Source organism: Eschscholzia californica, unplaced genomic scaffold (genome assembly GCF_041429995.1).
Source record: "Eschscholzia californica isolate CP2 unplaced genomic scaffold, dmEscCali1.0.p SCAF_5, whole genome shotgun sequence".
In the NCBI taxonomy this organism is placed as follows: Eukaryota; Viridiplantae; Streptophyta; class Magnoliopsida; order Ranunculales; family Papaveraceae; genus Eschscholzia; species Eschscholzia californica.
In genome coordinates, this window is record NW_028238472.1 from 13207607 (window position 1) to 13279492 (window position 71886).

Sequence of the window (71886 nt, forward strand, 5' to 3'; positions counted from 1 at the left end):
ACCTCATGGGCTTAAGAGGGGTGGGCAACCGCTGTACCAAAGCTTGGTGGACGGTAAAACTTATTTGATGTGGAAATGACTTGACATGTTTTTGGTATAACCGCTTGGAGATCTTTGGCAACATGCATCTAAGCCAGATGTGTTTCTCGCATATTCAAATTCGTAAACTCATGAGCTTAAGAGGGGTGTGCAATCGCTGCACCAAAGGCTGGTGGACGGTAAAACTTATTTGATGTGGAAATGACTTGACATGTTTTTGGTATAACCGCTTGGAGACCTTTGGCAACAGGCATCTAAGCGAGATGTGTTTCTCGTGCAATCATCATGGTGGAACCGTGGAAGGGTACCTTAGGTTTTGTCTTGGTAACCCTATATATAGAGACTTGGAGAGAATAGAGAAATAGATACCTTCTTTTTCTCTTTCCTTTGGCATCCCTTCTTAGCTCCAGTGATCTGCAAATATAAACATAAAATAATAAAAAATCTTCATACGAAAATGTAAGTTATACTCTCGAGTACATCCTAGTGCACCCTATCCTATGTGGTTAATAAGAAAAAAAATGTAATCTCTTCATACTTTTTGAGAGGTGTATATTGTATTATTTAAGTCGGTGCATATGAGTGTACAGGAGGTGCAAATTAATCCGAAAATATATCTATTTAGTTCCAGAAATCATTTATGTAGGCACAATAGATATTGAGTTTGAGAACATAAATAATTAAGTACTTTTTTAATATCCCAACACTTCAAAAAAAAATAAGAGTTGGATGATTAAGTTTGTTTTGATCTAAATTCATTCTTTTTGTATGATCCCCGTGTGGGTTCTTCTTATATAAAGAGAGAGAAAAAAATGTGAGTACAATTTTCTTCAACAAAAAAAAGGCACAATTTCACATATTTGGATTAATTCACCCAAAAAGAACATATTAGAAAATACACCCAAATTATAAGAAGAAAAAAAACCCTAAAGTATCACTACCAGGATACGGCCACTTCCTAAAACCTAGACATCTACATCACCTTCATGCCCTTCAGCCCCCACGAAGCCAGGAACCCTACGCATCTGACCATAAAATCTCCCCCAACTAATCTTAAAACCTATTATTGGTGTTTAGTGTTTGACAATGAGATGAATGATAAGGGTAATTCCGTCCAAAAAATACTAAAATACTTGATAGGTAAGAAAAAGATATTCCAGATGAAAGTAATAAACTAATAGATAGAAAGACAAAAAATCTAACCTCAGATCCTCCTTTAGGGGCAGCGGTTTTGTCAGCGGCAATAATACCATTAAATTGTTGTTCAGTAGTATATTCAGAAGCATCGCCACCAGAAACGATGGTGGGCCTGGTTGCCCCACCACTAGCGACAACAGGTCCAAACATACCAACAGCGGCGGCGGCCATGGGACCACTTTGAGACGTACCAGCATTCCAAGAAAGAGACTTACTTGGGCAGGGGAGAGTCAAAGAATCAGCAGCTTCATTGTTAATGTTAGTGCATGGTGGTAACATTTGTTCTGACCTAGGTTGATTAAGGGTCATGTTAAATGACATCGAATTAGCCTGTTTCAGATTCACTAATAATTGAGCCACGATTGAATCATTATTGATTGCTTCGAGCACCCACTCATCTTTTCTTCCTTTCATCATTACCTTCAACTTCATCTTCTTCTTGTCTGTGAAATTAGGGAGAGAGAGAGACAGAGGGTTAGTGAGAGAGAGAGAGAGAAAGAGAGAGTGACAAATGAAAACAATTGTGTTTATTTGTTGGTGGTAGTAGAAACTTATATATTTATATGATGTTTCCTGATTTTTGTGTGTCGTCGGATTAGATGTCAACCCTCATCTTCTAGTTGATTGTATGAGTAAAAAGATGCCAGGTTGTGGATGACTCACAAGAAAATCAAATTATTCCGTGCGGCAGCAAACATTGATGTGGCCGTTTGGGTTTAGGAGTTTGGTAACTCTAGTTGATTATGGTTATGGTAGTAATTCAATTTTTGAATTTTCCCTGCTTTTTTACTTAGATGCATGCCTATTGATATGGGAAGTAAGAATTAATTTTCATATATCCTTTTTACTCACACAATAGACAAACTAATTATTTTTGTACCCAAGATGTATTGAGAAAGTCAACATTAATGATTTCATTTCAATTAGTACACATAGAAAAATATTAGTATACTTTTATATGGTAATAATTTAACAAATTTGTAAATTGATATGGAAGATTGAATATCAATATTATAGTCATTATTTTAATATGTTACATTTTAAACAAGGGCAGGATTCTTTTTACAAGAAGGCTATAATACCGACTATAACCCAACTAAGGCTCAATATTTTTAGAAAAACACGGTTGGGATGTCCTATAGGTTCGCTCTGATTTTGTTATCAAATTATCATCTCAGTTGAAATATATAAAAGTATGAATGTTAAATCACTAATCCACTACTCAGTTCAAATCTCAATTAAAATGTCATCTAACTAATTATTTTGATCCAACTTTAATTATTATAAACTATTTTACAAAGAAGTGAAAATATTTTTTTTTCTGAAGAAACTAGATACATTGTATCATAGAAAATAGAAATACATTCATATTGTATATTTTTGGCATAATGACTCATTTTTTACTTTTCTTATTTTCTCCAATTGTGAGAGAGAGATAGAGAGAGAGGGTTAGTGAGAGAGAAAGAGTGTGTGTGGCGAATGAAAACATTTGTGTTTTTTTGTTGGTGGTAGAAACTTATATATTTATATGATGTTTCCTGATTTATGTGTGTCGTTACATTAGATGTCAACCCTCATCTTCTCTCTCTCTACTTTCTTTCTCTATATATCCATCTCTGTAGTGGGCATGTCTCAATTGATACGTTTTAACAATTCAAGTCTCACTTAAAAAAAAACAAAAAAACATAATCCCATAACCAAATCTAAAGTGAGTCTTGTATACATCCATCAGTTGACTTGAATGGTCATGGCACTTGGAAAGTTGACGAATCTTGACTCATGTTTGAAGTAGGTCAATAGCATATTCTTTTCTCTTCTCTTTTCTTTTTGAGAGAGATTTAGGGTGTGGTGCTGAATCGTATGATGCTAACATTAATTGTACTAGAGGACATATATTTGAATCTTGATTTTCTTTATTTCAAATTTATATACAGCTACACGTAACAAACTCATTTATTCGATTCTGGATATCTTGTATCATCCCATAATTTACATTTTAATTGTGGCTCAAGTTTTTTGCATTGATCTTTTCGACACTTAAATTTATATATATATATATATATATATGTAAGATTTGGACGTTATCATCGTAAGTATTTTATTTTCCTAATCTTGTTTAATACAATATGACAACATCTGTATATACTTGTGAATTCCTCTACTGTCCTATTACTCTTCTATTTAGGTATATGTTTAGGATTGTAAGATGCTAATTTTCCATATGAATGTCAAACCTAATATTTCAGGTTTATTCGCATTAGTTACGTACCTTTACTGGTTGCCTAGAATAGGTGAGAGTATTATAAATTATTGATACTTAAGTTTAAATTAGGTCAACAACTTATTCTTCTCTATTCTCGAAAAATTAGGGTTTTGTGCACGCGACGAGACGATAACGTTCATTATAAGAGAAAGCGAGAATTTAAATCTGAGTTTACTTAATGATATACTTTGATATAAATGTAAACCACCAATCACAAGCATATGTGTACAGTTGTAGAAATAAACTAACATTGTACGGTCTCCACATCTAATTACGACTTAATTTTTCGTACTTCTGTCATTCATTTGAGAATTCATTTCAAAATCTAGAATACTCTAAGTTGTGATTATTTTGCTTTTTTTAACTTGGTGAATGATTTTAGTAATTATTTTAGCTCACTTAATGGTGGTCAACCTCTGGTGTTGTTCTTGCCCAACTACTAAGTCTACTCTAACTAAAAGATGAACAGTATATATATATATACCCATATTTAAGGTAGGTGTATATTACTCACATTTGTTTCTAAGTTGCTATTGTGCCAAGCGTCGAAAGTTAATTTCTTATACGGTAATAAAACATCAAAAAGATGCCAGGTAGTGGATGACTCACAAGAAAATCAAATTATTCCGTGTGGCAGCAAACATTGATGTGGCAGTTTGGATTTAGGGGTTTGGTAACTCTAGTTGATTATGGTTATGGTACTAATTCAATTTTTGAATTTTCCCTGCTTTTTTACTTAAATGCCTATTGATATTTTTTTTTTGATGAAATTAAATGCCTATTGATATGGGAAAGTAAGAATTAATTTTCATATTTCCTTTTTACTCACACAATAGAAAAACTAATTATTTTTGTACCCAATATGTATTGAGAAAGTCAACATTAATGATGTCATTTCAATTAATACACATAGAAAAATATTACTTAATTTTATATGTTAATAGTTTAACAAATTTGTAAATTGATACGGAAGATTGAATATCAAGATTATAGTCATCATTTTAATATATTTATTATAGAATGAAGATGTCTGACTATGATTGGCCATAATGAACCAAGACATATCAAGAGGTTCCTTTTTTTTTTTTTTTGGTTGAAGAAGAGGTTACTTAGTTTTTTTTTATGTTGAAATTTCCATATAATTAAATAAGAAAACTATTACAGTACTTAGAAATTAAAAAAGAAGGGGTATTCCTCCAGATCTTGGATCTGTTTTTCTTTCTTGCCCATTTAGCCAATTTGTCGGCTTGCGTGTTCTTCTGTCTTTTAGTGTGGCTAAAGAGAGCATGCTCTAGTCTTCTTTTGACTTCTCGAATTCTTTCCATGTAGACTTTAGATTGCCATTGTATGGAATGTCGACGATCTTGAATATGCTTGATGAGGTTGATGTTATCGCTTTCTATGATGATGTATCTATGATTATGTTCTTCTGCCCATTGTAGTCCATTAAGTATAGCTAACGTTTCACTCTCTTCGCTGTTTCTTGCTCTAGCTGTGATGGCAATTGCTTCAATAAATCTGGATTCCGCATTGTGGACTATAAGCCCTGTGCCAATGTAGGTCTCAACTGACACGAATGAGGCGTCAACATTGATTTTAAGATATGGGTCCACTGGAGGTTTCCAATCGTCTAGTTTTTCTCTATTAGTTTTCACCTTGAAGTTTAATTTTTCCGGAAAGCTTTTGATCGCAGTAATAACTGTATTAATATCCATGATGGTATTTTGGAAATAGTTGTCGCATCGCATTTTCCATATATTCCAAAGGATGGTAACGAAGTGTGTTCCATTGGAGGTGTTAATTTGGGTAGAGTCTTGCCATGAAACGATCCAATCTGTAATGGAAGAGATCCTCTTAGAGATAACGTTGAAGTGAAACCAAATGTTTTTTGCCATAGGGCAATGTAGGAGAGTGTGTTCAATCGTTTCAACTATTGTGCACTTGTTACACATGAAGTTATTTCCGATGTATTTTTCAATCCTACTTTTTACAGGTAGCGTATTGGAGCATATTTTCCAGATAAACAGTTGAATTCTCGGAATAGTAGGAAGAGCCCAGATAAAATTCCAGTTATAGTTGGGAGATGGGAGAGGTAAATTACTTGTTCTAATATGATTATACATAGATTTGATCGTGAAGCGGTCGGATTCAGTAAGAGTCCATCTAATTTGATTGTTTCCCTCAGTGTCGATGGGGATGGCTTTGATCAAATTACTGGTGTTGGAATCAAAAGTATCATTAAATATATCCTCATTCCAATTGTTATTAGTTATCAGTTGAGATACTTTGACGAGGTTGGAGTTGTTGATGTTAGTAGGAGGGGTGCTTGAGTTGGGTATCCATTTTGTGTTCCATATATTAATATCTTTACCATTATGGATTTCCCAGCAAGAGAGATTACGAGTTTGATTTATGTGTTTGCTAATATTCTTCCAAATCCAAGAGTGATGTGATTTTGCTGGACTCGGAGATTCAGTCTTGGGGTAGTATTTAGCTTTCATCACTTGCACCGATGCAGACTTAGGTTCTGTATGTAGTCTCCAAGCTAGTTTACTAAGGAAAGCTATGTTGTCTATTTCTGGAACATGTATACCCAGCCCTCCCAGCCTTTTGGGAAGGCTGATGGAAGACCAAGCTTTAGTACATATACCTTTAGGCTTGCCCCACCAGAATGACTTTTGGATAGTCATAATGCGTTTGTTAACGCTTTTCGGAAGCGTGAAACATTGCATCTGATATCGGGGTACTGCTGCCACCACGGAGGAAATAACCATCGTGCGACCTGCTTGCGAGAGAAAAGAGTGATTCCATTTGTTGAGTTTACTATTTATTTGGTCTATAAGTTCATTAAAAACTTTCGTTTTGTTTGCTCCAATAAACATTTGTGCTCCCAAGTATTTCTCCGACGTGGATGCGTATTTAACTTTGAGCATTCTCATGATCATCCGTTTAAATTTTGGATGTGAGTTTTTGGAAAAGAAAATATTGGATATATTGTAGTTAATCATTTGTCCCGAAGATTCACAGAACATGTTGAGAATATTTTTAAGGTTGTGAATATTCTTTTCTGCCAAATATGATACAATCATCGGCGAAAAGTAAATGGGTAATCTCCAGGTTTGAGTTGTTTACAGGGAAGCCCAAGAAATTACCTGAACCCGAATTAGAGGAGATGATACGACTAAGACCCTCCATAGCAATGGTAAAGAGGAGAGGAGAAAGGGGGTCGCCTTGCCTTATGCCTCTAGTGGGTAAGAATTTATTATCTGGTCGCCCATTCACCAGAACCGCCATAGAGGAAGTAGAGATGCAGTTATAAATCATTTTGGTCCAGTGCTCTGAGTATCCCAATTTTCTCATCAGTTCAATGAGGAAGTTCCACTCAAGTCTATCAAACGCTTTAGACATGTCTAGTTTAAGCCCGAAATATCCTTTTCCCCCTTTCATTTTCCTGTATGAGTGAATAATTTCCTACCCGATAATAATGTTGTCAGATATCTGTCGGCCAGGGACATAAGCCGATTGAAACGGGGAGATGATCGTGGTGAGAGTTTGTTTGAATCTGTCGGCTTGAAATCGACAGATTTCGTGATGAGGTGTCTCATATTGATGGTTAAAAACTAACACCTCATGCATGCATGAGGGGTTACGTGGGAGTGTGTTGTAACTTATATTTGGGTATAAATACCCATATTTCTCACTTTGAAGGATTATGGAGAAAACCCAAAGGCTATAAGCATTACTGTTGCTCTCATTTGGAAATTGATAGTTTAGTTTATTACCAAAACCTACAATATATATATATATATATATATATATATATAAAACGTTATCAGCACGACGCTTTAGTCGAAGAGAAGATTGCAGTCAACTCAAGAACACTATCAAAACTTTACAGGTAATTCGTAATTTTTAAGTTCAATATGTCGACTCTAACAAGTGTTGATTTTACAGCCCTCGACTTATCGGGGAAAAACTATATTACTTGGAAGCTTGAAATCGAAGCACATCTAAAAGCAAAACGACTAGAAAAGACAATTTGCGAGGGAAATAATGAACCGCTTTACAGACGATCAGCGGCCCTCATTGTAATCAGCCATCATTTGTGTGAAGAACTCAAATCAGAATGTTTATATCTGAAAGACTCACTTGTATTATGGAAATGTTTAGAGAACCGATATGGTCATTTAAAAAAGGTTATTTTACCGAAAGCCCAGAATGACTGGATAAACCTGCGGCTGCAGGATTTCAAAACAGTTTCTGAATATAATTCTGTCTTAGTTAAAATAACTACAAAATTGGGTCACTGTGGTTATCCAGTTTCTGAAGAACAAATGCTAGAAAAAACATTTTTCACTTTTCATATATCCAACATGAATTTACAAGAGCAGTATAGGAACATGAATTTTAAATGTCACTCGGAGTTAATTTCATGTCTTCTTGAAGCGGCACAAAATAGGGAAGTGATTATGAAAAATCAAGAAACCCGTCCAACTGAATATACTAACTTTTCTGAAACCTATTCCACATCCGTCTCTACTGAAACACGGGATCATAACCTTAAGGGTCGTGGTCGTGGCAACTACCACAATAAAAAATTCAGAGGAACACGGTCGTGGTGACCATCAAAATAAAGATACCAGAAGTGGTGGTTACCGTTCTGGGGGGCGCGGTCGTGGCAACGGCCAAGGCCGATGGGCAAATAACTCGGGTAACAGATACAAGCCGTATAATCGGCAAAATAAAGGGAAGAAGGTGGTAAATGAACCTTCTGAAATGAATAACCAACCCTGTTTTAAATGTGGTATGACAAGGCACTGACAAAAAACGTGTAGGACTGCTAAACATTTAGTAGATCTTCATCAAGCATCCTTAAAGAAACGTACTGCCAATGTAGAAACAAATCATATGGAAATCAATGATTCTTCATGCAACACCAGATTGGATGTATCTGATTATTTAACTGACGATGTTGAAATACATCTTACTGAAGTCAGGACCGAGTCAAAGGTCACAGATTATGGGATTAATCTGAATAGAGCTGCATTGTTATTGCAGTACCCCATCGAAGAAAAGGATATCTATGGTAGTGGATATGAAAATCTTACTAATGAGTTCGATCAATTACTCGATGATGAGTTTGACGAAATGATTAATCGAATTCGTAACTCACCTTAGTAGTGTTTTTATAATATTTCTAGTTGTTGTAAATTTTGTAATGTTTTACTTTTTGACTATTATATAGTAATGTAATATATAAAATTTACATGTTTTCTATCGATATCTTATGTTTATTTTTTTATGTTCATTAAGGTATGAATTCTAGAAGTACAATTTTGAGAGATGATGAAGATATTTGTCTGGCAGACAGTGGAACCACAAATTCCATCTTTCGAAGTAAAAAGTATTTCTTGACTCTGATTGTTTAAGGCTAATGCGATTACTATCGCTGGTTCATCTAGTCTCATTGACGGCTCTGGCAGTGCAATTATAATATTACCAAGTGGTACGAAGTTAACCATTGGCGATGCATTGTGTTCGAACAGATCTTTAAAGAATCTGTTAAGCTTTAAAGACATACGTCGAAATGGTTATCACCTTGAGACTAGAGATGAAAATAATGAAGAATATTTATATATTACTTCAACTGCTTCGGCCCAGAAGCATGATCTCGAGAGATTGGCGACTCTCTCCTCAGGATTGTATATTACAAGGATAAAAACAGTTGAATCTTATGTTGTCATAAACCAGGAGTTTTATGATCCAAGTGTGACGACACTTTGGCATAACCGTTTGGGACACCCAGGATCTACCATGATGAGTAGAATCATTCGAAATTCTCAAGGACACCCACTACAGAATCAAAAGGTTCTAATAAGCAAGGATTTTGCTTGTACACCTTGCTCATTGGGAAAATTAATAGTAAGACTATCGCATACAAAAGTTCATATCGAATCTCCTAAATTTCTTGAAAGGATCCAAGGAGATATATGGGGTCCTATTCACCCACCATGTGGACCGTTTCGATATTTCATGATATTGGTAGACGCCTCTGCTAGATGGTCTTATGTTAATCTTCTTTCTACTCGTAATAATGCATTTGCAAGGTTGCTTGCCCAAATTACTAGATTACGAGCTCATTTCCCTGATTTTCCAGTTAAGTCCATACGCCTTGATGGAGCAGGTGAATTTACATCAAAGACTTTTGATGCGTACTGTATATCAGTTGGTATTGATGTTGAACATTCTGTAGCTTATGCTCATACACATAATGGTCTAGCTGAATCATTCACAAAACATATACAAATGATTGCACGTCCAATGTTGATGGGGATCTGCAGTATTACATGCTGCTGCTTTGATCCGGCTACGACCTACTGCGAATGATCAACATTCTCCTTTGCAACTCGTTTTGGGCAATCAACCAAATATAACGCATTTACGTATTTTTGGATGTGCAGTGCACGTATCGATTACACCTCCTAAGCGGACAAAATTCAGACCTCAGCGGCATTTGGGGATATATGTTGGGTTTGATTCACCATCTATTATCAGGTATCTAGAACCAACGACAGGTGATACTTTTACTGCAAGATTTGCAGATTGTGATTTTGATGAGACAATTTTTCTGCCATTAGGGGGAGAAAATTCGAATAACAAACAAATTGAACTGTGTTGGAGTACACAAAGTTTATCTCATCTTGATCCTTATACAAATCAATCTGAACTAGAGGTAGAAAGAATAATACATTTGCAAGGCATTGCAAATAAATTACCAGATGCATTTAATAATGTAGCAAGAGTAACTGAATCATATATACCTGCTGCAAATGCTCGTGCACGAATCAATATTCCTAAAAGACCAGGAGAAACTGTTATAGCAAATGAGTCGTCTAAAATACGTGAGAAGCGTGGACGGCCAATTGGTTCTACAGATACTATCCCTAGAAAGAGGAAGAGCTAATCACAAAATAATAGTTCTCTAGAAGAGACTATTAATGACACACCCACACTTTCTGAACAAATACCCCTTGAAGAGGGTAAAGCCCTTGATGAGAGAGAGATACCGAACAATGAGGAAATCTCTATAAATTATGAATGTTCAAAAGAAGTGTGGGACCGAAATGAAACAATTATCGATGAAATATTCTCTTTTGCGGTGGCAACCTCAATTCTGAAAGAGAATGATGATTATGAACCCCGCTCTATTGAGGAATGTTGACAGAGATCCGATTGGTCAAAATGGAAAGATGAAATTCAGGCAGAACTCGAGTCACTCATTAAGCGTAATGTTTTTGGACCAGTGGTTCTCACACCTAAAGATGTACACCCAGTTGGGTTCAAATGGGTTTTTGTAAGAAAACGCGATGAAAATAATGATATCGTTCGCTATAAAGCACGACTTGTGTCACAGGGTTTTCTACGAAAACCTGGTATAGATTATGAAGAAACATATTCTCCTGTTATGGATGCAATTACATTTAGATATTTAATCAGTCTGGCAGCACAAGAAGAACTTGACATGCAACTAATAGATGTTGTTACTGCGTATCTATATGGCAATCTAGATACTGATATTTATATGAAAGTCCTAGAAGGATTTAAATTACCTGAAGGAAAACCACGTGTCATATATTCGCTTAAACTTAATAGAGCTTTATATGGGTTAAAGCAATCAGGGAGAATGTGGTACAATCGCCTCAGTGAATACTTGACCAAGGAAGGATACATAAATGATCCTATTTGTCCATGTCTGTTTATTAAGAAATCATATACCGGATTCGCTATCATTGCAATATACGTTGATGATATAAATCTAATTGGGACAGTTGAAGATGTCTCAAAAGCTGCAGAATATTTGAAGAAAGGATTTGAGATGAAAGATCTTGCAAAAACAAAATTCTGTATCGGCTTACAGATTGAGAGAAGTACAAATGGAATTCTTGTCCATCAAAATTTATATACTGAAAAAGTTTTGAAAAGATTTCGCATGGATACTGCATACCCACTTAGTACCCCAATGGTTGTCAGATCTTTAGATACTGTAAAAGATCCTTATCGTCCTAAAGAAGATAATGAAGCACTACTTGGTCCTGAAGTGCCATATATAAGTGCAATCGGTGCTTTATTATATTTGGCTCAATGTACAAGGCCTGACATTGCTTTTGCAGTAAACCTATTAGCTAGGTTCAGCTCTGCACCAACAAAAAGACATTGGATGGGTGTGAAACAAATTCTTCGATATCTTCGAGGAACAACTGATATGGGATTATTCTATTCGAAAAATTCCTCCGGTGGTTCACAAGTAACAGGATACACTGACGCAGGATATCTCTCTGATCCACATAAAGGAGTTTCACAAACAGGTTAAGTTTTTACTAGTGGTGGTACAGCTTTCTCTTGGCGATCAAGTAAGCAAAGTATGTCTGCTACATCTTCTAACCACTCGGAGATTATTGCTCTTCATGAAGCTACCAGAGAATGTGTATGGCTAAGGTCTATTATTAGTAATATCAGACTTTCATGTGATCTCCCTGGAATTACAAAATCATCTATTATTATTTACGAAGATAATGCGGCTTGCATTGCTCAAATTAAGGAAGGATATATTAAAGGTGACAGAACAAACACATTTCACCTAAATTATTTTTCTCACACCATTTACAGAAGAATGGTGAAATTGATATTCAGAAGATACAATCATGTGAGAATTATGCTGACTTGCTTACAAAGTCTTTACCAACTACAACGTTTAGAAAATTAGTATCAGGCATTGGAATGCGAAACTTAAATAATTTGATGTAGACTACATCGGGTTGTTTTATGTTATTCATCAAGGGGAGAATATTATCATGCGAAGATTTTCGCATCACTAATATTGGATATCTGCGCTCTGTACTCCTTTTCCTTCGTCCAGTTTTTGTCCCAAAGGATTTTTTTGGCAAGGTTTTAATGAGGCAGCTTTTACTTATAATCATTGGTCATCCAAGGGGGAGTATTATAGAATGAAGATGTCTGACCATGATTGACCATAATGAACCAAGACATATCAAGGGGTTACTTTTTTTTTTAATATCAAGGGGTTACTTAGTTTTTTTTTTTTTTTTGTTGAAGAGAATACATTAACATAAAGAGTCTATTACAGTAAGCTAAAAAGAAAAATACAAACACAGTAATTTAAATAGTACAACAAAATATCAGAACTGAAGAGGTGAACTGTATAACTTCGGTTTGTAGAACAGTCTTCATTCTGTGGCTTGTAATGCTGATATCTCTTCTTGAGTTCGATGCAGTATTTAGTCTTGATAGTCCGTCTGGTATCTATAGAGATGAAACTCTTATCTAACTTCTTGTAACACTTAAGGGGTTACTTAGTTACTAAGGGTTTTGATTTTGTGAGGTGTCTCATATTGATGGTTACGTGGGAGTGTGTTGTAACTTATATTTGGGTATAAATACCCATGTTTCTCACTTTGAAGGATTATGGAGAAAACCCAAAGGTTATAAGCATTACTGTTGCTCTCATTTGGAAATTGATACATATATATATATATATATATAAATATTATATTTTAAACAAGGGCAAGATTCTTTTTACAACAAGGCTATAATACCCTCTTCAACAAAAAAAAAAAAAAAACAAGGCTATAATACCGACTATAACCCAACGAAGGCTCAATATTTTAAGAAAAACACGGTTGGGATGTCCTATAAGTTCGCTCTGATTTAGTTATCAAATTATCATCTCAGTCGAGATATATAAAAGTATGAATGTTAAATCACTAATCCACTACTCGTTTCATCATATCTCAATTAAAATGTCATCTAACTAATTATTTTGATTCCAAATTTAAATTATAGACTATTACAAACAAGTGAAAATATTATTTTTTTCTTGAAGAAACTAAATATATTGTATCATACAAAATAGAAATACATTCATATTGTACATTTTTGGAGAAGTGACTCATTTTTTGACTTTTCTTATTTTCCCCAATTGTTCAAAAATTTTGCAAATATAACCCTATGAAGTTGTTCTTAAGGTGAGAATTTACTTTATTGCTTAATTTATCAAAGAAAAGAAACACACAATAGAATGAAAAAGGATATACTTTTATTAATTTATTGCTCAATTTTGAGTTAAATTAGACATAATTCTGTTTTATTCCCTAACACAATTCTTTCCAATAACAATAAAAAAATCAAATTAGTAAAAAAAAAAAAATTTAGGATAGTAATCCTTGTCATTTTTTCATCTCTTGTTTACTTTCATTAATCTTCCTCTCCTTCCATATGATTCTGCTTTTTACATAGTGTAATGGTGTTGCATTCCATCAATGTCAAGTCCCTTTAGCTTCACTACAGATTCTACATGTCCCTTTAATGTATGAAGTTCTCTCAATCTGCACATATTGAAAAAAAAAAAATGGTTTCCCTTTATCGGTACTTCTCTCCGTATAACTATAAATTAACTAAAATACCCTCAAGAAGATTAAATATTTACCTTGCAACCTCAGCACGCCTCTTAGCTTGCTCAGCAATTTCAGAGAGCTCCCTGTAACTACTCTTATCCTGGAAAAGAGCTTCTGTATTTGGTGCTTGTAAACCATGAAGTGTTCTTTGGGCCAAAGCCCATTGGGCTTCTCTTTCTCCCCTCCCATAATCATTCTTGTTGGTGAAAGCTGTCTGGTATTAGATTCAAACCACAAACTAAATTAAATTCGGGTTTGACGATGAGCAAATTACTGAAGTACTCACAATGTACATTCGACACGATAATTCAATCAAAGTAGAAGACAATGTGTATTCGACGAGAGAGAAATAGAGTTATATACCCTGTTTTGAAGTAGGTTGTCCCAGGCTTTGCCACTCAATGCGTAACGGATAATGAGCTTAAGAATGTCAAGAGGAAAGTAGGAGACAATGCTGTAAACCCAAATGACAGCTACCCATCCCCATCCAATTCCTCTAACCCTTGCAAATTCCCAATTGGCGTAGGCGGCGATCAGCGAAGCAATCAGTTGAGCAACTAAGAAGGCAGCCATGAGTAAAAAACCAGGTCGTTCGATAAAGGACCACCTTCTCGACCGGGTAACGAAGATAAGAGCTTGACTTACTATACTCACTTGTAAGTATAGAGCCATTGTTAGTTCTTCTTTATTATCATTGATTGAATGTACCGAAAAAAATTTCTGCATACAAGTTTGAAACAAACTTTGATTGTTCATTATAAGCTAAGTAGTTGGGCTCGCAAGTAACTTGTGAGCCGAAAGTAAGTTGTTAGGCCTCACGGATGGGCCCCGTTATGGACCTGGGCTTGGCCGAACCAAGCCTGAGAGGGGACCCTTCCTTAGGTTACTAGTGTAGTAACTATTTGGTTTGTTTGGGTGAAATTTGGAAATGGGTAGTTAAGTAAAGTTGCTTACAGTAAAGAAATCGGTCTCGACCGCAACCCAGAAGAAGACGACAGTCATAACGGCAAGGTATGTACCAAGGACAACACCGGTAGCGAAGATCTCCTTGAGTTTCCATGAATCTGGCATAGGAGATGGAACAACTCTATCCTTGGAAATAGTCATGATTGTTCCATCATTAAGAATTGCAATAATCAAAACCATGAAAGGTGAGAAATCGAACTTCCAAATCAAAGCAATCAACATGAAACCCAAAACAATCCTAATAGTGATAGAAACTGCATATATTGTATAGTTCTTCATCCTCTGGAAGATTGCTCTACTTGTTAAGACTGCACTTATGATCACACTTAGACCAGGCTCTGTTAAGACAATATCCGAAGCTCCTCGAGCTGCATCTGTTGCATCTGCAACTGCAATTCCAATATCAGCTTTTTTTAGAGCAGGAGCATCATTCACACCATCTCCGGTCATACCACAAATATGCTTCTTCTCCTGCAATTTCTTCACAATTTCATATTTATGTTCAGGGAAAACTCCAGCAAACCCATCAGCTTTTTCGATAAGTTCATCAATGGGAATTGAAGCAATTGATTCATCTTTGGATTGACCAAGAAGGGAAGTAGATGGGTACATATTAGTTCCCATACCAAGCCGACGGCCAGTTTCTTTACCAATGGCAAGTTGATCACCAGTTATCATCTTGACATTAACTCCAAGATGAAGAGCTCGACGAATGGTTTCAGCACTGTCATGCCTTGGTGGATCAAACAGAGGTAGAAGACCTAAAAACTCCCATGGAGCTCCTGGACTTTCTTTGTTCTTCTCTGGGACTGTTTGTCTTGCTACACCTAATGATCGTAGACCTCTCTCGGCGAATTTGTCAATGACTGTGTGGGCTCTCTTCTTTACTTCTCCTTTTAGGTCACATAGCTCAATGATCTGTTCAGGTGCACCCTTGCTAGCTCTAAACCAGTTTCCTTCATCATCGTAGTAAGTAATGGCAGTTCGTTTTTCGACAGGATTAAAGGGTAAGAAATGAACTTCATGAATACCTGCGCGAGCTTCTTTAGGATCACCTAACATATTAACAATGGAAGCATCAATGGCATCTTGGTTTTCAGTCCTAGAAGCCCTAGCAGCAGCCAGAACAACTGAATCTCTATCTAGACCATTAACAAACACCTAGAAAAACAAGAACCAATTATCGGTTAATGATTCTAAAACAACCCATAAAAAATTAAATTGATTCAGATCTAATCTTAATAACACAAACCTCAATGATTTCTTTATCAACAGTGAGCTTGTTTAGGGTTAAAGTTCCAGTTTTGTCACTACAAAGAACATCCATACCAGCCATTTCTTCAATGGCTGTCATTCTTTTAGTAATGGCACCTTGTTCTGAAAGTCTGTGAGATCCAATAGCCATGGTTACTGATAAAACTGTTGGCATAGCAATTGGAATTCCACCAATTAAAAGCACCAAAAGATTATCAATTCCATCTCTATATTTCCTGTGTTGTATTGGGTACATCACAATCACTTCAATTACCATCCCTATTGCAATTGAGCAAATACAGAAATTTCCAATGGCTGTCAAAACCTAATATCATAATCAAAAAGCAAAATCAAGACATACCCATTAAAATTTAACATATCAAAATCAAAACCCAAAGTTTCAATTTGAAAAAAAAAAAAAAGATCAAAAAAATTTGAAGTTAGGGTTTTTTTTTACCTTCTGGAAGTGACCAACTGAATCAGTATTATCAACAAGATGAGCAGCTTTACCAAAGAAAGTATGAACACCAGTAGCAATAACAACAGCTTCAATTTCACCTTGTTTACAGGTTGAACCAGAGAAAACTTCATCACCTGGGTTTTTAGTTACAGGAAGAGATTCACCAGTTAAAGCTGATTGATCAATCTTTAATGGATCACCTTCAAGTAATCTAGCATCAGCTGGTACAATATCACCCAATTTGATACTAATAACATCTCCTGGTACTAAAATTGCTGCATCTTGTTCAGACCATTTTCCATCTCTTAATACTTTTGTTTTTGGAGCTAAACTAGCCATTAAAGCTGCTGCTGCATTTCCTGCATTGTTTTCTTCAATAAAACTTATGGTTGAATTGATAATCAACAACACTGTAATTCCAACAAAATCTTGCCAGTCTGGGGGTTTTCCCTGCAACAAACCCAACCATTTTAGAGTGAGAAAAAAACTAGAGAAAGAAAATAGAGAGAAGGGTAGCTAAAGAATTAAATTACTCCTCCATTAGCCAAAGCAATGGCCATAATGGCAGCAATTTCCATGACCCAAGATAGAGGATTCCACATAAAACCCAAGAATTTTAGAACTTTGCTTTCTTTTTTCTCCTCTAACTTGTTGGGACCAAAAATTTGGAGACGGCTCTCCCCTTCTGGGGTATCTAGACCTTCTTTGGTACATTTTAGTTGTTCAAACACTTCTTCAACTGGGATCCTCTCCTGCAAAAAAAAAACAAATTTTAAGAAAACAAAATCAATATCAAGTCAATTTTAAAAGAAATATGTTTTGAGAAAATGAATAATAATCCCTTTTGGGGCCTATGGTGGGTAGAAAATGAACTTGTGATTGGACGTGGCTGGGCATGATTTAAAGAGAGAAAGTTAAACATTTTATCTCTCTAAATCTTGTCCAGCCAGTGAGTTAGCGAATCCTATCAGAACCCACATTTTGAATCATATTTGAATTTAAGTAGAGTTATTTCTTTGGGAAATTTCTTGATTAGTAGATCATCAACTATAAACTAATTCACACGTGGTATTTTTACGTCTAAAGTTTATGTTCATAAACAATTTTGGTAGTTTTATAGAAGAAAAAAAAAATAATTAAACAAATAAAAGATTAAGGTTATGGATGACATAAGAAACAAAGTTTTGGAGAGAGAGAGAGAGAGAGAAAGGGTGGAAAGAAGACATACAAGATCAATGTTCTCATTCTTGATTTCTTCCAAACTAATGTTCTTGTTAGCCATGATTGACAGCAGAAAAATATATGGAAGGAGAGCTGTGCTCTGTGTCTTATAAACCTAGAAATCTGCTCAAGAAAAACAGAAATCTCTTCAAAGAATAACCAACATCTTTCTCTTTCTTTCTCTCTTAGGCCTTCTTTCTTTCTTTTGAAATAAAAAATTAGAAATGAATTTTTGTTTCAGTGGTGGAAGACAGAATTTTATTGGGTAAAAGTGTCCTCCATTTATAGGGTAAGTTTCCTACTTGGGTGTCTCTCTCTTACCTTTTCAAACAAAATTGTCCTCCTCTATCGCAAATCACTCCACAAATGAAATTTCTCGATTTATTCTAACCACAAATGACCCAGTTTTATTTGGGTTGGTGTCTTATAATTGGTATGAAACATATTTTTAGAGGGAGAAACTAATGGTTAATGTCTGTTTTTGGGACAACCTGGGTGAAGGTTGGAATTTTCTTTAACATGTTTAAAACGGTTGGCAACCATGATTATTTTGTGGTAATGCGAGAGATCATCGATTATGTGCAAAAAAAAAATGTATGAAATGTTTGATATAATCGATACTCCTTGACATGTATCCTAAATTCCTAAGAGTTTGTTAATTAATGTGTTTGTTAGGTTGTCTCATGTATACACACTATTTCCAGCAATGGCGTGATGAATTTTTGAAGAAAGGCTAGTTTTGATCCTCAAGGACTGTTCTCATTCCTTGCCATTATAATAAAGAATGTTTCTAGCGTTTGCATTCGATAAGGTTTTAAGCTTAATTTATAACTAACAGTTGATTATGTAAGATTTTGAGGATTAACATATTGGGTTTTGGTGTTGTCTACTTTGAAATGAAAATATACGTATAAAAGAAGTGACATACATAAACAACAGTTTGTTCAGACTTCAGTTGGCTATACAACTCTCTGAAATACTATGAGATTGTTGAGTTCAGTTGGTTATACAACTCTCCAAAGTACCATGAGATTGTCAATTGGAGTAGTGAGGAGGGTGGTTTATCTCAAAGAATTTCACATGTAATTGATGTAGATTGAAGAAAAAGTGAACTTATATGACCATTAAGGGTTTTGCTACAGTCTTCAAGGATCCGTTTGATACGTGGAAAAAGGGGAGTAAGAAAATCAAACTTTTTGTGATGGGAAAGAAAATCAATTCTTTTTTGAGTTATTTTCTTTTTGGTCCCCTATTTTGTGACCAGCTTCCTTCTTGGCCCCCTATTTTTCATAAATTCAAATTTGACCCCATATTTTCAAGTAAATGACGTAACTATCCTTCCTAATTTCAAAGTAAAAATATATTAAAGTATTTAAATATAAATAAGAGAATTTTCCGAGTAGTTATGAAACTTACTTGAAAATAGGTGAAGTGGAAATATCATTTTTTAAAATATTTTTATTTTGAAATTAGGAAGGGTAGTTATAGCATTTACTTGAAAATAGGAGACCAAATTTAAATTTATGGAAAATAGGGGGCCAAAAAGGAATTAACTCATTTTTTTGAGTTAATTCCTATATGGCCCCCTACTTTGTGACCAGCTTCCTTTATGGCCCCCTTTTTTTCGTAAATTCAAATATGGCCCCCTATTTTTATGTAAATGGCGTAAATACCCTTCCTAATTTCTAAATAAAATATTAAAAACATATTTATTTCCACCTCACCTCTCTCTCTCTCCACCTCATTTCTCTCTCTCTCCACCTCACCTCTCTCTCTATCTCTCTCCACCTCACCCCTCTCTCCACCTAACCTCCCTCTCTCTCTCTCCACCTCACTTTGTCTTCTCCGATTAAATTCGCCGGCCGGAAAATTTTCCGGCCGGCGACCTTAAAAAAAAAAAAAAAAAACTCTCTTCTCTCTGTCATCTCCGGCAACCTTAAAAAAAAAAAAAAAAAACTCTCATCTCTCTCTCTCTCAAAAGATTCCGGCAAAGTGGTTACCCTTCGCCGGAATCTGTTGAACCAGACCTTTAGGTCTGGTTCAACAGAACAGACCTTCGAAGGGTCTGCTCGAACAGACCCTTGAAGGTCTGCTCGAACAGACCCTTGAAGGTCTGTTCGGAACAGACCTAAAGGTCTGGTTCAACAGATTCCGGCGAAGGGTAACCCCTTCGCCGGAATCTTTTGAGGGAGAGAGAGAGATGAGTTTTTTTTTTTTTTTAAGGTCGCCGGCCGAAAAATTTTCCGGTCGGCGACCTTTCCGGGGAAGACAAAGTGGGAGAGGTTGAAAGAGAGAGACAGAGAAAGAAAAGTGGAGAGAGAGAAAGAAAAGTGGAGAGAGAAAGAAAGGTGGAGAGAGAGAGAGGTGAGGTGGAGAGACATGTGAGGTGGGGATAGAGGTGAGGTGGAAATGAGGTGGAATGTATTTAATTTTATTTTGAAAAATTATAAATAGGAAGGACAATTAGGACATTTACTTGAAAATAGGGGGCCATATTTGAATTTACGAAAAAAAAGGGGGCTATAAAGGAAGCTGGTCACAAAGTAGGGGGTCAAATAGGAATTAACTCTTTTTTTTTTCTTATGAAATGAGACTTTTGCTGTTTGATAGGGTTGTTGGAAAGTTTGGAGTGCCTTTAGAGAATAGTTTAAATTGGACTTTTAAATGGTATATAGTCTTGGGATTTGTTTGGTCATCGGACCTAAAAATGGGTGCCCACAGAAGAAGACCATCTTCTAGCCCTGATGGACAATCCAACCCAAAAATTCATCATCTAACCCCAAGATCTGTGATTTCATGGTCTATCTTCATCATTCCTGCAAACTTTGAATATGAGTGCACAAATTTGAACTCTCCAAACCCATAACATCTGGGGGCAGTTAATTTCATCATCTACTCATCCTAACCTATCCAAAATTAGGGTGTTGTCCTCTTGCAAAACATCTTTCCACAAACTAGGTTTCCTTTCAGAGTACTAAAATCAAACCATGTGCACTCATCTCTTGCAAAAATGACTTTCTCATCTCTATTTTCCCACGTACCAGACGAACCCTAAGATTAAGTATTACTATGTGGCTCTATCATCTTATTCTCTGTTCTTGATATATCAATGTCATACTTTGTAATGATGTAATCTTGTTAGTTATGTGCTTATTTCTCATGTGATGTATCCGAACAAATAGCCTTTGTTATCAAATTAAAATACAATCAACTTCTTTTGTTTAAATAAAATGCAATCAATTTTTTTTGCTAAAATAAAACATAATCAATATTCTCACTCAAATAGAGAAGTGTAGAAAACCCACCAACAAAATATAGTATATGTAACATTAACGTACAGAGAGTTGTAGCCCAAGGTTGTGCATCTAGCTGAAAGTAGGAAATTCAATACTCAAAAGTGCTAAACTATCATGTAATGGTCTCCTATCAACAAAAAAAATGTAATGATTCTTAAAAGGAAAGACATGGCACAATGGTAGATGATAATCTGAAAAACAATAAAACACCATTATTAAGATCTTGTTTTGCCATTCTCAAATTATACGGAACTTGATTCATACTTTATAAGGGTAAAAGAAATAGAAAGAAAATGGTGAAATCCATGAAAAAATGTTGAGAAGAAATAACAAACTCAAACACAGATATCAATCTCTGACCCTCTCGACTATAAAACCTCTTCGCGTAAAATCCCTTGGCTCATCAGGGCCCCAAGCCAAGCTCAAGCCATACGTTTGACAAATTCTTCTACCACAACCCAATCGAGATTAAAAACAAGCCATACGGGTTTTTGGACTAAAGGTAATTTAGACAAAAGGCTAAAGAATGCTAAAATCCTAGTTTCACATCGACCGTGTCGTTTATCATTTGAATATCAAACCTAATAGGCGGGTACTAGTCCTAGGGAGGACTCGGTTGCCCAAAAGCCCTACGGACTCATACAATCTGCATCAATAGAAAGGAATATCATCTTCAACCAGATAATATATAACAGTGGATTAAAGATTTTCCCAACACATACATAAACTTCATCATACAGATGTAGCCTGCACGAAAATAGAGGTAAAACCCTAAAATTTCACTACATCAGAGATATAGTGCCTAACTAAAGCAATGCCACTGATGAAGGTCAAACGATGTTCTTAATTTTTAAGATATCGTAGAAAGCCCAAGAAAATAATGCAAAAGAGCAAGCAAATGAAAGATTCAAATATTACTTGGAAATGAAAAACAAGAATTATTAGAAGCTAAACAAAATCAAAATTCCAACTTGAATTACTAATCAGTAATAATTTGCTCAAACAATCTGAGAATGAAGTTTTCCGGTAGATTCAAGGTTAAAACGAGTACATAAAAGTGTCATAATCTATTACAATATCCATAAAGAAATAAAACCCTAAATCCAGTAAAAGTAAGTGAAAATGATAAGAGATCTGCATCCACCTTAAAACCCTAATTTGGTACGGCGCCAATGCCTTCGCTTTGCATTGTATCTGAATAATAAAACGATTCACCAAATAAGAAAACCTAACAGATGATAATTTGAAGACATTGAAATGCAGATAAAGATAGAAAGTGATTGAAAACCTGATGGTATTGTCAGTACGCATACGGATCCAGTGAGGGATAGGCCTATTTTGCCTCATCTTCTTCCCGAGTTTCTTCTTGATCATAAAGGATTTGTGCGACGGCTACAAGTGAAATTGAACAAAAAAATCAAAACCAATCAATAAAGACTATACAGTTTAATAGGTTCAAGATAGATTTGAAAAGATATAGAAATGGTTTTAGAGAGAGAAAGGGAGAGAGATAGATCATTACCATCTTCGATTCTGGTTCAGAGCTCCGAGTAGTGCCGAAGATAAACTGTAAAACCTACACAAAATGAAACCCTAATTTTGGTCCCTTTTATTTGCACGAGAAACTGAGGAGTGCTTTTAGAAATATTTATGGGTTCAGTGATTTAAACAGAAGTTTGATTTTATGGAAAGGTTTAGGGGTGGGAATCAGTCCCGGCCGGTCGATACCGGCCTCTAACTCATCGGATCGGTCGATTCAGACATAAAATGTTGGTGACCACCTATTTTATCGGGCGGTCACTTTCAAGAATTGTTTGTCCATTGACCGTCCAAGACCGTTTATTTTATCGGGCTAGTCGGGCACTGGACGGTCTCGGTCCGGACTTTCCAATAAAATTTACATAAACTTATAAAAAAAATTTATTACCACAAACAAATTACAACTTACAAATGAAAATGTTTAACCAAGAAAATACAAGTAATTATTAAAAAAATTGATCATCATTTGGCAAGATATAATTAAGACATGCGCTAATCATTGAATCTACCCTCATATTTTCGATAACGTACATTATTTGACACTACAAGGGCCAAGACAAAGTACATCCTTGAACAATAAGTTGTTGATTCAAAGTTAGCTCCACGATCATCATATGTCTACAAAATTCGACGGTATATAACCTCTAAACGAGAACGGGACATTCGATCACTCGTACCGGTCGGTTAGCGGACGATCCTTCGACACAAAATTTTGATCCCGATCGTTCGTTAATTCTTTCGTGTTGATCAGACACTGACCATTACGACTATCGGGTGCCCATATACATTTTTTGCCTCGGTCGAACAGATCGAGTAGCGGTCTTCCGAGTTTTTTTCCCACTACTAAAAAGGTTAGAATCACCATCTTTAATAGGTGGTACAAGAGGTGCATTTTGCTTATATCTTCACTCAATTATGGAGTAAACCTATTCAATAAATACGTAAATGCACCAGTGACACACCAATGTAGAGATAGAGTAAATCATGGGATGATTGCTTAAAGGACAGTTTATGTTTCATTAGATTTTATTTGATGGTGAAAGTTTCAGAAATAGCTGCTGAAAAGGGAGGATATTGAAACCCATAGATAACCCCGTTTCATACCTTGATATGAAAGAAAATTAAACTTAAGATTTTTTGTTTTCGCCAAGAACTGGTAGCCTAATTGGTAGTTTGTCTATCCGCAATACGGACGTTCCAAAATCGTTCTTATAGAAGTGCAAATTCACGATTTCTTGAACTTGGATATAAAAAGTTGTTTGATGGGTTTCAGTAGTTTCGTTGGGCTTTAGGCGTTATTGTGCTTACATTCAATTGCCATTGTAATGCTATCATAGTTAATATAGGAAAAAGGACCTTTTCTTTTCCATGCTGATAAAGGTCACCTACAAACATCTATTACCAGCGACTTCTATTTTTTTTATTAAATTTTTTCTCTTCTTCTGGACACCACCACTATTTCTCTCATTACCTCTCTCTATCCCCCTTTCACTTTCCCTCTATCCTCGCTGTTTCGACGAAGACAAAGGAAAGGTTTCAGGAGAAACCCTCTCGCCTAAAACCCTTGAGGAATGTTGCACCTGAAATCTTTCCTCGAGGGTTTTAGCGTTTCAGACGAATTTTTCCATGAGGGTTTCGCCTGAAACCCTTCTCTTCCTTTGAGAAGAAGGTGGTTCTGGCAAATGAAACCCTTCTCTTCACCAGAACAGTAAGGACTTAAAAAGAGAATGTTGTTATTTTAGATGGAGAACGAAAGTTAAAGGTTTAGAGAGAGAATGAGAGGAGAGAGCAAGAGATTTAACAGAGAGAGAAAGAAAAAAATAAAAATGGTGCTGGTGGTAGTTTTTTTTTTTGTTGAAAAGTGCTGGTGGTAGTTGGAGTTACTGGTTGGAGATGAAGAAGAAGAAATTTTGTTGCTTCATATAATATTTGACGAAACCCAAAATTTTCCTTCAAAATTTTGTACCCAGAATTGTATATTTTGTACTAGAATTACTTAAACTGTATTTCTTTGAATATGATAGTATATAACTTGATAACTTCTTGTGGTTCGTCTACCTAATACTCCAATTATATCATGACACCTCCTCGAAAGTAAATCAAGTGAGACATACTATCATTTCATCAAAAAAAAAAAAAAAAGTGATACATACTATCCTATTTTCAAAACCCACCAATATCTTGTGGCGCACCCACACAACTCTTTTGTATAAGACACTTTTAGTTTAAAAGTGAATATTGGTAGGTTGCAGAGAGACCGTAGTAATTTTGCTAAAACTATTGTAGTTTTTTTTGTTGAGATTAAAACTATTGTAATTATTGTGTTATAAGTAAGTTATACAGAAATTCCTATGTACAGTTCAAATGAAGCATATTATAATGAGTTGCTTTCACAACAATTTCACTATAAATTACTAATCGTATACACATCTAAATTTGAATTACATAAGATTATGCAGTTAACAATTCTAGGAAAATCACAAAATTACTCATCCCTTGAGTTTGTGATTGTCCCTCTTGTGGGGAGTCATTTTTTGGGTCCGAGACTGCAATTCTTGATTATTCTCGTGCGGCAAACAAAATTTTGAAATGCAGTGGCATTATCAGCCCTTACATGGCTTTGACTTTGTTATTGTCATTTTTATTTAACATAATGGGCTTGGCTTTTCTCATGGATGGTCGAGTTGTCCATGGCCACAACAAGACCAAGTTGGCTCACTTCGGCCAACTTGTTGGCCTGGAACACACTTGGACGGGAAGATTTTAAAGCGCAAACAAAATTTGGGGGATCATGTGACGAAAATAGGTATCATCTCTAAAATGATATTTATCGATTAGTTGGTAACAACTTAATAAAACTAAAGAATGGATGGGCAGATTTCAGCATACATGTGGTTGCAGGGTGCACATTGGATGCAGTAGGTATGGCCCTTCCAAAACATAAGCCACAATTTCCTCCTTTTGCACCCTGCACCTACACCATATCACATTCTTTTTTGTAGACTTTCTCTCTAGAAGATTTGGTGTGTTAGTTGATGTCACCCATTTCTTCACAACTTTTATTAATGTAATCCAAAACCACTAAGTACCAAAATCACATTTTCAAGATCTTATCTCTTTCCTATGGTCATTACTCATTATAATATTGTACTTGTTAACTTCATCAATCAAGATCATTGATAATATTGTCCTCTACTCCATAATTCAACCAACTTGACCAAGTTATGTTGGTTAATTTGTTTATTTGAAGCCCATAGGGCGATAGACACAATATAAATCGCATACTTATAAGATCACAATTGCACATGTAGAATGGTGGTATATATGATACTCCATATAGGAACTAACTGAAACACAAAATTTAAAATTAATATGGCGACTATAAAGTCTTAAAGTAGAAATTAAGGAGTTCCCTAATAGCGGTAATACGCTATAATTGAGTAGAAAACGCGTTAGATGGGACGGGCCTACATCTAATTCTTTTTTTTAATTTTTATAAGATCAAATAGTTAATAGTGTGTATGTGAACTGAATTGGGACACTCAAATTCATCTCCATAGTCATCAATCAAAAGGAAAGATCCAAAAGTAAAAAATCACATATACCTTATGAGTTGGGACCCATTCCCTAAACTGGTTTGGAAACAAAACCCAAACTCAACTACAAAAACCCCTTCACAAGCCTTCAATACCTCTCCAAAAAACAACACTCATCTCTCTGTCTGCAATCAAAACAAACACATTATTGTACATCACAGAGTGTAGTAGCATTTCTTCTTCCAAGTAACTTATTAACAATGGCAAGACAACAACAGAGATATCGAGGTGTACGACAGAGGCAATGGGGTTCTTGGGTGTCAGAAATTCGCCATCCGCTATTGTAAGTATCATTAAACGTTTTATAAAACATTCTTTTGTGATAAGTTAACAAAGTTATTGTGAGAATAGTCCCACATTGGAGAATGGGTATCTAGCAACCAAGAATATAATGTCTAGGTCCTCTCCACTCATTGCCAATTGGTTTTGAGTTGGATGGCCACAAACTTAACATGGTATCAGAGCTAGGCCCACACGTGATAGGCTTAAAAGCCACACGTGCTCCACGTCACCCGAAAAGAAAGAAAAATCACGTGTTAGGCTCAAAAGAACGCCACACGTGAGGGGGCGTGTGAGAATAGTCCCACATTGGAGAATGGGTATCTAGCAACCAAGAATATAATGTCTAGGTCCTCTCCACTCATTGCCAATTGGTTTTGAGTTGGATGGCCACAAACTTAACAGTTATGAATTAGATTTTCTTTTTTTTTTTGCAGAAAGACAAGAATTTGGTTAGGAACTTTTGAAACTGCAAAAGATGCAGCTAGAGCTTATGATGAAGCAGCAAGAATAATGTGTGGGATTGGAGCAAGAACGAATTTTCCTTACAACCCAAGATTTTCTCTATCATTTCCATCAAATCTTCTCTCTGAAACTCTTATTAAGAAATTACAACATTGTCACTTTGCCTCACTTCAGGTCAAGGGATGGTCTCATAATCTAGAACACCCACAAAATTCTCACCCAACTAATGCCATCGGTGGGAAAGTCGTTCAAGTGGCGCAAAACCAGGGGACGAGTAATTGGAGTGCGAGTGAATTGAAAATGGAGAAGACCCATGAATTTAAACCACTTGAAGATGATCATATTAATGAGATGATTGAAGAATTGCTGGATTCAAGTTATGTTGAATTTTCCTCTTGCTCTGTTTTGTAGGCACAATTCTCTCTCTCTCTCTCTCTCTCTCTCTCTCTCTCTCTCTCTCTCTCTTTGTAATCCATTCCAATATGCCTTAATAATCACATTGTCATTCCCGATAATCGATAATCACTTTCTTTTCTTTCTCGCCTAAACATGACCTTAAATCTAAGAAATTGAAGAAAAAAAATATGAAATATATTTGGTTATGAAGAGATTTAAAGAAAACTACAAGGGAGCAAATCGGACGAATCAATTATAATGAGAAAGATATACTATACTCTTGATTTCATCTACTTTGCTCTTTACAATCCTTCTCAAAATGAAAAAAAAAACAGAAACAATAACCAAAGTGAAAAACAAAAACAAAATGTACAAAGCTAGTTTGACATCGCATTATTCGAGTAGTGGCTAGTTTGACATTGCATTATTCGAGTAGTGTCTAGTTTGACATTGCATTATTCTGAGTAGTGGCTAGTTAGACATTGCATTATTCGAGTAGTCGTCAATGGACGAGTATAACCTCCCAACTGCAAATATTCAAAATTAACATAGATGTCAGAATTGGTAGCAACTAGCTAGTCATCATCCAACATGATCATGTTCTCAAAATATAAATTGAAATAGAGTTATGACAAGAAATTCACCTATCGAGTATATACCGAATGCGTATATAACGTCGTAACTGTACCTGTACAAGTAAAAAAAAACATCAAAATTAGTTTCTTCTAACCAATTTCAAGAAAAAGAAGAAAGGAAGAGATAGATAGATAGATAGATAGATAGATAGAGAGAGAGAGAGAGTTACATGATAAGACCAGGCTACCCAACCAAGTTTGGTATGACATCTCCTACAATGCAAGTGAAGAATTACCTCCCAATGTTGTGGATCAAGATAACACAGTTTCCCGGTATACACATTAATACTGCCATTGTTGTAAATAAGGAGGAGAATATTATCTCACTTAGGATCATCACACATCATTGAATAATAATTCAAATAAGAAAAAAGAAGCAAGATTTCAATAATAAGTAGTACTTTTTTTTTTGAAGAGTAATTTAACTTACATGTCATTTGTACTTATCTCTAAGTATAGACGTTGTTGTTCGTAATCTAGAGGCACTTCAGATTCTTGGAGCTGATAATTAAACAATTAATAACAAGATTGAGGAGAAGTAATTAAACCAAAGAAAGAAAGAAAGAAAGAAAGAAAGAGGGATTAAGAAGTACTTACGATGACATTATAAGTGAGACCGCGTGAAACGAGGTGGGTAATGATGATATGATCATGAAAAAAATTATTGTAGCAATTACGACAACAATATTTAGGACCAAGTCCATCAATCGAACGGATTGCTGATCTTCTTCGTATGAACATGTTCTCCATTTTCACGATCTTGGTAGGTTAAATTGATGAGTTGATGTTGAAGGGTACAGATGATTCGATGATGATGATGAAGAAGAAGAAGACTCTGAGGTAGAGTGGTTCTTGCTGATTACCGGACAAATTAAGAGAATTCTAGAGAGAGAGAGAGAGAAAGAAACAGAGTGATTGAACAGAGGGAGTGAGAACAATGGGGTGAAGCTTCTTCTGTATTTATAGAGAGAGAAAGCAGGAGAGAGAGAGAGAGAGAGAGAGAGAGAGAGAGAGAGAGAGAGAGAGGGAATTAGTTTGTTTTAGAACTGAAGTCGTTAAAGGGGTTCTTGTTTCTTGATGTTTTAACTGAATAAGTTTGTTATCAGTTATTCAGTTTTCCAAATCGTTAGTTAATTGACTCACTATTTCAAACTCGGTCAACTGAGTGGATGGGAATAATAAGATGTTGACTTGATTGTACAAAAGTCCCCAAGTAGTTTGACCTAATTTAATAAAACCAGTTGAAGCCCAATTATTAGGACAAATTAGGTCAATTCAATCTCAAATCAATTGATTCTTAGGGAAAGAGTGAAAATCCATTGCTATTCTCTTAGGGAGGCATTAATTGAGATGTTTCTTAGGAAATATGCATTGCTATTTTCTTCATATAAGGCGAATATCCAACTTCAACGAGAAGAAAGGAAATAAAAAACTGTAGTCCGAGCCGAGTTTTTTAAGGAATTATACATCACAAATTTCTAAAAAATAAAAAAACAACTCTGAAAGACTTGTACCTAGGAAATTGTGTTCGAGATAGATCAATGATGACCCTTAATTTTGTGAGCATCAGAGACATATGGGGCTAAACATGGTCCAATAGCTTCAGTCGTTATTTCAACATCTTTGTCGAATTCTGCTTTGGAACAATGATTTGTGAGATTGTCAGTTTGTGGAAGTTCGATGGACAAAAAATCTTCACCAGGTATTTCTTAAATTCGCCTTCCGAGATCCCTCTTTGCACCTAGTCCGCCCGTTGAAGGTTCTAAGGCCAACGCCTATCACTATTTCTTCTTCACCAGACTCATCTTCCTCAGTTCATCAATTTGTCGTCAGATTTGTCCTTAAGGTCTCATTTGGAAAATGCCTAACGGTCAGTTCAATACTTGTTATGTTGGCACGGATGACTACCAAGAGGTTTCTGAAGGTACCATGAAGTCCGGTGACCGTGATAATTCCGACCAAGAGCTGGCTTGTCTAACCGCTGATCCCGAACTTGTTGAGCACGAGATCCCTGCTCTGGATCAACGTATCATGAGTTTGGTAAGTCGGATTTATGGGACGACGACTTCTCTCCCCCTCTACATTCTTTCTTCAAGTCTCTCTTGTGTTTCCATGGCTTGTAACCTTGTCAATTGTTGCCGAGCTTAGCTATATTTTTATTTTTTTTTGCTTCATCCGTATCTGTGAAGTTTGGTTGCAAAGAAACAAAGTGTGGCAACTTTCACCAACATTTTTTTGATCCTCGGTTGAAATCAAGCTATTCTAATTATCAACTTCAGTGCGGAAATCTCAAGATAATTGCCACTCCTTCAAACAAAAATGTTAAGAACGGGTACAGTTTTGTCCGCCTTATCAGCGACGACATGAGTTGGGGTCAGCCTATACAATACTGCCTAGTTTTCGTGGGTGCTAAAGTTATTCTGGATATGGACAATTTTTGAAAGACCTTTGCAATGCTGTAAAGGTGTGTGTGAGAAATCATGGGCTTATAGACCATCATGTTCTTCCATCGAGTCGACCGAAGGTAACCATGTTTAGGGAGTCTCGGGGAAACGAGCTAACCTCTGACCTCTTCTAGGGTTCTTCGTGACTTTCTCTGCTTTTTATCCTTGTGAGGACTTGAGCAATTTCTTTGCTATTTTGCCTCGTCTGATCTTCCGAGTCAAGCTTCCTTTTGCCTGCATAGTTGAACTTTTTGCATGTGTTGCTCTTATGCCCATCTTAGGTCTTTCTTTTCCCAAAAGAAGAAAGATAAACTTACTTTGATATCCCCGAAGAAAGGCCCATCGAGAGGAGGTCCCCCGCTAGCTGACATGTCTCATTTTGTAGGAAAGTCAGTCCCTACTTCTGGTGGTAACACGAGCTCGACCCCTGAAAGTGGGAATTTGTACTTGCCACATTCTCTATCTTATTAATCTTTATTTAATGCGCCGAGCCCTTCTATAGGGATTTCTGAGCTTGTGCAAGTGTCAAAGCCTCTGCAATACTCTGTTGTTTCTCATGGTGGGTCATCTGAGCTTCTTATTGAGTTTTTCCATATTTCAAACTTATACGAGTGTTGGTTTTTATGTTGCAGGAGCAAAAAAATTCTCTTCGAATGTGCGAGGGCCTGAGCTATTCATGCTCTGGGATGACTTGTCTGAAGGTCAAGGTCGAAAGGCCTCTGCGAGACCAACATTCTTTAAATAAACATCTTCTAACATAATAAAGGATTATTCTGTCGTATGGCCAGTGCGAAATTTAATCATGTGAAGAGCAAAGCTCAAAGGTTGAAGAAGAGTAGGTTGACTATGAGATGAGCGAGTCCGAAAATAGCGTGGTTAGGGGAAACTCTTGTCCTACCGATGAGGTGTAGAGTCCCTTTTGGAGTTTTTTCTTGTCTTCGTTTTTTCTCTCATATTTTGTGTTCGTCTTTGTAATCTTGCCTGTTACCCACGTATTAGTGAAGGTTTAATGTTGCTTTTACTCTGACTATTTATTGATCTGTTTTCATACTTTTCAAATGAACTTCCACAGTCTGAGCCTTGATATTCCAACTAGATCTGTTTTGCAATCTGGAGCTCACATGGAGGCAAGTTCTTAGCTTTTCTGTCAAACCCATATCCCGTCGCTCTGTCATTCCTAAAGGGTTATGTTGTCGCACTGTCTGCACACCGCAAACAAAATTGTTCATTGGTTCCAATTTTGTGGTAGTGAAGGGAAAGTTCGGTGACCACAAAGGGGCCAAGAACAAGAGGGAGGAGATGTCTGAGTCTGACGTTCTTAAACCTTTTTCTTTTTCTACAGCGATTATCAAAGGAGGCACCCTGTTGTTGGGCTCTTCCGTCACCGCGTGAACAATTCAATTCGCAGGAGTCGTCTAATATAACTTAAATAGATTAAGAATCTATTGCGATGGAATCCAGATCCTCTAGAGTTGATCTAATTGTTTTACCACCGAGCACTTGGTGATTAGTGGGTGATGGAGACTTTTTTTTTCTTCTTTCAACCTTTCTTTGGTTTCGACTATGGTCTTTCTACAATTAAACTCTGCTCGATTTGACTTTGTTTCGTTATTTTATAATACCTTCTGCGGTAAATTCAGATTATAAATAAAGATGATCTTTCATTTTTATCTATCTTCTCCTTTAGTCAAATTCTATTATCCGTTTTAAATTATATTAGACGACTCCTCGACCAAACTGGTCCTTGCTATGTGATTTGACTAACTGACATTGGACCTTTCTGGCCAAGATAGATAACTCCGGTGACGGCCTCCTAATCTAAGTCTGTCGTTTGTTGGTCTTCCTCTTTTAATGCATCATTTACTTTGAGGGTGCACGGAGTGGGTTTGTTATTTTCTTCTCTCGGAGTCGTCACTAAAAAACATATTGAAAAGGTAGAATGATCGTCACTCCTGGTAATCGTTTTTTCTTGAGAGAGCCAATATTCCAAATAAACATAACTAGTGTTTTACACCCACATATACTATACTTATGAAAAGGGTAAACAATCTATATATGATCGAGGATAGAATCCATTTACACAAGTTCAGATGAATCAATTATAGTTGGAGAGAGATACTGTACTCATTGATTTCATCTACTTTTCCCTTTACAAAAATCCTTCTCAAATGAAAGAAAACCAAAAACCAAATTGAAAACAAAAACTGAAAATGAGTTTATGCCGCGGGCCATGAACAGAGCTATCTTGACATTGCATTATCAGAGTGACGGTTCAAATACGACTATAACTTCCGAACTGCATTCAACAATTAAAATACGTGTTAGAATCGGTAACAACTAGCTAGCTAGTCATCATGTTCTCAAAATACAAACTCATATAGAGTTAACTTGAAAAATTCACCTTATGAGCACAACGATAGGGTGTGTATTCTGTTCATATATTATAAGTAAAACACATCAAAAAATTAGTCTCCAAATAAACTTTTCGTCTAACCAATTTCAAGAAAAAGAAGAGATAGTGAGAGAGAGAGAGAGAGAGAGAGAGTTACATAAGACCAGCCAAGTTTGGTATGACATTTGTTACAATGCAAGTTGATAGCTATTTTCCCACGTCCAAGAGCATACATATCCCTAGTATACACATTCACGCTGCCATTGTTGTATATATGTAAGTAAGGAGGATATCTCACTTTGGATCACACCCTCATTGGTGTAAACAGAGTGTATTTTCCTTGGTGTAAAGACAATAAAAAAAATAAAAATAAAGAAAGTAGCAATTTCTCATATAATATATTACTAGTAATTCAAATAAGAACAAGAAGCAAGATTTCAATAATACATTCTTTGAAGAGTAACTGAAGATTCTCACCAAGATCATCCAACCCACCCAGGTCTCTCTCTCTCTCTCTCTCTATCTAGGTTTAATGGTTATCATGTACTGTAACTTAGTGAAAACCCAAGCATTTCCACTAATTTCCAAGATTTCTTCACGACAATCATGTTTTAAAACCCTCTCTTAGGTTCAAAACTCAGTCTTTTTCTGTGGGTATTAATGGGTTTAATCCAAAACCCTTTGATTCTTTCGATAAACTAAACCCCACAAACCTAGATAACTTTCAAGTAGTTCAACCCAGACAATTTTCATCTAGGGTTTATAGAAAAGAGCAAGAAAATCATGATTGGGTAGAGAAGAAAACTAGAAATTACTCAAATTGAGTTCATGTAGAAGAAATTGAACAGAGACCCAGAGTTAATACATTCCTTGAAGAGTAACTTACATGTCATCTGCGTCTGTCTTTAGGTATATATGACTTGGGTCGGTATCGTAAGGCATACTAGCTTCGTTGATCTAATAATTAACACATAATTAATCAGTCTTAAATTAATTATTAGTAGTTAAACAAGATTGAGAAGAAGTAATTAAAAGAAAGAAAGAGATTAAGAAGTACTGACATGGACATTCTTAGTCTTAGAGCGTAAAACAATGTTGGTAATAATCATACGATCAGGATTATTGTAACAAGTACGACAACAATATTTAGGACCATCTTGATGAATCCATAAGATCTCTGATCTTCTTGGTATGAACCAATTCTCCATTTTCACGATCTTGGTAGGTTAAATTGATGATTCTAGCAGAAAGGGTGCAGATTATTCGAAGAAGACTCTGAGGTAGAGTGGTTCTTGTGTGATTACTGAACAAATTAAGAGAGTTTTAGAGAGAGAGAGAGAGAGTAATTAGGTCAAGAAAGAGAAAGAGAGATCGAACAGAGTGATTGAACAGAGGGGGTGAGAACAAATGGGAGAAGCTTCTTCTGTATTTATAGAGAGAGGAAGCAGGAGAGATATAGAGAGAGAAAAAGATAGAGAGAGAGAGGGAGGAATTAGTTCGTTTTGCAACTGAAGTCGTTACAGGGGTTCTTGTTTCTTGAAGTTTAACTGAATAAAGTTGTTATCAGTTATTCCGTTTTCCAAATTGGTAGTTAATCGGTTCACTCAGTTCAAACTCGGTCAACTGACTGGATGGCCAATGGGATGGATTGAGTTAACCGCATTGGTGTGGATCTGATCACCTCATGTCCAAAATTACGTTGAATTGATTGTACAAAAGTGCCCAATGAGTTTGACCTAAATTTGATAGAAATCCTTCTCCTATTTAAATTTAAAATATTGGGAAATTTTAACGAAATCAGTCGAATCCATCATCCACACAAGTTAAATACTAGTGACTTACATAAATATAAGTATTCCGAAGTCTTATTCGAATTAATTTTGATCACAAGTCAATTGAAGGGGAATAATAGTGAATGTGGTAAGTGATGTAATTAGAGTGTCGGAATAACAAGGAGAAGGAGAATCCATGCACCCATGTTTTCAGTGAAGCTAAACCCAAATTATATGTTAACTCAGTCAACTCGAATAGAAATGTGTGGAAAATTTCGCTATTTTCATATCGTTGTGTAGTTATTACTTTTACAGTACTTTGTTTTTTCTTGTATGACTTGGATGTTCTTCATGAATCTTAGTTCCCAAATCATATGTCTTACAACACATGGGATTTTGGAGGTAATAATGGCAGGGCCGGAGCAAGGATTTTGTTCGAGGCAGGACTGACTTAAGTGAATTTCTTTGTTATAAGTTTTTTATCCAGAAAGTTGCTTGCATGAGCATAAGATGGGGATATTTTTTGCTAGATCACAATTGCTTCATACCTTTATCATTTTATGTAATAAAAATATATTTTTCTACCATCGGACATACCTAAATTTGAAATACGAAGAAGAAGAAGAAGAAAAATGTTGAGATTGGAGGGTCGATTGACAATCTTTACAAACAATTGACGACATAAAAGTAAATAATAACGAGATTATGAAGCAGAGGAACGATAAACAAGTAAGAAATAAAAGAAAAAAAATTGTGAGTTGCAAAAATAATTTAAGTACAACTTAAATCCTTCCAATTTTTTCTGAAAATAATTTAAGTACAACTTAAATTTACTCTTTACAACCAAATTGGTCGAGGTAATGGCTTTTTATAAGCGCTTAGTATTCAAAATAGTGGGAAATAGAGTGAAATGCTTCTTCTTCTTGATTGGAACTTATATTTATCATAGAATCTAGAGAGTGGGAGAGAAAAAAATAGGAAACTTTCGAAGAAAACGAAGGAGAGAAAAAGAAGATGGCCGGCTCTCTGTCGTTTGTAGTCTTAGTCACAGCGAACAACAATATACTTAACAGCGTCGACGTTGTTGTAGGTCAAACTAAAGGTTGGGGTTGCTTCTTTTACTGGGAGGCCCCTATTACCAATTCCTAAGATTTAGGGGGCGCATATATTGGGGGCCTCAATAACCATTTCTGTGATTGTAAAGGCGCCCCCTAAAAAGTGTTATTAGGCCCCTTCAAAGCAAATCTAGGTGGAAGGTTGTGAGAAGAGGAGGCGACAACGACACTTTCTGAGGGCGTTCTTAAAACTTCCCTAAGGATTTTGAGAGGCGCCTTTAAAACCTCCCCATAAAAAATCTCAGACCACAAACCGGACATGATGACTCTTGCATCCAAACGCTGCCTTGAATCGATCACTAACCTACTCTGTTTGTGGAGAGAGAGAGAGAGAGAGAGACTCCACAGTCGAATCTTGTCGTCTGGGAATCCATTTCCAGATTTTCCAGGTAAATTTATAACCCTTTATCTGTATTATACGGATCTCTGTTTAGAATATGATTATCTTCTCAAAATTTGTCAACTTTTGATAAATGCACAATATGACATTCATGTATATGAATCTCTTATTGATTCAAACTCTCTTTGGTAGTTTATAAAATGTGGGAATAGTTTATGCCCTACTTATGTTTGATAAAATGTCTAAGAGAACCTTCTTAACTCGAAACTCGGATTAATCGTTAATTTTTCTTGGATGTGTGTTGAACTTTTTGGTGTTTCCATAAAACCTATATGCTATTCACTGAAACTGATTAATTTGTTTAGATAATAGATGGATGATGAGATAGTTTTGAAAGGAGACAAACTTGTTTTGAGGGGATTGATGTTTCATGGATTTCATGGTGTGAAACCTGAAGAGAAGACACTGGGTCAGAAATTCTTAATTGACGTCGATGCGTGGATGGATCTTCGTGTAGCTGGAAAATCTGACTCCATATCTGATACTTTAAGTTATACGGAAATTTATCGGTGAGTAATAGCACGTTATTACTTGTTCTGCAAACAACGGAAAAACTAATGCTTAGTCTACTTGAAAAATAATGGTCTCTTACCCTTTAAGGAAAACAATCGAATATCCACAAGCCACGATCAAATATTGCTCAATTGGTAATACTGCTTTCTGCATTTATTACCTTTAAGGAAAGCCTTAACAAAAAGGGAGAATTACTGAAACCCCCCAACTCTGATAATGCCTTTACTGAAACCCCCCACTTTAATTAGTAATTACTGAAACCCCCCAACTCCGTTTGATTTAACGGTGTTGTGCCGTTAGAGAGAGTGAAATGTCCAAAAGACCATTTACTAAAACCGGAGTTGGGGGGTTTCAGTAATTACTAATTAAAGTGGGGGGTTTCAGTAAAGGCATTATCAGAGTTGGGGGGTTTCAGTAATTCTCCCTTACTTCAAAAACCATTCTCTCTTTCTTTCTTCATTACCCCACCAACATCAACCAACATGTATTCATCTTTTTCTTTTCTTCTTTGTTTTATTTTCCTATGTTTATGGTTGTTTTAAGTTTCATAATTCACCCATTTTTCTTTGTCTGTCTTAGGACTACAATTACAACTACATCCTATTAGTGATACTTTAGCGATACTTAAGTGATTAGGAACATCATATTACTAACCGAGAGAAAGTAGTCTGAACCGAATAATGTGATACTGTTAATTTTGTTAATGTTTGCACTTCATGTCGTTGGATATGTCTGAAATTTGCTATTTGTCTGAAGTTTACAACTACTAGTGATTTGGTTTAGCTAAAAGCTTCGTGACGACATACATTATGAGCTCGAGATGGTAGGGGTGAAGTTTGTAGGGTGGTTTCATGGGTTTAAATGGAAAAAATAAGGCTCAAAAAGGTGTAAAACGGTAAAAAAAACGACCATAATTTTGTGTCATCTTGGCCATCCATTTTGAGCTTCTCCATTCATTTCAAATAGTTGGGGGGGTTTCAGTAATTACTAATAAAAGTGGGGGGTTTCAGTAAACGAATTATCAGAAGTGGGGGTAAAACGTAAGAGGGCAAGAAAGTAATATTTAAAATATAAAAGTTAAATCAAACGGAGTTGGGGGGTTTCAGTAATTACTAATTAAAGTGGGGGGTTTTAGTAAAGGCATTATCAGAGTTGGGGGGTTTCAGTAATTCTCCCTAACAAAAAAAAAAACCTTTAAGGAAAGGGATTGATTCCCAAAAATAGCAAATGTTGTAACGTGATTCCTACTAATGTGACACCTTATTAAATTGTTTGGGCACTTCGGTTTGAGCAGGAATATGATTGGTATGGGTTGACTTTGGCAGTTATTTAATTGATTACTCGAAGGGAAAGAGAAAGAAACATAAACCAATCCAGCTCCATGCGTTTGGGATTCTCTCTCTTCGTGGAGGATCTAATTCTGCTGAGAATGCTAATCGTAACGTATTCCCATTTACAAAACACCATTATGGAATATGATTCTTGGTAATGGCATTCCATTCCCGCACACCAAGCATGGCCTAAATACAATTGTACATGATGGATTCAATTATACATATAGAAAGTTTATGTTCTTTTTCTCCACCGTTCTTACTCCTAACTTTGTCTTATATCTCACGAAGTTTATCTGGTTTTGTGACAGCATTGTCAAGGAAGTAGTGGAAGGACCTTCTCAGAATCTCTTGGAATCTGTGGCTCACCTCATTGCCACCACCACACTGACAAAATTCTCTCAGGTATCGGTTGTTCGCGTCAAAGTTGGGAAACCTCATGTTGCTGTTCGTGGTCCTCTCGATTACTTAGGCGTTGAGATATTTCGATCTAGAAAAGCTGATATATAGAATTGGGTCAGTCTGAATAAGATAATAAATCTACAATTTCAGTCTCATTTTGATGTTTTAGCATCTGAATATTGGTCTTCACTTGGGTTAGGTTTACAGAACTCAATCTCTGTCGGGTTTTTCATGATGTTGTTTGCTGTTGATTACTACAGAGTTGATATTCTTATATAAATATATCAATGATGTTTGTGTATGAAGAACTTCAATTCTATTTTGTTCATGGATGTTGAATTGGGATGGAAAATTAGATTGAGATGAGCTTGGGCCTTACATTTTCAAAGCAAACCTCCATTTGGATCACCAACCAGAACCAGAATAGAAAAAGGGAAGGGTTACAACCACTTTTACAATTGGCACACATGGTCACAGCCACAAGAAAACCAAAGTTCTACGAAGGACCAGTGTTGAAATCTAGCAGGTGGATTGAGTTCTACCTTCTTGGACAAACTTCGGCTGTCGACCACCACCACCACCCTATAAATGACTACAAGTTTCTGTTTACTCTCTAAACATTTGATTATCTTTCCAATCCTCAACTATTCATCTTCCATCTTCACGGTGACGACAAGAAATCTTCGCTAACTATTCATCTTCCATCCCCACGGTGACGACCAGAAACCTTAGCTTGCCCACGTGAAGGCTTCTGTAACCCCACCTGCAACTCTGTACCTGTGGGTTGGAACAACCATTGGTAGGAGCTACAGGCTCCACCGGCATCTAAGGACGTATCTAGCTAAGGCCCAGGTGGGGTTGTAGCACGCGCTTGCCCTTAATCTTTCCCCAACACTTCCATATTAAAAGATTAATACTCTCCTTTAAATTTTATTGGCACCCCAAACCCAAACCCAACTCAAAACTTTACGATTTGCCAACTTAAATTCCTATCCCACACACCACACAGACCTAATCTAAGTTACCAACTTCCACCACTTAGAATGCTTACCTAGCAATGATCTAATTCGAATGATCTTTTCCCAACTTAAATTCCTACTTCACGAAAACCTAATCTAAGGGTTTGTTATTCGTTAAGAGATGCGGGACATAAAAGTTTTGGGACTTGAAAGCTTTTGAATTAGAAAGTTATGAGAAATGGAAGTTCTGAAACTTTGAAGTTTTAAAACTTTTAAAATTCAGGAACATTTTAACTAGAACTTCAAAGTCCCAGAAGTTTTATTAGAATTTCAAAGATTCCACTTAAATCTCCCTTGAAACTCTTGATTTGCGATAAAAGAGACTTGAAAGCTTGAGTTTTGTTTCTATCTATGAATAAGTGAGTTTTAAGGTATTTATCTCTTGTAGACGATTGATGGATTTAAAAGATTGCGGATGATTATTCTCTTGAATTTGGGGTGCGAATTTTTGGAGAAGAAGATGTTCGATTTCGCATAATTGATAATTTGACCCGAGGCCTCACTAAATTCTTGAAGGATTTGTTTGAGGATATGAATATTCTCCAGAGACTTCTGTCCGAAAATAATGCAGTCATCGGCAAATAAGAGATGCTTTATCATGAGATTCGAATTGGGGACATAATAACCAAGAAAAGGATTGTTGTTATCGTTATTCTCTAATAAGAGGCTGAGTCCTTCCATGGCTAAGGCGAACAAGAAAGGAGAGGGAGGGTCGTCTTGCCTTATTCCGCGACTTACCTCGAAGCTCTAGCCAGGGCAACCATTAATCAGAACTGGCATGGTATTGGTTTGAAGACAGGCATGAATAAGCTTAATCCAATGGGTTGAGAAACCCATGAGGTTCATAATAGTTTCCAGATAGCTCAATTCAATGCGATAAAAGGCTTTAGACATGTCCAGTTTGAGGCCAAAATAGCTTTTTGACCCCCTGTTTTTCTTAAAAGAATGGATAATTTCTTGACTGATGAGAATGTTATCAGTGATTTGCCTGCCTGGCACATAAGCAGCTTGAAAAGTTGAAATGAGATCCGGCAAGATAAGTTTGAGACGATTAGCCATGAGTTTAGTGATGATTTTATAAGTGGTATTAAGGAGGCTTATCGGTCTATAATCTGCTGGTGTTTGACGGGTTTTAGTTTTAGGAAGAAGACAGATTTGAGTGTGGTTGGACTGTGACGGAAGGGTCTCGGTGCTAAAGAAATGCACGATCATATCTTTTATGTCTTCCTGCACTGTGTCCCAGTTGGTTTGATAAAAGAAAGGAGGATAACCATCTGGCCCCAGAGCTGGCCCCAGAGCTGCCCCCAGTTTAAGAGAGAAAGTGGCTTTCCGGATTTCCTCCATGTTAGAAATAGCGGTCAAGGAGTCATTCTGGAGATTAGAGAGTTGAGAGGAGAAGCAATCTAGAAGATTGGAAGAAAGGCTAAAGCCAGCCGAGGTGGATATATTGAGAAGATGGTTAAAAAAGATGGAAGAGATCTCCGCCTCATGTCTAGTCCAAGAATTATCATCTTTCTTGATCGAATGGATTTGATTTTTACGATTTCGGGTAGCCGCTTTAGCATGAAAATACTGAGTGTTTCTGTCGCCTAGATTGATGTTAGCAATTCTGGATTTTTCTTTTCAGAGGCTTTCTTGCTGCAAGATAAGATTTTCGATCTGAGAGTAAGTGGTATTAAAGATATACGTGTCCTGGACGTATTGAATTTTGTTGGTGAACAGTTTGATATTAGTGTCTAGCTGCCCAAATACTTCTTTGTTCCATTTTGATAGCCGAATGGCCAGAGAGTTCAATTTGGCTTGAATGGGATTGGTGAGGGAGCTCCAATTGGTTTTGATAAAAGTGGCACAGTTGGGATGAGACATCTACGTGCGAATGAATTTGAAGGGTTTTCGCCCCAAAGTCGAGGTCTGCTTAGTGGTGAGAAGAATGGGATTATGATCAGACCCTAGAGTGGAAAGGTGAGTGAGTTTGGAGTGAGGATAGGTAGTGAGCCAAGCATGGTTGACCAGAGCACGGTCGAGGCGTTCTTGAATGAGATTTCCCTTAAATTGTTTATTGAACTAGGTATAAGGATAACCCGAGAAGCCAATGTCATGGAGGCCCAACCGATTAATGGCTAGCTTGCAGTTGGATATGTTAGAAGTGTGGGCCTCCTTTCCCCCAGCTTTCTCAGAAGGATTTAGAATACAGTTGAGATCTCCTATAACTACCCAAGGCAGCTGATTAGCAGGGCTTTGGCTCGCAAGAGTCTCCCACGGTTTCATTTTGTTGGCATTATAGGGGCACCCATAAAAACCAGTGATGAAGAATTGGTTATGGTTATCGATTTGGGTGTCGTTAGCATGTATCATGTTGTGGTCAGTGTATATAATTTCAATCTCGTAGTTGATAGACCAGTACAGGGCAAGCCCACTAGCTTTATTGATAGGGTTTACTACGTGGTGCTTGTAGATATTGTTCAGGTTAAGAATCTTATCTAGGTTTGTGTTAAAGTTCTTTTTTAGTTAAAAGACAACTTATATTTGTTTGGATCGATAAAATTCACAAATTTATAATTTGTTTCTTTAACAACTCAAATTATTGTATTTTGTTTGGTTCAAATCTCGAATTTATGTGTTTTATTTGGTTGAAACTTCAAATGTAATGCAACTAATGCAAATATTTTTGTAAACCTTTTGCAACTATATACAGACTTTTTTCAGCCAATTGAAGAAATACTTATAGAGCTGAAGACTAAAATAACAGAAATTTTTTTCTTATAAAATCGATTTTTAGCTCGATTTCACGCGTACCAAATGTGATATTAAAAAAGTTGCAGGCCCTACGTACAAAGAATGTATATACTTAACAAAGAAATTTGAGAGGGAGTGAAAAGACTAAAACTTAAATCTAAAACAAAAGATTCTACTTTTTTTGTGTGAAGAGGTGGTGAGGTGGTTTTTATAAAACCCACCAAATCATGAAATTTAGGTTAAGTCAATGTATTGATGTACTGGTGTATTGGACCAAAATACCAAGACTTGATCTAGATTTTGCCCTACGTGTATGGAACATGTCTCTCTGTCACGCACTTATTCTGGCGAATTCCGGTCAGAATATGTGTTCAGACATGGTTTAGAGATAGAAAAATGATTTATTTTTTCTAGCTAAAACTTGACTGGACACGTACTCCAATTTGAATTCGGCGAACATCACGATTCTACTCATCTTATGACAGTCTAGGGCACACTAAAGTTGATATATCAAGCCCGCCAGCCCAATTTGGGCTCTGCACGACAAGCCTTTATACTAGGTAGTCTGTGAGCCTACATAGCCCATGTAAGGTGGAGTCAAGTAGACGGATCGGGTCGGCCCATCACAACCTAAAATTGTCCAATAAAAAAAACACCCCCCAACGGTTAGTTTGGGAGGATTTGACATTTTAACACCACCTAAATTGATGTTTTAGAATATTAAAGGACCATAAATTGAATGGTTCACATGAGAGAGGTACAGTGTTGTTGAATTTAAAGGCTAAAATGATTGATTTCTTACACCACACCAAGTCACCACACTAATCCTCTACTATCTGAAGGCTGAAGCCAAGGCTTTCTGTTTCTTTATATCCAAAAGATCTCTTTGTCTTTTACCTATTTTGTTACTGTACTTCAATGTCAAGGACATTCATAACCTACCACCACATACCATATATCCCTCCATGTGATAACTGATAACTTCTCCCTTCCCTCTCTCTCTCTCTAGACTCTCTCTATCTATCTATCTATCTTGACTCTTGAGATTTTCCCTAATGGAATCAAAACCAAACCACGAATCTTCTTATTCTGATACTTCATCAAGCATCATTTCTCTATCATCAGAATCCCCAAACTACTTTACACTAAATAACTCATCTCAAAAGGAAAAACCCACACTCCAAAATCAAGAACTAAGCATTACCAATCAAGGGTTTTCACCAAATTCTGTTTATCCTGAAGAACTCAACTTAATTGACTCTCTGAATGTGGGTTCTTCATCAATGAAAAATCATCATCACCCTCCTCCTAATCTTAACCCTAATTTTCATTCTCAAACTTCTTCTCAGTTAGTCTCTGATCAACATGAACCAAGAGTCTTTTCTTGCAATTACTGTCAGAGAAAATTTTATAGCTCCCAAGCTTTAGGAGGACATCAAAATGCTCATAAACGTGAGCGTACGTTAGCAAAAAGAGACCAACGTTTTGGTGAAGCAGCTGCTTTAGCCTTTACTTATGCTAACTTGCACCATCCATACCATTTCTCAAGCATTGCTTCTTTACCTTTTCATGGTTATTCTTTTAATAGATCATTAGGTATTCAAACCCACTCTATGATTCAAAAACCACCATCTTTTCATTCTCATTCTCCTTCTTATCAACATTTTGGGTATCATGGAAGGTCATCATCAACACCATCAATGGCAATGGATCATCAACCCGCAATCGGACTGTTATCGTCCTCGGATAACTATCGTGTTGGTTCAGCCGTTGGATCGGTTTCATACATTGATACTAGTACTAATAATAACGATCGAGATGAACTACAAAAGCTTGACTTGAATCTTACCCTCTAAGTTGTTTTTCTTTAAGAAGTTGAAAAGAGGAGTGCAATCCCAAGAGTTCCAATGATAATGTCAATCTATGTTCTTGCTTTTTTTTCCCAAATATAAAATTTGGGTTTCTTTTCTTTAACTTTTTCTTGTTCCCTATATTGAAGTTTTCTAAATTTGCAATAATGTGGGTTGTACATTACATAATGAGTTTTACTAGAGATTTTAGGTAATTTTTTATGTGAAGAATTTGGTTGAGATATTGTCAACAATGTGTAAGTTGGTATGGTGTGAAGTTGTTGTTGCTAGTTCTGAATTATTGAATGCGATTTGAGCAGATATTGCGAGTTTCTTCATGTTTATGGGTAAGAAAGTGTTATATGTACCACTTAAATTGTATAACACATTGATACGTAGTAATTACTAAGTTTGGATGGTTGGTAAGTTATTGAATAGGGAAATGTTAAGTGTAGAAAATATTTTTACTTAAATTGTGACATAATGACTGACTCAGGTAAAAGAACGGTCGACCGTAGTCAAACTCTGAAGTCTTTTGTCTTTTAGTTAGGGGTGAGCAACGGTCGGCCAGACTGAATTTGGCATAATCGAACCTAATGGTGTTTAGGCCAAACCGAGTAATGTTCGACTCATCTCGACTGAAAAAACAATCAAATTGATTTGGTTTCGCTTCGATTTGAATTTTTGAAAACCACCAAAATCGAACCAGGGACTCATAGAGCCGGTGTTCCTCAACAGAGCATTGCGGCAAGCCATGATGGATGTCTGCTCGTCGCAATGATCGATGTAGCGACCACCTCCCGGAACCGCCGATAGAATTTGAACCAACCAAACTGTATATATATATATATATATATATATATATATATATATATATATATATATATGCTGAGGTCAAAAAATGACTCTCCGTTTATCAGCCAGAGAATCGAGAATTGATACATGACAACGTCTGTTATGGTGAATATTCCGTCTGGATGCTTGAAGATGCTCCCTCCTCCTCCTTGCTCCTAGAAACCTGGGGGGGACCTGCAAAGGGTTCAAAATCGACGTTCAAGACAGTCAGATTGTTCTCTGCAGTTAAAAGATTGAGTATTGATTGATCCTTGTGGAACGATTGAGTGTATTGAACTTACTCAGCGTACCCCTGAAGAAGGTGATGTGATGCCCTTTTATAGGACGATTTGGATCGACTGTGATAGACTGTGTAAATGGGTGGTTGTGATCCACCGTTTGGGAATTAGACTACCATTCGTAGTTAGGGTTTCCCTTTTGAGTTTATCTCATATCTAGTATTATTAGAAGTTCATATGTTCAAGGATACTTCGTAGATATCCTGTCGATTTGATATATCTTCTAGGAGATGTTTCCTCCTTTGAGGTTCTTGAAGCCCAAGTTACTTAAACAGTTCAAGATCTTCAGCCGATTGAGATCTTTAGGAATATTTCGGATTAAGTCAAGAAGTGTGTGGCGTGCTTCCGCCATCCCAGTTTAGGGTGTAAGGCATCGACCTTGCCTACGTGGACCCCCTATACTTCTTGAAAATCCCAGGGCAGACCTGGTTGTATTTTAGGCGGAACAGGGTTGGAGCTCCTTAGTTGATCTTGTCGACCTCCTAGTTCTGGGCTTAGGTGGCAGGTCTTTTTGGGCCCAGCGGTCCTGATGTCTTGAGACGGGTTGACCCGTTGGACTTCTGGTCTATTCTTGACTTCAGTCAACAGTTGAACATTTTGTGCATCATCAACATCTATATAGAAATAATACGATTAGACAGCATTCCAACTAGGGGTGGGAATTTAGCCCGGGAGCCCGAAACCCGACCCGGAACCCCCGAGTCTGACGAAGAAACGTGCAGCCCGAAGCCCGAGACGGGCTCTGCCCGCCCGGCCCGTTAGATTTTAGTGGGCGGGCTTGGGCTCTACTAAAAAATGCCTTGCCCGAGTACATTACCCGAGCACAAAGCCCGAATCACATACCCGACTTATATGATCCGTTAGATTAGAAATGGATGGTCAGATTTAGATTTCCGATCTTAGGGTTTTGTAACATATAAAACCTCTTTTTGCCTCACCATTCTTTACTGGTCAAAATGAGAAAGTAAAAGAGGGAGAGGCAGAGAGAAATAACGAGAGAGAAAGAGGGGGAGAGAGAGAGAGGGAGAGAGAGAACGAGAGGGAGAAAGAAGGAGATTGAGAGAGAAAGACAAAGAAATGGTGATTGAAACATAGAGAGGTATGAAGATTAAAGCAAAAAACGAAGATAGTGAGTTGTTGGTTGAAGATAAGCTATGAAGAGTGAAGATTAACATCATGGAAGATCTACAGGAAATAAATCTATATTTCTTTTCTGCAAATATTCTCTTTACTCTTTATCTTTTCTTAGTAAATATTTTATTTTCAAGTATATCTGTATATTGGGTAAATCTAAGAAGAAACTACAAGTAAATCTTTTACAAAATTTTGATACAGATCTGCGAAAATAATTTCATGAATCTTTCATGTATTTAGATTTGGATATTTATCTATCTCGCTCTCTCTGTCTCTCTCTCTGTCTCTCTCTCTCTCTCTCAAAGATAAAAATCACAGAAGATTAGTATTTGTGTTAGTGTCTAATATTTGTGTAGATCTCTACTTTTTTTTCATGTTGATCTTTCTTTGAGTTAAACCAACAAATCTAGGGTTCATGGGAGTATTTGTGTTCTACCCAAAGAAATTAAAAATCAAAAAAATTGGGAAGTCGAAGATGTTCGGCCCGTTACCCGGCCCGCCCGATGCCCGTTATGCCCGTCATTGGCTAGTACCCATGGCGGGCTTCGTGCAAGAAAATCTTACTTTTGCCCGGCCCGAGCCCGCCCGAGAAGTCAAATGTTCATTAGTATATGGTACCCGAAACGCCCGAGCCCGGACTAGAAGTGCCCACGGGTACCCGAGCCCGGCCCGTTTCCCACCCCTAATTCCAACTATACATCAAATATCATTTTGTTACAATTTCAACCGGCTGTTAATTATTTTGTTTTTTGTAATTCGATCTCCAAGTGCTGCAACCTAATACAATAGACTGAATAAGTGCAGTCTAAGAGTATAAGATTCTCAAAATATAGTTCTTAGATTGTAGATTTTTTGAGAAATTGTAACAAAATGATTTTAGGACTTAGGGTTCTCACGTACCTACGTACCTGTGACCCATTTATATATGCAATAGTAGAGAATTATGGTATGGCTCTAGATCAAAGAAGACTTAAAAAATTGGAGGTTAGGATGAACTCAATGAGAAACACATTCAAGGTATTGTGATTACAGACTGGATGAGACTAAACAAATCAAATTAACATAATAGTTTATTAATCAAGTTGTTTTCACTTCCTTTACAATATCTTTCGTAACATTGATATTTCACCAAATTGAAGATCTTCTAAGTAGTGGAACTTACTTATAAGCCATTTATCTCTCACAAATGATAGCCACATGTCATCTACAGATGCCACATAATATTTGATTTGTTTATTTGGACAGATAGAAAATGATTTAATTCCATAAAATTGTATTTACCCTTATTTAAGTTGGCTTTTAGTGCTTCTATGCAATATACCGACTACATATGCAAAGATTGTGTGATGAATCATATGAGATTCTGTCGATTTTGAACATGTAATGTAAGTCCATTTTCAACTTGTTCAATAAATTTATCATTATTTGTAAATAAAGATTAAATCTTTTTTAATCAATTTTGATTAATTCACAAGCAACACTGAATAATAAATTTTAAGTTTTAAGAAAAAAACAAGATGTATTTTGTCTGTTGAAAATTCATTGTGGAGTGTTTTGTTTGGTAAAACTCTGGAGTCTTGTATTTTGTTTGCTTAAAAATCTAATATTTCTTGTAATTTTTTTACAATTTTTTGCAGTCCTTCTGCAAGCAGTTCCTACCTTTTTGTATGTTGTTGCAACTCTTTGGCAAGCTGTTGCAAGCCTCTTGCAAACATTAACCAATCAATTGCCACCTTCTTGCAATTTGTTGTTGCAACCCTTTTACAAACCGGTTGTAAATTACGAAAATACTTAGAGAATTGAAGATTAAAAAAAATAAAGTGATCATTTTTCATAAAAAAAAATTATAGAGAGTTTTGACCAAATTTTCAATAAGAAAAATCATTCACCAGTATTGTTTATGTATTAGATTGAAATGTCTATCGAGTTATTCATAATTATAAGTTCAAAGTTTGTTACATGACATGTTTATAGTACTTCCTCTTATCTTTTATGGCAATTATGTGCTCACTCCGTCTTGAAATATATATCAAAACCATAAGACTTGAATATGTTTCATGTTAGTTATGTACTTATATCCGTCTCTAATATATAGTTGCCATAAAAGCGAATAAGAAAAAGATTTAAATATAAATTATGGTGCTTCAACTTTCATGTCTTTCAGTTAAGGTCATGAGACACAGAACTGGAGTTGTGAATATTCTCTCATTGTCATCTCAAAGTGATCATCTCAAATTGTGATGAATATCTGTGTTAGGGACTTAAAGAGAATATAATATTTTTCAAAGACTACAAAAAGATATTTTTTGATCTTTTGTCCTATTAGATGAATTATTAAAAGAAGAATAGGGGTTTGTCCCCTTTTCAGGTAGGAACTGTTCAAGCTGATGCTTTCATGGATTCCACTTTCTTTTTTTTTTGTTGAAAGCAAATACATTAACTTAAGAGTCTATTACAATATCCGAATTAAAAACAAACCTAAAGGTAAACAAAGTACAACAACATAAAGCAGAAATGAGGAATTGCACAAAATAGCTTCGTTTAGTGGAGCTTCCTTCATTCTGTAGCTTATAAGCCCTACAACTCTTCAAGATGATGATATGCCAATTGGTCTTGAGAGTCCTTCCGATTAATTGAAAGATGAAACTAGTACCTGTTCTTCTGGTTGGTTGAATGATGAAACTTTTACCTAACTTCCTGTAACATTGAAGATGGATTAAACAAACACCTACAGTTTCAAGAAGAAACAACGGTGGCTGCAAGATGGAATCAAAAGATGATTCCGAGATATCCCGCCAGTATTCTCCATGTAAAGAGACCATATCCGCTTGAGTTCTACCTAGTAGAATTCGGTCAGACACCTGGTAAATGGGATCGCCGTCATAACCCGAGTATAAATACCCAGCTAATCCGACAAACGATCGCAAATGAATTGCGACAAAGGGTGAAAGTGAAAATGTCACAGAACTTTGATAAAAAGTTAGATCTATATGATAACCAAATACAAAGGTAATCAACAAAAAGTGATTGGGAAGAAAAACAACAAAAACTACACGGCGAAGTTGGAGAATTATATTCGAGATATAGTGTCGTCCGGGGTCGAATGGAAAGTTGAGATGTATTCTATTTGTAACTCGGCTGATCCAGAGGCCAAAGTGGCCAGCTACTATACGATTAATGTTCCTAAGATGATTAAAGTTAAAGATGGATGAAACTAACATGGAAATCCGATCAAAACGAATGCAAGTAGATCGACGACGTGATAACATTATGTAACGAGGATTAGAGTTGTGAACGAAATAGACATAAATGTTCAACATGATCGGACGACCGACTGAATTGAAATCAGATACTAGGCTATTCTTCGGAATGATGAACACTGAACTTAAATATAAAGTGGAAAAGCCAAGTCCAAAAAGACAGGTGATGATAGGCAATAATATCAAATTCATGAGTTGAATCTAAAGTGAAGCTCTAAGTGATGAAATCTAAAGTGAAGCTCTTAGTAAAGATATGAGTAAAGTATCTCTAGGGTTCTAACTGACCAGATCAAAAAATTAAAAGGTCGTGAAGCAAAATCACAAAAAAAAGATAACCCTCTAGGTTGAATGAAGATCTGAAAGATGATAAACTAAATCTATGGAGAGTCGACTCAGAGACAAATTCTTAATCGAGTGCAGAAGATCTCAAAATCAAAATAACATAATCAAAGGTTAGATAAAACTTCCCTGGCTTGTCTGGTCTAACTGTAGATCTGTTCTCTTCCTTGGGTTGATTAGGTGAAAAGATGCTTTCTTCTCAAATTAGTGCAAGGTGTAGAGTGCTTTCTTGTTGAGAGAGAAACTGAGCTGTGATTCGAGATTACGTTGATCACCTCAGGATTTCATATAGTTTGTGATGATGAACCCTTGATTTTGAGTTTGATAGATAGGTAGACAATCCCGTAGTTGCTAATGTCAGTTACTATGAACTAGATCCCAAGAGGTAATCAACTTGCATGCAGATGTAAGTGGGTTGAGTGGATATAATCTGAAGTAAGACTATGGCAGAAAGGAAGAGGGGAAATCATCCCAGCAGGCAAGGCCCCCTCTATCCCTAAAAAACCAACTCAAGATTCTTGTTGGACTGATATGTGTGGTGGATTCCACTTTCATTGGCCCACTCTTTTGGACTATTCTAGTGTTTCATAGTAAGACACCTAAATCTAACCAGATTTGGTAGTACCCATCTGTTTTATGTGCAATCATTTTTACTTATTTGTTTCTTTTGATATAGAGTATTTTTTTTAAGGGAAATTTTATAAGGCCTCCCCAATTTTGTTAAAAGGCCTCTCCATGAACCATTTTACTTGCTAAATTATCACTAAGGGGAGGCCTTTTAACAAAAATGAGGGGGCCCTATAAAATCTCCCTTTTTTTAATGATTTTTAGTGCTTGCTATTCACAAGATCTAAAATTTGAAGGATCATTATTTTATATATTTCTTTATTTATTTTATTGTCGTTAAATTCAAATGAAATAATAGATCCACTCCTTGATAACGCGGCCATGGGCCTCCTAATGGGTTCGGAAAAAAGTGAGTTGACAAGGACCGACGTAAATTGAACATCTACAACACTAAAAGTATAGAGCATCGGTTTTTCTTTTATGTGGGTTCTCCATCTTAATTTGTCGAGATTGTCTTTACATGATTGTCCAACCCCTCAACCATCAAAAGTCATCTCAATCAATAGATATTTATATGTCTACTAGATGTTCACTCTCCCACTGTCTAGCTAGGCATCTGTTGTGTTGGAACTTTGAGTTCACTCATAGGTAACATAGCTTTAGTCATAAGGAAAATGTCCTTCAACCTGTCACTTATTCCAGCTACGATATGTGTCCGATTAGAATTTGGAAGAAAAATATGTTTACTTTCTCTCTCTAAATTCAGACCAGACACATACTTCGGTCTGGATAAATGCGGGAATAAGCGTCGGTAGTTGAGATGTTTTTTAGTCAATTTAATAATAGGTTGGTCCAATATCATTTTGTGTACATTATAATCATTTGTTTTTTTAAATCTCAATAATATAAAACAAAAATTATATCATCCTTCTATTTTGGTCCTTCCCTCAGTCCTCTGTTGATGTGGCGACATATTACTAGATATATTTTCTCGTCATTCTCTTTCCAATTGCTCCACACTCAAGTGATAGGACGCCACATCGGCGGAAGGCTGGTGAAGGGATCAAAATGGAAGAATGAATAAAATTTCTCAATTTAAAATTAATACTAAAGAATTTGCCCGAAATATTTTGACTAGGACTCCAAGTGAGACTTTTATGTGATTCTGGTTCTTCTTAAACGAAAAAAAAAAACTAATCAACCTCTATTAATAAGCGATGCATTATCATGTCGATTCACATATACGACTACCAAAAAAACTTTCAACAGAGCTCATGAAATTGGGATTTCTAATAGTTAACAACCAGCTAGACCAAAAAATTGCAGAAAAATCAAAATTTCATCAACTATACAGTTTCCCAAAAAAATCATTTCTCTTTGGAATCATTACGTACTCGTCCAAATTTGCAAATTTTACTCGTACAAACCTTACCGTGGGAGCTAAGACTTAAAAAATATGGACCTACAACACAAAATTTAGGACAAATTAAACTACCCAATTGGATCCCATTGAAATTGAATAGGCCCCATCATGAACAGCAACTACAAACAGTAGAATGTCGGCAATTAAACTTTAATAACCATCAAAGACACCAAACCTAAAAATGGAAACCCCCAAAAAAAACGTTTAAAGAAAGAAAGACTGATCTGATCTTTTAACTACTCACAAGGTCATATATTTGTTTGCCAAACAATGTATAACTAGTGGTTTTGTTTTTATGTTTGTGGGTTCCAATTTAAAAACAGTAGAAATAGCTTTTGAGATCACTTTGTATCATGTTCTGCTTTTTCAGTTGCTGTAAAGATGTGCATTTTTGTGATGGAGAAGTGCATTTTTGTGATGCAGAATGAGAATGATCCTACCATTATTTCTTTCCTTTTAGTAGCATGGTCATTGTTCCTTAGATTTCTTTTTTTTTTTATTTTGGATATTTTACTTTAATGGTTACAGTTTTTACTGACAAATTTCAGACCTTTATGTAATCTTATGTAAACTTAGGGAGTTATGTGGGAACCGGATCGTACTTTATGGGGCCAATCGAAAAATAACCATTTCTTTTCCATTGTATTGATTAACGAAGTGAAATGGAAATCATTATTATTCATTGTTGTTTGGATTACACTTGATATTGTTTCTTATTTTTATAGATTATCAATTTTTATAGATTATCAATAGATATAAGTTATAGATATAAGTTTGTTGGATTGAGATTTATGGTTTTTCAAAATGCAAAAAGAGTATAGATATGATCAATGTTTTAATTTTCACGAAAAATGTGTTATTTTCAGCAATATGCTATTTGCTTTCTAGACGAATCTATGTGTATGATTTCAACTTTTTTTTGGCACAGTGTCGCTATCAGTCTCTTGATTAAACTTTTGTCTGACAGTTTGAATATCACGTCAACCAAAAAGCATTCGAATATTGTTTTTAGCAAAATAAATTTTGACTTGGTAGTTCTCATATTGACACTTGAAAAACTGTTTTACTCCGACCGACTCATAAATTGCTCATTACTTATAAAGAAATAAATATACATTTACCTGTACACATAATTTTGGTTACAAAATATATTTGCCCATAATCCACGACATTACCCAATTTTTCTTTTTCATTATTCAATCTTGAAAGACTAATACATGTTTTGCTCAAACAGTTTAAATAATGACATAGACATAGTGCCTTCTTCTGAGAGAAATATTCAAACGTTTTAGGAAGTTTTGTAAGATTTGGTTGGTTAATGCCTTTTAAGGTCTAGCTAGAGTTCATTTATAGGTTATAGTTTTCTAGGTTTTGAATTTAAGGTACATGTTATAGGTTCAGGGTTTTTATGTTTGAATATAGGTTATAGGTTTTCAACAAAATATGTTTTGCTATGAAAAAATAAGTAATTTCCTAGCCATATATGTTTATGTCCCTTGAAACTAAGGGTTTTCTAGGTCTCACACCAATCTCAAAGCAAGGGCCATAGTTGAGAGGAGTGGAATAGAAATTGTTAGGAGAGAAATTTGTATTACAAAATTTGTTAGAAATAATTTGGCTTACAAAATATCTGGTTTGGTTAGTAATTCAAAATTTGTATTGCAGTCAACAAAAACCAAAACTTTAAACCAAAAAAAACTTAAAAACCAAGACCAAAACTTTAAACTAAAACCATACTTGGTTAGATTAAAAAATTATGCCCTTGTAAGCATGAAATTACCATGACCAATTTCCTTTTTTGCTCTACTTAATAATATTTGAATGGTGGTTTAGTTGTTTCAGTATTCAAGATTTCAGACAAAGGTCAAATCAAGCGTCTGATAGAGGCATGACGTCAATCTTTTCTTTTTTTGAAATGGTACACATGATTTGTCACTAAAGCAAATAGCATATTCCAAAAACCAACACATCTTCCATAAAAATATATATATATATATATATGCTCTCGGCAGAAAACAATTTTGTTTGTAGAAAATAGTGTGAGCTGAAAAAAAAACAAAAGTTGATGAGAGAAAACGAGAAAAATAGATCAAATATGTAAATTTTTTCTGAAAAATTTGAGAATCCATAAACCAAAAAGAAGCGATCTAAAGCTAAAAAAATATATTTGAAGGTGCAAGAAATATAGTTGAAGCAGCAAAACGAAGATATAGAGTTTCAAAAACCAGATTTGAAGGTTGACAGACCAAAAATCCAGTGAAGTTGCTTAAAACAACCAAAACGAAACATGACCGAAACCAAAACCGGACATGACCTAAACCAAAACATGAAACCAAATACAGATGATGATTAAATTAATGAAGAGAAGAAGAAAAAACGGAAACCAAACTTGAAATGGGCATAGGGTTATTATTTGGAAAATAAATGGAGTTATTATTTGGAAAATACTAAAAAGATTAAAAAAGAGGTGTGATTCAATGAGCTCAAGCTCATATAGAAAATTATGAGCTTGAGCTCGAGGACCATCGATCTTGTTAGATCTTATAAGACAAAATTTGTACAGCTGGTACTCTAAAAAGAATAAACAATAAGCCATGCTTTGTTCCTTTAATCACAAAATTGCCACCGTCTTTATATTCATCTCTTCGATTTGAGAGAGGGTTGTCCGGGTGATATGATGGTGAGGAAAAGAAAATCTTGCAAAAATGGAAATGAATTTAGTGATGATCAGAGTAAAAAGATTGATGTTCGAGCATTAGGCGCAAGTTTACAGTTTGCTAAAACTGCCGATGATGTTGAAGAAGTTTTTGAGAACTTGGAGGAGGAGGAACTTCCACTTAATATTAACTCATGTATCATTAGAAATTTTGGGATAGAGAAGAAATTAGAGCGGACAATGGCTATATTTGAGTGGCTCAAGAGAAAGAGGAAAGAGACTGATAAGTGATAACTCGATTGGACCTAACCTTTTCATATACAATAGTGTTCTTGGTTCACTGAAACATTCTGAACAGTTTGGGTTTTTGGAAATAGTAGTGAGAGATATGAAAGAAGATGGTATTGTTCCAAACGTTTTAACTTCCAACACTTTAATGGCTATTCATTTAGAACAAAGACGGGCAAAGGGAGCACTTAACGTTCTCGAAGAAATGCAGAAGAAGGGTTTATCCCTATCCCCAGTGTCATATTAAACAAAATTGTTAGCTTATCGAAGAATGGAGGATGCAAATGATGCTCTCAAGTTCTTTGTTGATGTCAGAGAGAAGTATCATAAAGGGAAGATATGAAATAATGTGGATGAAGATTGGAGGGTGAGTACCAAGATTAAATACCAAGATTTTGTAGTTCGAATTTTCTATCAAGCAGGCAGTGGCTCGTTAAGGGATTTTTTTTTTTTTGATGAAATTGCTCGTTAAGGGATTGAATACCAAGATTTTGAAACTTCCTTTTAACAAAAAAAAAATTTTGAAGCTTCTGTTCTTCAGATCTCATATTGAGAAGGAAAATACGGGAGAGAAGAATGGGAAAGATGGTGGCATTTTTGTGATTAAAGAGAGAAAGCATGACTCATTATTTATTACTTTTACCTATTTATAGAAGTACAGCTGTACAAATTTGGTCATATATTGATCTAACAAGATCAATGGTCATTGGGCTCAAGCTCATAATTTCCTATATGAGCTTGAGCTCATTGAATCACGGCTCTTAAAGAATAATATTTTTGAGATGGGGATCGAAACCCAGCCCCTAATAAATGTGGCGTTCAAATAGTTGAATTGAAGTTCAACAAAAACAAATTGTTGCATTGAGAAATCTTATCACACTTACTAAGTTTTAAAGGCGCTTCCCTCAACCCAGATTTGAGGTAGAGTTTGTGAATGAAAGAGGCGCCCTTAAAACTTGTAGAGGTGCGTTTAAAACTTATAAGGGTGCCCTTAACTCTTATGGGGTGTCTTTAACACTTATAGGAGGTGCCTTAAAACATGATCGAAACATAAAGTAAAGCAGTTTTCAATTACAGTGAGATGTGTAAAAAAGGGCGGGCTTGGTCCCCTTTTTTTTTGAATAAAACGTAATAGCATTAATAACAATCAAAAAGATGAGAGTTTTACATGTGCACAATATAAGGACTAAAAAGTCACTAATTCAACAGAGCAGTATTTAAAGCTAATTTTGCCAAATCATGAGGAGCATAATTCACATCTCTGTAGCAGTGAGAAATCGACACATCTCTTTGATTTACTTCGCCACGTAGCTTGGTTAGATCATGGACAAGACGCCAAGCGCACGAATCTTGACTGCTAGATATTAGGTTAACCATAATAAGAGAGTTTCCTTCCAAGTCGAAGCATTTATACCCATCTTGTCCGCCAAAAGTAACCCCAGCTCAAAAGCTTTTAACTCACTGTGAAGAGATGAAATCGGTGAGAAAGTCTTTGTCAATGAATCCACCACCTCCCCTCTCCAGTTTCTCGCAATCGCCGCCGCTGCTTCTTTACTATGGTTGTAAGCTCCATGCACATTTATTTTAATCCTTCCTAAGCTCGGAGGGTTCCGTGCTTTATCCTGCAAAATAGTAGAAATAGAGAGAAGAACTAAAAGTGAAGGATTACGACAAAGGTCAAGATAAATATTGCTCCAGATCCGATCAAGATTAGTGACCGAGTTCTGAAAATGGATTTCATTCCGATGTTTCCGCCAATGCCACAGCAGATAAGTATAAGTGTACCACTGTTCATTCAATCTTTCTCCCTTATTAAGAATAGTTTTCAGATTTTCAGTGTAACTTCCTGGATCTGAAATATTATCATCTTGTGAAGATGAAAGAAACGATTTAAAAGTAGTGCATGTCCCGAATAAGTGGTTTGTTGTCTCGATATCTCCTGTGGGACACATTTTGCATATTTGACTAACGGTTTGTATTCTGTTACCAAAAACAAAAAGTAAAAACAAAAACGGTTATTTCCCAAATGAGAAGTAAAAACAAAAAGGGTTATTTCCCAAATGGCCCCCAACTTTGTGACCAGCTTCCTGCCTAGCCCCCAAGATTAGCAAAAATACCCATATGGCCCCCTTTTTCAGATTCCATTATAACACCGTCAACTAGTCATATTTTCTCTCTCCTCCATCTCATCTATTCTCTCTGCCACTTCATCTTCTCGCCACCTCATCATCTTCTCCGGCGACCTTCAAACATTAAAAAAAAATTAAATTAAAATTTTTTTCTCTCTCCTCTCTCTCTCTAAATTTTTTTTTCTTTCCTCTCTCTCTCTAGAACAGATCTAGAGAGAGGTTTCACGAACAGATCTTGTCTGTTCTCCTCTCTCTCTATAATCTGTTCTGGAGAGAGAGAGGAAAGAAAGAAAAAAAAATTTAGAGAGAGAGAAAAAAAAATTGAATTTTTTTTTTATGTTTGAAGGTCGCCGGCCGAAAAATTGGTCGGTCGGCGACCTTCGTCGGAGAAGATGAAGTGGCAGAGAGAATAGATGAGATGGAGGAGAGAGAAAATATGACTAGTTGATAACGGAATCTGAAAAAGGAGGTCATATGGGTATTTTTGCTAATCTAGGGGGCTAGGCAGGAAGCTGGTCACAAAGTTGGGGGCCATTTGAGAAATAACCCAAACAAAAATCTAGTAGTATTTTGAAGAGGTATTGAACCTTTGACCACTTGAATATGAATCATATTCTTAATAACTTAGCTACATTCTAAATTTTGTACGTGTTTTGTCTAAAATATCGATAAAAAGAAAGACTTCATACTAGTCTACATGTACTAGATTATGAACCATAACTAGTATTTCTAATTACGGGTTGGCCTAACGATACACAATTTTTATAGCTTAAATTTGAAATAAATGTAAAGTTGTAAATGATAAGCACCGGAAAAAAAAAAATTAATGCAGTTGCTTGTCAATTATGTATTTCAACTATATAATAATTTTCTAAATTAAAACACGCTACTGATATAAAATTATGTTATTTGAAATGTGCTTTAGGCTCCTTCAAATATTGAAAACAATTTATTGCTAATGACTTAGCTTGTTTAAAACACATTAAGTACAGAAATTTTAGGTTATTATTAACCATTTAACATAAACCAACCTGCTCATACTTTGAAAATAAGAACCATAGCAAATTAGCAATCAATTAATCAGAAATATAAACAAAAAGAAAGTCTTCAACGGGTCATGAGTTGTTTTTTTTTTTTTTTGATGAAGTCGGTCATGAGTTAGTTGAGTACATTAAACCAGATGCAGACAAATAATTTAAGAAGTTGAAAAATAGATACAAAAGATGACAGTATAAAGGATCTAATCTCTGACCTTCAGAGTAGCAAGTTGTAAAAGTTTGAACCATTGCTTAATTCTTGCCATATATGATATATCATTATAAACTATAACTACAGTCTTAATATTGAGGTCCCCACCATATTTGTCTTGGGTTTGTGCCGGCTCCGAAAAAGGGTCGTGGCTTTTCGTCTATTTTGAACACATTGATGCAGGTAAAATAATTTTTATCTTTTTTTTTTTTGTTGAAAGGATTACATTAACATTAAAGAGTCTATTACAATATACTAAGAAGAAAAACACAAATACAATAATTAAAGTAATACAACAAAATATCAGAACTGAAGAGGTGCATAGTATAACTTCGGTTTGTAGAACAGTCTTCATTCTGTAGCTTGCAAGCCAGGCAACTCTTCTTAAGTAAGATACTATATTTAATCTTGAGAGTCCGTCTGGTATCTATAAAGATGAAGCTCGTATCTAACTTCTTGTAACACTTAAGATGGATTAAACACACACCCAAAATTTCCAGAAGAAACGAGGGTGTCTGCAAGATGGAATCATAGGATGATTCCGGGTTATCCCGCCAGTATTCTCCATATACAGAGACCATATCCGATCGAATTCTACAATGTAGAAACAGTTCAGATACCTGGAAAATGGGATCGCCGTCATAGCCCGAGTATGAATACCCTGCTAATCCGACAAAAGATCGCAATAAAATTGCTTAAAGGGGTGGAAGTGAACATGTTACAGAACTTGGATTCAGAGTTAAATCTATAAGATCACCAAATACACATGTACTCAACAAAAAGTGAGTTGGAACATAGGTAGTATAAACTGCACGACGAAGATGGAGATTAATATACAAAGTAGAGTGCCGACCGGGGTCGAAAGGTAAGTTAATACTTATACTAAATCTCTTATAGGATAATCGGTATGAACTCATGAGCCACAAGGTTAATCGATGGATCCAACTAAACCTAATTTGATTCCAACAGTTGAAAGATTTTTGGGTGCAGTAATAGGATGTGGTAGGATGAGATCGAAGGTTGAAGTTATATTCAGTTGGTATCGAAGAGATGTGTGAACCTACGGTAAGTTCATCCATTACCATGATAGGGATGAAAAAAACCACCATTTGATGAGCTCTAAGCTCATGCTCTAATGATGCAATGCTAATCACCAAAAGAGGAAATAAAATCCACATGCAAGACTGATATTAATGGGTATTTATGAGTCAAGATAGAGGTATTAAGAGATTGTAAGAGAAAGACTGTAAATTGATAACTAGATGTGGTGTTTGGTTTCTATTGGCTAAAGTTGTTCGATAATCTGATCTGGGAACAATGTATCTATAGTTCGTATAGATTAAGCAGAAGAAGATAGAGATTAAAAAGAACAATCAAAATTAAAAGAGTTAAGATCAGATAGACTTCCCTCCGGCTGAAATACGAGTATCTGAAGAGGGTAGCCAGGTGATTCTATTTAATGATTATTCACTGCGTCTTTCGATCTTTCCATGCTTAGCATCTTCTCTAGTTGTTAGGATTTGTCTTTGCGTGTTCCTAGGGTTACTGATAGTTTCACCTGAACCTAGTTGCTAATTTTCGGTGACTGCAAATGGGAAAGAGTCAACTTACACAAAAGGTAAGATCATCAGCAACTGGATCCCAATCTATCCCGAAGTAACCCTAAAGCTAACTAGTAGCTTGTTTGGTTGATTGAGGTGGGGAGAGAAAGTACAAATCTATTGTGGTTACTGTGATGGTTCTATTAAGGTCAGTTTTAGTAGAGAAAGGTAGTGATTTGGCTGGGTGAGAGGTTGATTTTGTGATATGGATTTCACGTATTAGGGCTATCTTTGGGTTGCAGATTTATGGTGGTTGAGAGAGAGTAATGGATGAAAAGGTATTGATTAGTTGTTTGTGTGTAGGTTAGATCAGAATATGTGATTGCATGTAGGATTGAAATGAAGGATTAGGTGGATTTGATTGATCTTGGAGTGGTTTAGAGTTTGCTTTGGGGAAAAAAGAGAGAGAAGAACCGATCTTCTGCTTACGTCATGCGGGACATTCTCTCTCTTCAAAAACCCCCTCCCCAAAAGAAATTTTCAAATAATTTTTATCTTAATGGATGGCCTTTTGTATGATGTAGGTAGAATATAATAGAACATTAATCTTCAAATTCAAAGAATGGTTCCCTCATCAAAAAAAAAAATTCAAAAAATGGGATCTAACATAAGATATACTACTTTCGGTTCACTGTATCATATTCATTGTGAGCCGTTAAGTCTGTTGAAGCCATACACATCCTAACTATCCCTGTAACACTGAATCATACTTCAGTTAGTTTGTTAAGTTTCTGTTAGGGTGTTATATAGTTTGTTATAATTTGTTAGAAGATCTCTTATAAATATCTCTTGTAATCTCTCTTTTGATTAATGAGAAATCCTGATGGAGGCCATCTCCTTAATGGGCCTTTCGGCCAAGAAATTAGTGGGCCTAACGGTCAGGTTACTACATTAGCGTAGTTACCAGATTTTAGTATTTAGGGTTTCCATGTTTAGAGTCCTAGCAATCAAGGAAAGTATCCTTAGTAGTTATCTTCTTTCTTTATTCAAGTTTATCTAGGAAAGTACAATCTCTATATAAGAGAAGTCCAGTCTGTCTTTGTCATTAAGATCAGAGAATATTATGAATCAAGTTTATTGTTAATCAAGTTTATCGTTTTGTTCTTTACTTTATCAGTTTATTTACGTATTTTATCAGTTTATTTACGTATTTTATCATTGTTATAATGGTGGATTCCATTACTTTTACGCTTCCGCAACAATCTACATCAGCTGGTATTCGGAGCTTCAAGAATCTGGGAACATATAAATTTTTTTTAGATACTTCTCATCTTGAATGTTGGAAAAATCTTCCGCGTTTAGGTTGGGATCCTTTTAGAGATGCACAACAACTCTATGTTGATCGAAAAGATCAAAACAAAATTAATGTTGTTTCCAAAATTCCTATGTTTGATTATCAATATCATATAGATTTTTGGATTCAACAGATGGAGGATTGGTTTATAAACCAAGATGTTCGTGATGAAGATAAGGTTTTTATTTTTTAACAACACTTGTCTACAAGAGTCTATGAAAAATACAACGAGATGCAATGGAGACTCGTTAATGAAGGAAAATCGTTCATAGATGATTGAAATAAAGTGAAAAGTATTTTTCGATATGCTTTTCTCCCTTTACATGAATACTTATCTTTTGTAGAATCCCAAATCCAGTCGAACAAATTATTATCCGAAATTCCTTCGACTACCATGGTCAATATTATTGAAGGAGAGGTTTTTGATAAAAAAAAATCCTAGTTTTTCAATAATGGAGGAAGAAAATTTCGATGAGACAGATCAAGAAGAAGAAATTCAATTGACTAACACAAGCTCAAATAAGTTGTTTGATCCATATATGATTCTGGGAGAAGAATTAGTTGTGTCGAATCATAAAATACTTTCTCCTCCATTGATTTCTTCATGGCTTTCAACTTCAAAGAATCATACAAACCCTAATTATTCAAGTATTGTTCATCGTCCCTTAACCCTACTGGAGAAGAATAAAAATACTCATCACTGTTTTGTTTGTCCGGTGGAGACACTAACTAAATTAATTACAGTGGCGGAGGAAACCGTAGTTCCTGAACAAGAAATCATACCTGTTTATAATGGAAAACCAAAAAGAACCATTGGTGTAGAAGAGGTGAAAGGTGATGGGTGTGGGGGCATCGAGTGTTTGAAAACAATTCAGTCTCCCTCAATTGATTCTGATATAAAGAGCTTGTTAACTTTCTCCAAGAAAGGAGTTAATTATTACTGTAAAAGTTGCTCAATTAAGTTAACAAAAAGACCTTTACGATCCTCGGTTGACATTCCCGCATACATGTTTATGGACTCCAATGATAGAAATCAGAACCATATCCATGGATTTAGTGTAGTCGATTTAGAAACTTATACTAAACCTAATACAACATCTGATGGTTATGATATATTGAGATGCATTCCCCGAAAGAAGGATGTTGTCAATGCAAACTTTGAAACTGAAATCACAAAAAGAAAAGTTCTTATTGATACTTCTTCGCATAGTGAGGTAAAGGGTCCTTCAACTTCTAGTGTCATTGGATATATAGCCAATGGGCATGTATTTTTGGCAAAATATCACCATGAGCATGAGGGTTTCTCACATGATCACACCATTACATATTCAAAGAACTCGGTCCTTAGTGTTTATATTGGAAAGGGCTTCATAGGTAAACTTTCAAAGATGTGAAATGGGCAGACTTAGGATGCACTCAATGTTTATGTATTATTGGTGTGTACACTTCTATGCGTGATGAACATGCTCCATTCGATGGTGGTGTTAGATTATTCAACTATTACATCGGCACGGATGTACGAGGTATATATAGTGGTAATAATGATGGAGTAGCTTCACCTGGACGAGAAGATATTCAGGACCTTAATGTTGATGCTCTTGGTCTCACGGAGGAAGATAATGATGACCACGAAGAAGAAGAAGAACAACCTGGGTTATCTTCTTTTAGCCTGAATAAGTCAGTTCATTCTGGTTTGGATTTGATCAATCCATATTCTTGTTTAGGTGCATCTGACTTGAATGAAGGATTTAAATTTGCTACGGAACCAAACATGAAAGAATCGGCTCGGAAGGTGTTCGTTGAGTTGTCTGTGAGGGATGTTGCTACTTCGATATGTAGGATTTGTGGGCATCCATATAGAGAAGATCTCGAACAGTCATTACAAGCTCTTGAGCAAAAGAAGTTTCATGGATTTGAACCAACTAAGTTTACTTGGAACCCGATGATTACTGGTTTTGCTCGAAACCACCAAAGTCATAAAGCTTTGAAGTTGTTCAGGGAAATATTGAATTTTGGGTTTCACCCCATGTCAGTGATTTTTTTTGGTATCTTAGGGACACAACGTCATGATTTTATCCATAGGTGGGATCTCGGACCGAATATCTTTACGATCACTGCTCTCATAGAAGTGTACTTTGCATGTGGGTTTGTGCATTATGCGTTCAATGTGGTCGATATGTCTTTGATTCAGGTGTATGTGGCTAGAGAACTTCCTACATTGACAAATATTGATGGAGTTTTAGTTTATAAAATTCACGAAGATGAACGTGGAAAGATAACTCAAGTTGTTATTAAGAGAGAAGAAACAGAGAAAGTTATGAAGTGGATGAAGATATTCATGGTTGATTTTTCCATAAAATATTATGTGGTATTTTCACTCCTTATGCTCATAGATGATGGAATATGGTATTTTGAAGTTCTTCACAGCTCCGTCTTATACGTTTTGGATGGGAGGACGCCATCCATTGTTTTTCCAAGAACAAGACAGGTCGTATATGTGACCTCTTTCGTCAAACTAAAAGACGACGGGCGATGTCGCAATTTACTAGACGTATCTACGTTGTTATTGCTTTTGCGAGTATCTTGGCAATATATGTTTCACATTATAATTGGTGATATTGTCAATATTTTTCCTCTTCGGATTTTCGGCAATTTTCGTGAAAAGAGGGAACTAAGGATTGCCTTCAAACTCGTCGCCGAAGTTACCTTCAACATCGCTGATATATATCCTCATTACTTGGACGATCCGCTTTATGACAACACCAACTTGGGGGCAAGTTGTTCCGCAGCGGGGGAGTATGATGGAGGCCATCTCCTTAATGGGCCTTTCGGCCAAGAAATTAGTGGGTCTAACGGTCAGGTTACTACATTAGCGTAGTTACCAAATTTTAGTATTTAGGGTTTCCATGTTTAGAGTCCTAGCAATCAAGGAAAGTATCCTTAGTAGTTATCTTCTTTCTTTATTCAAGTCTATCTAGGAAAGTACAATCTCTATATAAGAGAAGTCCAGTCTGTCTTTGTCATTCAGATCAGAGAATATTATGAATCAAGTTTATTGTTATTCAAGTTTATCGTTTTGTTCTTTACTTTATCAGTTTATTTACGTATTTTATCAGTTTATTTACGTATTTTATCATTGTTATAATGGTGGATTCCCTTACTTTTACGCTTCCGCAACAATCTACATCAAATCCTTTTTTCTATGGTATCGGACTTATATAGTTTGTTTATGTTAGGCAGTTTTCTTTCTTTCTTTAGGTAGTTATTTGGTGTTGCATCTCTTAAGTATTTTTTTTTTTATCTTGTCCGACATATGTGTCGATGATTTAAGGACATCATTTTAGTTTGAAAACTTGGTAAAGTCTCGTTAGTTGATTTATTGTTACTTTTGAGCTTCATGACAGCGGGCGTGAAAATTTGGATGTGGGGCATTACAGTAGTATTGTTGTAATTCTGGTGGTGTTTTGACTCCGACGTGTGATAGGTTTGTGGCATGCAGCCAGTGGCGGATCCAGAATTTACTTTCAGGGTGGTCTAACAAATTATCGTCCACTCGAAGAATTACAACATCAATTAGAAAAAAATATAATAACCTTAAGGGACTATACCGAATTCAAAAAATGAAGAAGAACGTAAGATTGAATTGTTGTTGAGTTAGTTCTTGAAGTCTCTTAGTTTCGTTAGATACTTTTGTATGAAAGAAAGAGAAAGCAATTGTAGAAATTTTTAATAAGTCGTTATGGATAATAAAAAAAATTGTAGAAAAAAAAATCATAGAATTGATGATTATTTGTGATATATTTATGAATCCGTCTTTCTAGAATTACAAATACAGTTAAAAATATATTGGAAAATCATAAAAATATGTTACGAAATTCAACCAAAATATATAAAAAAAAATCTTTACACAAAAAAAGGGTTAAAAGATTCGGGAATTTGACCAAAACATCCTAAAAAATTATGACTTTGGTTAAAAAAAAATTCGTCAAACTTTTTTAGGCTTCAGGTAAAACAATTTTTATCATTTTCACTATTTCTTTCTCTAAACGACTAAACCACGATTTTCACCATTTCTCTCTCTAAAATCGACGCTCAGAAACTAGAATTTGCCAACTCTCGAACACTAATCTCTTTTCTTACTAAAGGTAATCTCTATTAGATGTTTTGTTCATAGATGTTTTGTTGATTTTAGCTTTTGATCAAGATGAGAATGACAACCACAATTTTCACCATTTTAGCTTTTTCGGTAACATCGTAGCAATGATGTTTTGATCAAGATCTTGATCATAATTTTCATCTCTAACCACGATTTTCACCATTTCACAGTTTCTATCTTTTTCAGTAACATCTTAAGCACCTATTTTATGATGTTATTAGGTTTTGTATTAAACACTTAAAAGGTATCTTGCAAGGTTACTGTTAATGAGGGTTAACCTAGTTTTAGCTACTGTTGATGTTTTAAACACCTATTTTATGATGCCATTAGGTTTTGTATTAAACACCTAAAGGTATCTTGCAAGGCCTTTATTTAGGTTTTGCTACAATTAGGTCGTTGAAATGATGCACAAGACCTGCTCGACGAAATGCTCCAACGAGCTTGCACTGAGTTGCAAACACCTTACACTGCCTTGCACCCACCTTGCACTGCCTTGCAAACACTTTGCACTACCTTGCAAACACCGTGCACTGCCTTGCAAACACCTTGTTAAGTTTAATTTATGTTCTATAATTAGACAATCCTATAATATCTTTGTAAGGTTTATAATCTCTTGACTAACCATAAAATTCTTTTGATGGAAAGTATGGGTAAAGTAGAAACAAACAAAAAACGAAAGGGATCAAAGCTAAAGCGATCGTAAAAAGAATTTTATATGTATCTTTATTTTGATGAATGAATGAATATTTTTGTTAATATTTTGTTGATTGGTTGGATATGATAATTACATTTTAAACAATGTTTGTGTATTCTTATTTTCATATTGTCTTTCCATGTTTTGAATAGATTGCAAACTCGTTGTAGTGCCTTGCAAAGTGACTCCAGTGACTTGCAAACACCTTGCAGTGCCTTGCAACTCAATTCCTAAATATTTTTGAATTGATTTGCATTAGCTAAATAACTTGTCTTTTCTTCGCAGAGTTGATTGTGTGTTGTATTCATTATGAATATTACAAACGGCGAGGATATTCAAGAAATGGAGATGCAAGCACAATAAATGAGGAAACTTGGCGGAAAGATACTTACTCAAGTGACAAATGATAAATAATGTTGCTCTAAGTTGAAAAAGACGTTTGAATTTGCTTTTTGCTGTGAATATTTTGATAAATGAATGTGACACGGACGGTGTTTTCCTTTATGATAGTTTGTTCTCATATATGTTAATTATTCACTATGCATTAGCTTGCAAACACCTTGCAAACACATTGCAGAGTCTTGCAATGACCTTGCAGTGCTTTGTCAGCTGCTTGCAGTGTCTTGCAAAAATTTTGCAAATTATTTTTTCAATTGATTTGGAAGGGGTGCAAGAACAATAACATAATTCTCAGATGTTTCTCTTAATCTTTTTAAATAGATCTTGAATTTTAAATGACCCCCAACTTTATGACCAGCTTTGATGTAGATTGATGCGGAAGCGTAAAAGTAATGGAATCCACCATTGTTATTAAACTAAACTAATGAAATAAAGTTTATGAATTAAAGATAAAAGTGATAAAACGATAAACTTGATTAATAATAAACGATAAACTTGATTAACAATAAACTTGATTCATAATATTCTCTGATCTGAATGACCAACACAAACTGGACTTCCTTTTATAGGAACTAAAACACTTCTAGATAGACTCAAACTAGGATTCCTAAATATCAAAGATACTCAAACATTGAAACTTCTAAACCTGAAACTCTCAAATCTAACCCTAATGGACTCGGCCGTGAGGCCCAATGACTTGAACGTGAGGCCCATGATGATGGCCTCCATCATACTCCCCGTCCGAGAACGAACTTTCCCTCAAGTGAGACTTAACAATGCGATCCTTAATTCCCACTTTGCACGAAAGTTGGCGAAAATCTAAAGAAGACAATGATGGACCAAATCATTGACATAAATCTCATATTGCAAAGAATCCCGCAAAAATAAATGTAAGAAAGAAACTTCTAACAAATTGCGACATCTCCCGTCGTCTTTTAGTTTGATGAAGAAGACCACGAACACCACATAATTCACTATGGAAAAATTAACTATGAATTTCATCATCCACTTCATCACTTTCTCTATTTCGTCCTTCTCAATAATAACTTGAATTATCTTCCCTCGTTCATCTTCGTGAAGTTTATAAACTCTAAGAAACCTAATATCGAACAGGTGATGGGCATCAACTTCTACACCTATGTTCATTGTTTCTTTGAGAAAAGAGACTCTTACAAGAGGGAGCATGAACTTCTTGGTACTAATGTCTCGTGAAGGAAAATCACTTTCATCTTCTTCCTCGGTCATTGATAGAATTTTGTTCCGTTTGTCAAGAACTTCTTCAATATCATCGATCCCGGTGACCAAAGTAACGTTGGAGAACTGCCTACTTGATTCAATTATTGTTTCAGCATATGACAAATATTCATCCAAGGGTAGAAAAACATACCTAAAGATACTTTTCAATGTCGTCCAATCGTCTATGAATTTTTTTCCTTCGTCAATGAGTCTCCATTGCATTGCATTGAATTGTTCATAGATTCTTTCGGACATATGTTGTTCCACGACAAAAACCTTATCTTCGACATGTACATCTTGATTTCTGAACCAATCCTCCATCTGTTGAATCCAAAAATCTATATGGTATTGACCGTCGAAGAGAGGAATTTTGGAAACGTTATTAATTTTTTCTTGATCTTTTCGATCAACGTAGAATTGTTTAGAATCTCGAAAGGGATCCCAACCTAAACGTGGAAAAAAATTCCAGCATTCATGGAGAGATGTATCCATGAAAAAAAATTCTTCTGTTCCCAGGTTCTTCAGGCTCTGAATACCAGCTGATGTAGATTGTTGCGGAAGCGTAAAAGTAATGGAATCCACCATTGTTATTAAACTAAACTAATGAAATAAAGTTTATGAATTAAAGATAAAAGCGATAAAACGATAAACTTGATTAATAATAAACGATAAACTTGATTAACAATAAACTTGATTCATAATATTCTCTGATCTGAATGACCAACACAAACTGGACTTCCTTTTATAGGAACTAAGACACTTCTAGATAGACTCAAACTAGGATTCTTATATATCAAAAATACTCAAACATAGAAACTTCTAAACCTGAAACTCTCAAATCTAACCCTAATGGACTCGGTCGTGAGGCCCAATGACTTGAACGTGAGGCCCATGATGATGGCCTCCATCATACTCCCCGTCCGAGAACGAACTTTCCCTCAAGTGAGACTTAACAATGCGATCCTTAATTCCCACTTTGCACGAAAGTTGGCGAAAATCTAAAGAAGACAATGATGGACCAAATCATTGACATAAATCTCATTTTGCAAAGAATCCCGCAAAAATAAATGTAAGAAAGAAACTTCTAACAAATTGCGACATCTCCCGTCGTCTTTTAGTTTGATGAAGAAGACCACGAACACCACATAATTCACTATGGAAAAATTAACTATGAATTTCATCATCCACTCCATCACTTTCTCTATTTCGTCCTTCTCAATAATAACTTGAATTATCTTCCCTCGTTCATCTTCGTGAAGTTTATAAACTCTAAGAAACCTAATATCGAACAGGTGATGGGCATCAACTTCTACACCTATGTTCATTGTTTCTTTGAGAAAAGAGACTCTTACAAGAGGGAGCATGAACTTCTTGGTACTAATGTCTCGTGAAGGAAAATCACTTTCATCTTCTTCCTCGGTTATTGATAGAATTTTGTTCCGTTTGTCAAGAACTTCTTCAATATCATCGATCCCGGTGACCAAAGTAACGTTGGAGAACTGCCTACTTGATTCAATCATTGTTTCAGCATATGACAAATATTCATCCAAGGGTAGAAAAACATACCCGAAGATACTTTTCAATGTCGTCCAATCGTCTATGAATTTTTTTCCTTCGTCAATGAGTCTCCATTGCATTGCATTGAATTGTTCATAGATTCTTTCGGACATATGTTGTTCCACGACAAAAACCTTATCTTCGACATGTACATCTTCATTTCTGAACCAATCCTCCATCTGTTGAATCCAAAAATCTATATGGTATTGATCGTCGAAGAGAGGAATTTTGGAAACGTTATTAATTTTTTCTTGATCTTTTCGATCAACGTAGAATTGTTTAGATCTCGAAAGGGATCTCAACCTAAACGTGGAAAAAAATTCCAGCATTCAAGGATAGATGTATCCATGAAAAAAAATTCATTTGTTCCCAGGTTCTTCAGGCTCTGAATACCAGCTGATGTACATTGTTGCGGAAGCATAAAAGTAATGGAATCCACCATTGTTATTAAACTAAACTAATGAAATAAAGTTTATGAATTAAAGATAAAAGCGATAAAACGATAAACTTGATTAATAATAAACGATAAACTTGATTAACAATAAACTTGATTCATAATATTCTCTGATCTGAATGACCAACACAAACTGGACTTCTTTTTATAGGAACTAAGACACTTCTAGATAGACTCAAACTAGGATTCCTAAATATCAAAGATACTCAAACATAGAAACTTCTAAACCTGAAACTCTCAAATCTAACCCTAATGGACTCGGCCGTGAGTCCCAATGACTTGAACGTGAGGCCCATGATGATGGCCTGCATCAAGCTTCCTGCCTAGCCCCTTAATTTATCGAAAATACCCAAATGACCCCCTTTGAACATTACCATCCATTTGACTGTTAATTTTTGTTCTGATTTTCCAAAAATACCCTCCTCTTTTAAATGTGCAGTCAACTCTCTCTAAAATCTTTAACTCTCTAAATATTTTCTCTCTCCAAAAACTTATTCTCTCTCTCGAAAATCATGAGAGAGAGAACGAGGTTTTAGAGAGAGAGAAGACTTCAAAAAGAAACAAATAATGAGAGAGAGAGTTTTTAGAGAGAGAAAATACTTGATGTGAAATACTAATCAAAGGAAGGGTAAATTTGGAGTAAAAGAATTGACTTTCACGGTAACTTGGCGTTAACAACGAAAAATGGGTCATCTGGGTATTTTATAAAGTAAGGGGCTAGGCAGGAAGCTGGTCATAAAGTTGGGAGCTATTTGAGAAATAACCTAATTTTAAATATATATTTTATTTTACTAATTGAAATAAAAATTTCAACAAAATAGCGGGGGCTCCGCCCCCGAACCCCAATAAAAGGAAGGTCAACAACATTTACCAAATAAATTCAAGTTCTTAAAGTTACATTTTGGATTATATTATTGCTTTGAATACTTTTTGCAATGCATTGCAAACACCTTGCAGTGCCTTGCAAATATCTTCTAGTGCCTTGTAAACACCTTGCAGTGCCTTGCAAACACCTTACAGATCTTTGCAATGAGCTTGCGGTGCCTTGCAAACAACTTGCAGAGCCTTACAATAACCTTGCAAACACCTTGCAGAGCCTTGCAATGAGTTTGCAGTGCCTTGCAATGAACTTGCAGAGCCTGACAATAACCTTGCAAACACCTTGTAGTGTCTTGCAAATTAGTTTTTGAATTAACTTAACATGAAATTTGTTACAAATTATTATATTTTGTCTAATAGATAGTTTTACCAAAAAATAACTAAAAACTCTCAAAATTCATAATAGTTGAAATCAACTCTAGCACCATCCTTTTACATTTGTTCGAAAAACTTCCAAAGCTTTCATGAAATTCTCAATTTGAACATAAGCACCTATCATGATTGTCTAAGAAGAAATATATCTCACAGGCATTTCATCAAACAACTTTATAGTTATTTCAACCAACCCAAATCTTGTATAACCAACTAACATTGCATTTCAATCAACAACATCTCTTTCAAGCATTTTATCAAACACATTCCTTGCATCAACTATACTTTCAGTACTTCCATATCAACAAATAATTTGAACATAAACATCAAAACTAAGAACACATCAGAACTAACATAGCAAAAGATTTACTTCAACCCTAAAGATTCAAAAATTGGAAATTACAACTTTCTCTCTCTAGAATTCTTCACCAAAAACTAACTCAAAACTCTCAAAATCATCTTCAAACAACAAATAAAGATATTCAATCAAAAAACCTAAAATAGATTGATGATCAATAGATCAGTAAATCGACTTCAACTCTATAGAATTAGCTAAGCGAAATCGCCCCAAATTCCCACGCTAGTTTGGTTTTTTCAGCCATTATAAGACATGGTGTAGTAGAAATTGGATTCTTTTGGTATTTTGCAATAGACAAAGAGTTTGACCTTGAAAATGTGAGTGCCTACAAAATTGTCCTTCACGAACATTTTAAAAAAAAATTTGGGACCTAGCTCTTTGAAAAGATAAGATATCTTTTTAACTAAAAAAGAACATGAAAATTGGGCCGAAAAAGATTTGATTTCGTGACCACTGTCTATCTAAGCTCCAAACAAGCTTTAACCAATCCACTAAAAAAGAATTATGTTGTCATCGAGGAGAACTTATTTGTTTTTGTACGTCCAACACAATAAAACATTTGAAAATGTAAAAAAGTGAAGTCGAACCCATGACCTCAATGATTTCAATGCAAGAGTTATACCAATAAGCCAACAAGACCTATTGTGTAGATACAGA

General features: G+C 35.7%; 6 protein-coding genes across 6 annotated transcripts; 2 read left to right on the forward strand and 4 right to left on the reverse strand.

Annotated features, from left to right (window-relative positions):
- Positions 1-13593: 13593 nt before the first annotated feature.
- Positions 13594-18123, reverse strand: LOC147537213 (ATPase 9, plasma membrane-type-like). Its single transcript, XM_086644752.1, has 8 exons — positions 17880-18123; positions 17185-17403; positions 16649-17101; positions 16190-16516; positions 14926-16098; positions 14335-14691; positions 14004-14185; positions 13594-13902 (listed from the first exon to the last, which is right to left on the reverse strand). The coding sequence occupies exons 1-8, from the start codon at positions 17931-17933 to the stop codon at positions 13806-13808; spliced, it is 2862 nt and encodes a 953-aa protein (XP_086500878.1). The 5' UTR covers positions 17934-18123; the 3' UTR covers positions 13594-13805.
- Positions 18124-22123: 4000 nt separating this feature from the next.
- LOC147537214 (large ribosomal subunit protein eL39z/eL39x) lies at positions 22124-22766 on the reverse strand. The gene is made up of 3 exons (XM_086644753.1): positions 22691-22766; positions 22457-22560; positions 22124-22362 (listed from the first exon to the last, which is right to left on the reverse strand). Exons 1-3 carry the CDS (start codon positions 22691-22693, stop codon positions 22314-22316), a joined length of 156 nt encoding a protein of 51 aa, XP_086500879.1. The 5' UTR covers positions 22694-22766; the 3' UTR covers positions 22124-22313.
- A 3655-nt stretch (positions 22767-26421) lies between these two features.
- LOC147537215 (protein PPLZ02-like) lies at positions 26422-27624 on the forward strand. Its single transcript, XM_086642559.1, has 2 exons — positions 26422-26586; positions 27020-27624. Exons 1-2 carry the CDS (start codon positions 26504-26506, stop codon positions 27456-27458), a joined length of 522 nt encoding a protein of 173 aa, XP_086498685.1. The 5' UTR covers positions 26422-26503; the 3' UTR covers positions 27459-27624.
- LOC147537216 (uncharacterized) lies at positions 27620-29011 on the reverse strand. Its single transcript, XM_086642560.1, has 6 exons — positions 28676-29011; positions 28509-28579; positions 28249-28366; positions 28088-28131; positions 27916-27970; positions 27620-27851 (listed from the first exon to the last, which is right to left on the reverse strand). The coding sequence occupies exons 1-5, from the start codon at positions 28826-28828 to the stop codon at positions 27946-27948; spliced, it is 411 nt and encodes a 136-aa protein (XP_086498686.1). The 5' UTR covers positions 28829-29011; the 3' UTR covers positions 27620-27851; positions 27916-27945.
- A 3545-nt stretch (positions 29012-32556) lies between these two features.
- On the reverse strand, positions 32557-34341 carry LOC147537217 (uncharacterized). Its single transcript, XM_086643763.1, has 5 exons — positions 33976-34341; positions 33801-33871; positions 33072-33171; positions 32924-32952; positions 32557-32818 (listed from the first exon to the last, which is right to left on the reverse strand). The coding sequence occupies exons 1-5, from the start codon at positions 34120-34122 to the stop codon at positions 32782-32784; spliced, it is 384 nt and encodes a 127-aa protein (XP_086499889.1). The 5' UTR covers positions 34123-34341; the 3' UTR covers positions 32557-32781.
- A 1710-nt stretch (positions 34342-36051) lies between these two features.
- Positions 36052-38748, forward strand: FOLB2 (Dihydroneopterin aldolase). Its single transcript, XM_086643813.1, has 3 exons — positions 36052-36190; positions 36507-36710; positions 38357-38748. The coding sequence occupies exons 2-3, from the start codon at positions 36514-36516 to the stop codon at positions 38553-38555; spliced, it is 396 nt and encodes a 131-aa protein (XP_086499939.1). The 5' UTR covers positions 36052-36190; positions 36507-36513; the 3' UTR covers positions 38556-38748.
- Positions 38749-71886: the final 33138 nt, after the last annotated feature.

Bases quoted from the DNA above. Each gene is read 5' to 3' on its own strand.
- LOC147537217 (XM_086643763.1), bottom strand. From the start codon at position 34,122: ATGGAGAATTGGTTCATACCAAGAAGATCAGAGATCTTATGGATTCAT. The intron at 33,872-33,975 runs GTCAGTACTTCT...GTTAATTATTAG, and splicing joins CTAAGACTAAGAATGTCCAT to ATCAACGAAGCTAGTATGCC. The intron at 32,819-32,923 runs GTGAATTTTTCA...TGTTGAATGCAG, and splicing joins CCTATCGTTGTGCTCATAAG to TTCGGAAGTTATAGTCGTAT.
- LOC147537213 (XM_086644752.1), bottom strand. From the start codon at position 17,933: ATGGCTAACAAGAACATTAGTTTGGAAGAAATCAAGAATGAGAACATT. The intron at 16,517-16,648 runs GTAAAAAAAAAC...TTATGATATTAG, and splicing joins CAGTTGGTCACTTCCAGAAG to GTTTTGACAGCCATTGGAAA. The intron at 14,186-14,334 runs GTATATAACTCT...ATCTAATACCAG, and splicing joins ACAACCTACTTCAAAACAGG to ACAGCTTTCACCAACAAGAA.
- FOLB2 (XM_086643813.1), top strand. From the start codon at position 36,514: ATGGATGATGAGATAGTTTTGAAAGGAGACAAACTTGTTTTGAGGGGA. The intron at 36,711-38,356 runs GTGAGTAATAGC...GTTTTGTGACAG, and splicing joins AGTTATACGGAAATTTATCG to CATTGTCAAGGAAGTAGTGG.
- LOC147537216 (XM_086642560.1), bottom strand. From the start codon at position 28,828: ATGGAGAACATGTTCATACGAAGAAGATCAGCAATCCGTTCGATTGAT. The intron at 28,367-28,508 runs GTAAGTTAAATT...CAACAATGGCAG, and splicing joins GAGATAAGTACAAATGACAT to TATTAATGTGTATACCGGGA. The intron at 27,971-28,087 runs GTGAATTTCTTG...GAATATTTGCAG, and splicing joins ATTCGGTATATACTCGATAG to TTGGGAGGTTATACTCGTCC.
- LOC147537215 (XM_086642559.1), top strand. From the start codon at position 26,504: ATGGCAAGACAACAACAGAGATATCGAGGTGTACGACAGAGGCAATGG. The intron at 26,587-27,019 runs GTAAGTATCATT...TTTTTTTTGCAG, and splicing joins GAAATTCGCCATCCGCTATT to AAAGACAAGAATTTGGTTAG.
- LOC147537214 (XM_086644753.1), bottom strand. The intron at 22,363-22,456 runs GTTTTCAATCAC...TTTATTATTCAG, and splicing joins CGTACTGACAATACCATCAG to ATACAATGCAAAGCGAAGGC.